At 31.4% G+C, this 69,553-nt stretch overlaps 1 protein-coding gene across 4 annotated transcripts; it reads left to right on the top strand.

Moving 5' to 3' along the window:
• Positions 1-25,332: 25,332 nt before the first annotated feature.
• LOC134687111 (non-POU domain-containing octamer-binding protein-like) lies at positions 25,333-58,994 on the top strand. 4 transcript variants are annotated; one of them, XR_010101726.1, is made up of 11 exons: positions 25,333-25,710; positions 26,958-27,235; positions 27,719-28,020; positions 28,463-28,755; positions 29,552-29,636; positions 30,145-30,271; positions 31,172-31,267; positions 33,470-33,580; positions 56,568-56,676; positions 57,961-58,060; positions 58,859-58,994. XR_010101726.1 is itself a non-coding variant. In XM_063547110.1 (9 exons), exons 1-9 carry the CDS (start codon positions 25,476-25,478, stop codon positions 40,442-40,444), a joined length of 1,749 nt encoding a protein of 582 aa, XP_063403180.1. In that variant the 5' UTR covers positions 25,333-25,475; the 3' UTR covers positions 40,445-41,209. The 4 variants fall into 4 exon arrangements, 2 of the variants coding, with proteins under 2 accessions (XP_063403180.1, XP_063403181.1); XR_010101727.1 differs by lacking the exon at positions 31,172-31,267; XM_063547110.1 differs by lacking the exons at positions 56,568-56,676; positions 57,961-58,060; positions 58,859-58,994 and adding an exon at positions 40,223-41,209.
• Positions 58,995-69,553: the final 10,559 nt, after the last annotated feature.

Below are 69,553 nucleotides of genomic sequence, written 5' to 3' on the forward strand. Positions count from 1 at the left end.
TCAAAAGCGCGCTAGTTAAGGAGTTTGTGTTACACCACAGGGTACCGCGATTTTTTTTTGGATAGAATTCAACTTCATTATCTTATTGATGAAATACAAGGTGTTAGACTAAAAAAAAGTGTCCAAAAGAGGATTAAAAACGTCCCTTCCAATGGTCCCCTCATTTAGCAATCACGACTAAGTAATTTGTAATTAAATTTTTAAATTTAAAGCGATTAAAAAAAATAAAGTATATGTTTAAACATGGAAGTATTATATTGACAGGAACTCCAACAAGCAGACTTCAAACGTTTATAGTGCGATGCCGCAAAATCTTTAAGTATCTGTTCATTAACTCGACATGTCTTATGGATGCATGGGGTCCTATAAAATTTTTGGAACCTCGCGAAAGATCGTAATTACGGAACATACCGAAATAAACGGATGTGTACTTAATTGTCAAGGAAATGACATTAACTGACAGTGTGAATGACAAATATGTCAATATTTACGGGTTTTGCTGCTTAAAAACAAATAAAAAAGAAATGAAACGAAATTCTGGCAACTGTTTTCAACACATAGAAAAAAAATATAGAAAAAACCTGAGGAGTAAAAATACTCAGAAGCAATACACATTTAAGTATAAGTACAAATGTAACAATCAATCTTAAAATAGTAGGATTTTTTATTCCTAAGAGGGTCGTTGGCTAAGCACGCGTAACTGTATATTTTAAGCTTGAAAATCATAAAATGTTTATGTAAAATAAACGGAAAAGTTATCAGTAATAATTATTGATATTTCGAAACTGTTTAGCTTTTTTAAAAACACACCAATACATTGAAATGTGATTTCCATGATAAAAAAAATAACTGCTCAGACCCAATTATAGTGATCGTTCTTTAAATGCATTCAGAAATATTTAAAGCCATCCGTAAAAATAAATCTGTCAAACTTCAGAATATTCTCGGACTAGATTGAATGTTAAGATTTGTTTACAACAAATTATCATAAAAGGTGTAAAAATTAATCTGATTGACTCGTAACCTGATATTGCTATATAGAGGATATCACATGTGTGTGTAGTTATTAACATCTTTTAGTCTTTAAAATATATTTGATAAGTAAGTTAATATCATTTTACGATATTTTACGATAGAGAAAATCATATCTTTGCGTTACACTCGATAAGAATTTACGATCTTTTACTTGAAATTTAAGTTATCTGGCGCCATCTGGCACACTTCACGCGCATCACATTATTTTCTGCTTACACGCTACTACAGACTCATTTAATTTTTATAACACGATATTTTCCGATTTTCTTGTTATATTGATAAAAATATTTCTTACAAAACTAAAAATAATCTTAACTTCTTTCCAAATATAGTTAATTTTCCTCTGTCATTCTGTGAAATGTGGACCGATTTTTTAGATTGTTTCACCTGTAGTTTTTATTTATTGAACAGAAACAGATGTCGTTGTCCATGTAGCGATTCGCAAAAAGCCACAGGAGTTTCCGTGTTTATTTACATTGGTAGGTAGACAAGCCCTTCGATAACAGATCACGTGATAAGATCAGTTTCTGTAAACTTTACAGGCGACAGCGGCATCGCAGATACCCCACAAAGGAGTTATCACGTACTTGACAAACTGAGTCGGAAGCTTTTATTTTCTTAAAGAAATCAGTGGGATCCGAATGTGCTAATTTTTCGTTGGAGTTCCTGTCAATATAATACTTCCATGGTTTAAACAACTAAAAGAGATACAAAACTTATCTTATTAAATGTAACTCGGAAGATTTTTTGTTTAAAATGAAATGTTTTTTACATTACAAACAATCCGATTTTTTGGGTTCAAATTAAGGCATATTTTCACCTTTCATAAAGAAATTCGTTTTACAATTACCCGTTTTAGCTAATTAAACTTGAGAATTAATCATTATGCAATGTTTAAATCATTTGCAGTATTTATATATTGTCTAAAATATGAATTATTTAATAAAATATATGTACGTGCAAATACTCGTGAAATACCGGAAATCATCAAAGTACCGTCTTTGATTCAGTATACAACATGTACAATGTATTCACACATAAGCATTATCAATTTGCAACTGAAAAAACATTTAATTGTCGATTTATGATGTTTTTGTGAGACAAATTATTTTATAAAGTGAATGTGTAACAAAATATTTATGAAAAAAATACAAATTAAGGTGATTTTGTTTGCGTTCAGAAAAGGTGCACTCTATCGAACTCAATAAAGGTGTGCTTGATAACATGCACAAATACAACCAATCGCATGATAGATAACAAAAAAGAAAAATAGATAAGCCAATCAGAGCGTTCTTCATTTCATGGTGTTTACATTGCAAGAACCACAACTAATATACCTCCTTAGGACAATAATGTCAATTATTGTTCGCGTTTATCTACGTGTAAACTACGATTATACGTCTTTAATATATAGAGAATCTCTGTATTCTGTCTACTTTTTTAATGTTAACTATTCAGTGGGTCATACAAGTTGCATTTATATTAAAATAAGTAAAACATGTGACACAAGTACAACCAATCGTAGAGCGTTCTCCATATCACGGTGTTCAGATCGCAAAAATCACAACTATTATATCCTTTAGAGAGGACAAATATTTTTCGCGTTTCGATTATACTACTTTAATATATAGAGACTCTCTGTATTCTTTCAGGGAATTTCTATATATATTTTATTGTTAAAAGGGAAAAAAAGTGATTTGGCAAAAATGAAAGTAAGGTAGAGATAAGAGGGAAGCAGGACCTTTTTCGGGGCGTCAAGATCGGGTGTTTTAAGCTCGGGATTTCGGGATTGATCCTTACGGGATCCGGGAATATATTTTTCGATTTCGGGATATGAATTTCTTTAAATTCTGCATCTCGGGATTTCATGGTTTTAAGCCCGGGATTTCGGGATCAGGACCCCTCCGATCGACAACCCCTCAAATTAGCCTTAGTATTAGTCATTTATACATGATTCAAATCCTACTATTGGCATATTAATAAGGCTCTTTAAAAAGCACTGATGGATTGTCATAGAAGCATATTTCTTAGACTAATAATGGTCTGTATATAAGCAGTTACATTTATTTCATGTTTGAAACGGTGCAAATTTTTAATTTGATTTGACTTTTACCTTTAAGAAGCATTGTAGCAAAGGAGAGGAATAATTGTGGTCGTAAACCAGAAACACGAATAAAATTGAATTTAACAGAAAGGAAACAAATATCGGACTTTGGAAAAAGGGAGATACCTTAAGCTTTTATGTAATTCTCAATACATAATATCTTTTACAAAAAATCATCATACAACAGTTCACAAGCTGTATATGCCCGCGATTTCGCGGGTGTTTTCTAGTATCATTAAAATGTCGAGACTTGGTAGGAATGGTTAACCCTGAAACATCCGCCCAAAAAGAACTCATAAAAACTCGAATGAAGCGAGACGAATCTGATGTTTTGAAATTGTTTCAGACACTGCAGAGCTGGCCAATTCCATTATAACATCTGAGCAGTAAAATGGCTAGTTCTCGGGTTCTGTTGCTTCTTCGGAATTAATGTGCGACCTTCTTAACGCGTATGAAAAGGGAAAATTTGCTTCAGAAATTTTCATTACGGAACGGCTTATTCAAAAGTCAACCGATATCTTCAAAACACTCAAAAGAAAATCATTGCTCACATTTTTAAAAAAGGAAATAAAAGGCAAAAAAATTAATGGCTGATAAGAACAACAAAACATTGAGAGCAGATGAAAAAAATGTCGACTGCTTGTCATAGCCCAGACAAGATAGTTGGTTATGCGATATGTTCTCCAGTTTGATTTAGGTCCTCTTCCAATGTCTCCTGCAAACTTTGATTGTACACATGTAATGAAAAATTAAAACCTGTCCTGAGTGGTCTTTTAGAAAAGGCTCATTCCTTAGGAAAGCATGTGGATATTTGATGACTTGGCAGTTTTTCGAACAATTACTAGGATACCATGCACTTTTTTCGATTTGGCAATTGTTATTTTAAAAACCATCCTTGTAGTTTCAAAAAATGGTCCCTCATTGATTTTGTCACTGAAAAGTATCGCACAATATTCATAACGAAATTAGAACGGCAGGTCCTTGGAAGGACAAATCATTACGATAAGTTCTAAACCATCAGTCACAATTGTGTTCTTGGAAATGGAAGAAAATTTTGTCAGTTGGGGGAAACAAAGTTGCTTTTGTTGAATTCTTTTGTTTTAAAAGAGTAAAGAATCCTATAGATTTACACTTGAATGTAATGATTTATTTGTATCACATGGAAGTATGTGCCACAAAATATATGTTGAAAATGAAATAGCGTAAATATGGTTTTAGCTTATAATCAAACCGGAAGAAGCCGATTAAAAATGTTTCTTAATAAAATGCAAAAAAACATGCAAATGACAATGGTTACGACTCCATTGTTAAAAAACCTTCTGACACTGTTGTGGAAGTATTGGCTTACTATTTTCACAGTTGCATATCAATTCTAACATGATTTTAAGTCTGACAGATGCATCCCCCAAATGCAGATTATTAAATGTGCAATCAATGTGTGCAAATTTGGTGAGAATGTTCAGTAAGTGTTTTGTCTGGTAAAGAAAAAAAGCAAAGCATTCGGCTTTTTAACACGTTATGTTGAGTTTTCAAAAGGTCTATTCCATCTTGATGAAACCTTGGAAGAGGTTGGCGAAGAGTTGTCAAAACACTCGATAGGTATTTGTGTTCTATATATGGCGAAATTAAAAATATCGATAAATAAAGATCAAAACGTTTTGAAATGCAAAAGATGCAATGTTAAAGCACATTAAAAAAGCCAACTTTCAGACGAAGACTTAATCTGCTCTTAAACACAACACTTGTCTGTTGCCAAACACTGGTTGGATTGTTTAGAGCGCTTTGATCAGTATCAATTTTCTAGACCAAGCACCAGCGTTAGATGCTTTTGTAATTCTGATGTGCTGTTCATGTAAAGCTGGTTGTGCCAAAAAAGATGTTCATGTGTTCAACAAAGTTTATCCTGAACAGATAGCTGTATGTTAATGCTCGAAAGCTTGTAGATATAAGCATTATCAAATCGTTGATATTGCTAACGATAACGACAAAGATGATGGAAAAGATGATAATGATAATTCGGTTGATGCAGGTGACCAAACTCAAAATGATTCTATGGCTAGACCTTCTGTGTGACCTTAAAAATGTGGTGATGCGGTTGTTAAATTAAAAAAAAAAGAAATCTAGAAACCCTGACAGTTTTGTGTGTTTTGATATGTGAGTTATTTCATGAATGCGATGTATAAATTTGTGACAGAATCTTGCATTTCTGGTTGCTTATGTTTGTGTTTGTCGTTGATTCTATGTTATTGTTTCTTACCTTTAATTTTTTTTTCAACAGCCTTTATATACTTTATGCTGTATGTTTCAATGTGAAAAAATATACCATTTTATCAAGAAAATTAGTACGAATGCTTCTTTTGTATTCAAAATCATGACTTTTGGAAATTGATCCTCCCCCTTTTTCTTGGTCCTCTACGATTTAAAAATTGATTAGAAATTAGCCTGCGTTTTAATAAGATATGATGTGTTCCATTTGATAAAAAGTATAGTACTGAATACTTGGTTATTTTTACATTTTTCTGTAATAATGTGCAAAACAAAATTTTTGATATACCCTGAAATAAGTCCCCTTTAAAACCCTTTTGGACACTTTTTCAAAAGTCTAACACCTCTTAAAATATTCTTCAGATATTACTCTTTAAATTTATACCAAAAAATTGCGGTACCCTGGGGTTTAACACAGAACTGAAATTTTGCCCTACCAGCTGATGGACTATTATGTTTTCCTTGATTGTTAATGACGTCTTTACATTTAATTCATTGGTTGTTGGATGTGTACTCATTGATATTTTAAATTTATATGCTTGATTATTTCTCTTACTTGTTATTTTTTTAAATCACAATCACGCACTTTTCTTCATATATCATTAACATCTATGTTATCAAATGCAGGACTTCTGCTTCAAAAAGCCCATAAAGACAAGCCTTTTGTTTTGTCATAGTTTATTCTAGAGCCGATGTTTTTTGTATAAGGACAAAATTGTGAATGCCTTTGCGATAGCTTTGGGAATTCGTTCTTATTACACAGTTTAGTTTCTATAAAAGAGGGACGAACGATACCAGAGGGTAAGTCAAACTCATAAATCGAAAATAAACTGACAACGCCATGACTAAAAAGGACCGACATGCAAACAATAGTACACTCGACACAACATAGAAAACTAAGGAATAAACAACACGAACCCCACCAAAATCTAAGGGTGATCTCAGGTGATCCGGAAGGGTAAGTAGATCCTGCTCCACATGTGGCACCCGTCGTGTTGCTTATGAGATAACAAATCCAGTAAATAGTCTGAGATAACAAATCCAGTAAATAGTCTGAGATAACAAATCCAGTAAATAGTCTTATAGGGTCTTTGCATCGGAACTAAACACATTTATTCAAAAAACAGTTGTTGGCATGACACGGGTTGTGTTTTCTCATATGTTATGATGGTATGATACTAAACCCCTAACGGGAAGGATTGTGCCTGACATGCATATGATGAAATCATAATCTTTCAATCAGTGTAATTGAAGTCTGGAGCTGGCATGTCAGTGAACTTCTAGTAGTATGTTGTTATTTATGTACAATTGTCATTTTGTTTATTTTCTTTGGTTACATCTTCTGAAATCAGACTCGGACTTCTCTTTAATTGAATTTTAAATGTGCGTATTGTTATGCGTTTACTTTTTTGCATTGGCTAGAGATATAGGTGGAGGGTTGAGATCTCATAAACATGTTTAACTCCGCCGCATTTTTGCGCCTGTCCCAAGTCAGGAGCCTCTGGTTTTTGTTAGTCTTGTATCATTTTAATCTTAGTTTCTTGTGTACAATTTGGAAATTAGTATGGCGTTCATTATCACTGAACTAGTATATATTTGTTTAGGGGCCAGCTGAAGGACTCCTTTGGGTGTGGGAATATCTCGTTACATTGAAGACCTGTTGGTGACCTTCTGCTGTTGTTTTTTTCTATGGTCGGGTTGTTGTCTCTTTGATACATTCCCCATTTCCATTTTCAATTTTAATTCGGTAGGTCACATTTATGAAAGGGAAGGGGATTGTAGTTACGACGTAAAGGTCGCTCACCTCTGGTAATATTCAACCTTCTATTTTAATGTAACCACTAATCGTACATACCATGGGTTCAACATGTATGATATACAACATAGGTGCTTCATTTGATATACTCTAGTTCAAAATTAATCCTTTCCATTTCAACCATATCAAAGATGTTTTTTAACTTTGAGTTTGATTTTATCCTTTATAGTCAAGTAAGCGGTTTCCTTTTTTCCATTTCTCCTCCTTTATATAGTGAGATTAGAGTCCTCTTATGTTGAGAATTACTCAATTAATTATCGTTAAAGATTTCCTTTTGCAGAAAGAAGAAATGGTCTTTATTTATGTCCCAGGATGTAAAAGAAAAAGTAAAATCACCAAAATACTGAACATAGGAAAATCTAATATGGAAAGTATATAGAGCGATAACTGCAGCCTCAGACGTGTCCAATATGTTACAGAATGGAACGTTAGAGGCTAAAAACATTAGTTAACACGTCAAAAAAGTGAAGTAGTTAATAAATTAACGTTTGTGAAGATCTATTTTCATCAAGTGTGAAAGTTGTTTTGTGAATAAGCATTATTTACATTATGCTCTATGGCATGGTTTTGGATGGAAAAATGTTTGATAATGCAATATTTTTCATTTCATTGGTATATTTCTTCATTTAAATGCAATATTTGTTATTTGAATGGAATATTTTTTGTTTTAAATGCAATACGTTTTATTCAAATGTTATAAGTTGTCATTCAAATGCAATATTTTTATTATGTTGTTATAACTTGTCATCTTAATGCAATATTTGTTATTCAATTGGTATAACTTCTCATTTTGATGCAATATTTTTTATTCAATTAATATAGTAATTTGTTTTTACTTATAAGCAATAATTGCATTATGGGAAATTATTTGACGTCATAAGGTCAAATTTGAAACAATGTTTGTGTTTACTTGGTATTTGTTTGGATTTCTCCCCTCTCTTTCTAAACATTATTGACCAAGAATTAGAAAACGCGTCAGAACATCGTCCCTCTAACTAAATATGGCGTTCTTGCGAGTCCTGATCTGGTTGTTAAAATCTCATGGTCGAAACTATTAATTTTATCACAAAATTCTGATGGTCAAATCGTAATTGAGGAGAAAATTGTAATTTTATTTGTTTCTATCAACTTTTAATTTTTGTCAGTATAGTAAACATTACAGTAAGCATTTATCGCCTTCTCTAACAGAGAGCTTCGATTCTTTTGTTCTATTTCAACCGGGTTTCCGACTGCTACTGTAGGTAATCTAGTCCTGGGATAAGAAAATCCTTAGTTACGAAATATTAAACCTGTTAAAGTTATATTCAGAATGACTATCACTAATTGATAATTCAACAGTTTCACTTAAAACACCACCACTAGTCAAAATGATCAGTTTGGTTTTTACATGATATGAAAATGAATAAACTTTAATTTGTTAGGTATGTTCAGTCTTTTGGTCAATGTCACATAACTGCAGTAACTTAAGTTCTGTTGAAAAAAAATCGTTTGCAGTCAATCAAGAACTGTTCAGTAGATTTTCAGACAATTTAGTAATTTTTTTTAAATACAGATACAAATCAATTACACCTACAACATATTAATAAAATGTTATCTAACAGCATGATAGTCCTATGTTTAATAGTCTTTTGGAAGTGACAACAACCAACCAGAATACAATTTATCTTATCCACAATCATTTTTACACAGTTTTACAAATATTTTGAAAATAATATTATTTTTATATAAACTAAGTTGGCACTGGACATGCTTTAGCAAAGTTGTCACGATACAAGAAACAAGGGGTTCACTGCCAATGGCCAATTTTGATATTTATATCCTACTTTTGAGGCTACAGCTTTAAGGATTTATTCCAAATTTGTAGTCAAAACCTAGAACAACCCCAAAATACTTGTTATTTATTGAGATTGGTGATGTTTAAAACGTGCACATATCAATATCCCATATTAACCTATTTGACAAAGACTGCTGGTCTGAAAGTTAGTTTATTCATATTCAACTTTAAATTGGATACTATAATACAACTAACAAGATGAATTCGCTCGACACAGAATCGCCAGGTGTCACACAAATTATAGTTATAATACAATGAATAAAGTAATATAATAAAAAGCAAGTTAAAAATGTGTAACACAGCAGACCTTGCATTGTTTGGCTAATTACTAAGGTTCTAAGGTACCAGGCTTATAATTTAATACGCCAGACGCGTATTTCGTCTACATAAAACTCATCAGTGACGCTCAAATCAAAATAAATACAAAGCCAAAAAATTCGAAAGGGTTCCGCGGAACCCAGTGTCTCGCCTAATTTTGCTGTAACTCCCAGGCTCAACAAAAATGAGGAAAACAATCAATAAAAATATTCCTCTTGATACTATCTTTTGATTGTAAGAAGCTTCTGTCCAAGTTTGGTAAAAAATTCAGGATAGTTTATGAATCGAATACATGTTTTAAAAACTTTAACTGCAGACTGTATGTAATGCTAACTTGAAGAAAAAATTCCATTTATAAGTAAAACACAGATACACAGGTACCAAATATTAACAAAATTTCCTTTCTAGACACTAGCTTTTGATCATAAACAAGCTTTTGTCTATGTTGGTACAAATTTTAAATAGTATAAGAAAGTTATTAAATTTTAAAAAAAATTAACCACAGAGTGAATGTGTTGTTTCCTGGCAGAAAACCTAAGTCCATTTAAAAGTGAAATACGGAAAAAATGGATTAATTTTTTTACAAAATTTTCTTCTGGATAATATCTTATTATCATAAACAAGCTTCTGTCCAAGTTTGGTACAAACCCAGGATAGTAAAAGAAAGTTATTAAAATTTAAAAAACTTTAACCACAGAGTGAATGTAATGTTTCCCCGCAGAAAAACTAAGTCCATTTATAAGTAAAAAACTGAAAAAATGGAATTTTATTTTTGCAAACTTTACTTCTGGATACTATCTTATGATGATAAACAAGCTTCTGTCCAAGTTTGGAAGAAATCCAGTATAGTTTAAGAAAGTTATTAAATTTTCAAAAACTTTAACCACTGAGTGAATATTTGTGGACGCCGCCGACGCCGCCGACGACGGAATGTAGGATCGCTTAGTCTCGCTTTTTCGACTAAAGTCGAAGGCTCGACAAAAAGTGCAAATGTGAAGAACATTTATGATCCAAAATCCCAAAAAGTTGTGCCAAATACGGCTAAGGTTATTTATGTCTGGGATAAGAAAATCGTTAGTATTTCGAATAATTAATACATCAGCAACAGTAAATTAAAAAACAATTACCATATAATTGATATTCATGTCAACACTGAAGTGCTGATTACTGGGATAGTGAAACCATCGGGGACGAAACGTCCACCAGCAGTGGTATCGACCTTGTGGTGTGAATAGTTCTCAAAGGTACCAGGCTTATAATTTTAAACGGCAGACGCGCGTTTTTTCTACATAAGAATCATCAATAAATGTATATTAGGTTTGTCGAAGCATATACTTTTACTTAATATTTTTCTTACAATTTTACGTTACAAAAATTCATTTCAGATGTTACGGCGCGTTATTGTATCGTGTTATTGCTTAAATTATGTTTCCTCATATTGTATGACTGATGAATTTTAAATATCTTATATGTTAATGATCTACAAATATACTCTGCTAAGTTAATGTTCATCCATTATATTTTAAATATTATTTGCCAAAACGCAAAATTGGTCAAAATCGTATTTTTATGGTATAAAGGAATCGACTGACGATTTCAGCCATGGTGAGAGATTTAGTTTTGCATATCATGTTAGCCATGTATGCATTTTCTATTTTTCTATTATCATTCAACGATAGCAGACACAATACAAATAAATGATAGAAAGATCGTCATTCAAAGGCGATAACTTAAATAAAGGAAACTTATCAAATATAAGAGAACTACGACACAACAGAGACACAACACCGAAACGTGACACACACAGAAACAAACTATAATGTAACAATGGCCATTTTCCTGACTTGGTACAGGGCATCTTATGAAAAAAATGATGGGTTGGACATGGTTTTATGGCATGCCAAACCTCCTCCCGCTTTAATGGCAGTGTTAATTATAACATTAAAATAACAACATTGCACGACAGGGTTACAATAAATAAACAGATAAACGGGAGAAAATATAGGACAGAGAGACAAACGAATGATAGCCATCAAAAGGTAACATGTTATAAAATATTTTTATACGTCAGACGCGCGCTACGTCCACACAAAACCATGCTCAGATGTAAAAAGTTTGAAAGCCATAACAAATGCACAGTTAAAGATCGCCGAAGACCAAAAGTTCCAAAAAGTTGTGATGCCAGGGTTATCCGCCTGGGACAAAAACATCATTATCACTGGTATTAAAGAGATAATGGTAACTGCAATTACGATTATCCCAATATGGCGACGGTAGATATAGGTAAAATCTTTACACTCATTTTTCTTACATGTAGCATGCTTTTGTCAATAGTTACTCAGCTACAAGGTTTATCTATACCATTACATCATATTTGAATCGTAACGGTGCACTGGAATTGTCTAAGAACTGTGAAAATAGCCGTTAAAAAATTCGGGATGATAATCGTCACTCTATGGTATTTTTCTTCTTTGATAATCGTAATTTTCTTAATCGGATAATAGTAACTGAAACATAATAAATGTGCCTTTCAGCATTTCAATGGTATTTTGTGTGTTAAAAATGTAATTTAATAGAAAAGTACGAATTATATGGCAAGCATGCAAATACAAAAATGTTCCTTGTTTAGTACCTTCAATATTTTTCTCTACAATATCTGCCATGCATATGTATGCAGCATATTTTTCATATACCGAGTATTTATGAATTTTTAATAAGTTTGTTTCTTATTTTGCGGAATATGGGTTATTCAATTATTCTCAATTTTGCAGTCATTCTTTGAATAAGTATTTCTTGTAAGAAAATTCAAAGCCACATCAATTTTATTTCTTGATTTTCGGGCTTTTGGCCAAACTATAAAAGAACACAAATCCATGTTTGTCAATGAACTCCACGTTACTTAATTTCATAATACACAAAGAATCCCATGTAGGGCCAATCTTTCTCTAATCTTATTTAAGAATTGAATGCTTCTTTTTGTAAATTTATTGGGGTGTAAAAGCGTTGACCGAAGTACATTTTGTATGAAGCGCGGAATACTTATAATTACATTTTTTAGCTAGGATTATAAAAACACGATTCTCATGAAGTTAAATTTTTTAATTCACCTGTGCACTTTATTGTGGGACCTCGTGTCATCATGAATGAAATGTTATTGTCTCATGCAACTGCTTACGGAATAACATGTGATGTGCAATTAGCCAATCAGAATAACGTATTATAATGAAACATACATCTAATGTAATTATATAGCATTAAATGTTTTAAGGATGTCATATTATCATAATTCAAAATTAAATTTGATTTTTTTATAGTTTATATCTGAGATACTGAAATTTCAGTGACAGTCATGAAGTAGCCAATATGAATAAGAAGATGTGGTAAGAAGATGTGGTATCTTTGCCAATGAGACAACTTTCCACAAGAGACCGACAGGACTCATCATTAACAAATATAGGTCACCGTACGGTCTTCAACAATGAACAAAAGCCCATACCGCATAGTCAGCTATAAAAGACTCCGAAATGACACTGTAAAACACTTTTCAAAGTTTTCCCTTGTTCATCATAGCTTTTAAGTTATGATATCATCCATGAAAAATGATCGAAGTGACATGAAAACTGTAGCCATTAATTTCTCGTCAAACGGTTTATGACGAATACTAAATGTCTTTCCTACTTCGTTATGGCATATAATGGTATGTTCTAGAATTAAATCACGGGGGGCAGAAATAGCACATATAACCACCTGCAATTAATGAATTTAAACAATATTAACTATATTTACTATTTACTTCAGAAATTAATTTTTGTTTACTGTCTTAATCAGAAATCTGATATAAGGTGACACATGCATGTCGCCTGACAATTATTATCATGTATCATAATTTCCATCGCTCATTCACATATTTTGTGGCTGTGGTCTAGTGTTTGGAAATTTCTGTAAATTAACAAAGTTCGTGTTTTCTCATTTCCAAATTTCTTGAAGCTTGTTCACCCTTCCAATTGTATGATATACTAGTATGTAGCTGTTTTAATAAGAACTATGAATTATATATGCATAAAAAGAAATGTCATAAGATGTTGGTACGTTTCGTAAATAATTCATCGCCATAATTTCATAATATACTATCAGATTTACGTTTTTAGTGTCAATATTAATAAAACAGTTTCCAGTTACGATTATCTTTTTTATTTTTAGATACATAATTACGATTATCTTTTTTTCCGAGTTACGATTATCATCCCGAATTTTTCAACGGCTATTTTCACAGCGCTTAGACAATTCCAGTGCACCGTTACGATTCAAATATGATGAAATGGTATTAGATAAACCTTGCAGCTGAGTAACTATTGACAAATACATGCTACATTTAAGAAAAACGAGTGTAAAGATTTTACCTATATCTACCGTCGCCATATTGGGATAATCGTAATTGCAGTTACTATTATCTCTTTAATACCAGTGATTATCATCAAGAATGATACATAGTTTTGCAAAAGTAAATTTCACCATAAAATGACTATATAATAGATATACATGATTAAACTGAAGTGGTGACTATCTATAAAATAAAAACGAATACATTACAAAATCACAGCCTTGTTAGCCATGGTCAATGCAACGCCCAAAGTGACGTCACATTTAACATGTAGCCGCTTGACAATTTCGGCCATCTGGAATTTTCATTGTAGAACTTGTCTTGCTGATATTTTTTGTCATTTGAAGTTTCTGTCTTTCTTCTATAGTTTTCAAAATAAAAGCTAGAAATGAAAAAAAAATCGTTTATGAAAATAACTCCTACAAAAAAGTGTGTTTTATAGTTTTGATATAAGCTAGTGGATATTAGACAAACCATTGATCTTTGTTCATGTAAAGTGATATATCAGTATCATCACAAATTGCATCTTCGTCAATAGAAACATTTCAAAACTATCATGACGTTCCAAGTATACAATACATTTTTTAATGTTTTATGAAATTTTGATGACGCAGAAACGGTCCGTGTAACACTTATCAATTCAAAGTTTTAAAAAGTTTTGAAATTTTAGATTTTTGGAATTTTGATCAAAGTTTTAAAATATCAAAATTTCAAATTGTGTTTAAGTTTTAAAATTTTGAAATTTTAACCAAATTATTAAAATATCAAAATTCTAAATATCGTTTATAAATTTGATATTTTAGAAACTTGATCAAACTTTTAAAATACTAAACCTAATGTGCAATTTTGATTATTTCACTTTTTGAAAGTTTAATTTTTTAAATGTTTGCTTAAAATATCAAAAATATAAAGGGGCGACAAGAGGGGTACCTGTAATCACTGATGTAAACACGGCTCTGATAATAACTATTCTTAGTTATAAATACATAGCATGAGATATATCAAATCATTCTTAATAACAAAATAAATACTGAAAAGAAGAAGTCGGGGTTTTTTTTATGAAACATATTAGACATCACATGGGATAACAGTATCCTGAAATTTTAAGGTTATGCATCTATCAAAAAAAAATATAATTAAACCTATTTAAACCGGAATCAACTACGATGATTTAAATCTCTTATATAAGGTTAGCGTTTGAGATAAATAATTCAAAGCTATTTTGTGTTCCCAGTGCCCAACATTTAGAAGTATCAGTGAAAAATTACCAACTCGCCGTAAACCATATAGTTTTATTCGCCTTTTTGACGTTCCTGATGAAGGTAGATCCAGAAAAAGCGCCTCGGTGGGCTGGCATACAACTTAAAACGTTTCCCTTTCTTGTTTATCGATTGCATGATGATAATATATTGCCTTTTATGATGTATTTCAGTTCCAAGAAATGATACGAAAGGAATACTTAAATATAGCGTCGCAATAAAAGTTGTTCTAGGCGTATTGCAGCTGGCCCCTAGACAAAAAAGTGTACTGGTTCAGCGATTATAGACGTAATACTAAACTCCGAAACATAACAATGAACTCAAATCAAAATCATACAAGACTTAGAAGGACAGAGGCTCCTGGATTGTGACAGGCGCACAAATGCGGCGGGGTTTAACATGTTTCGTGAGATCACAACCCTCCCCTATACCTCTAGCCAATAAAGAATGAAAAACACACAGTGATACCTACAGTAAAACGCACTTCAATAGGAAATACAAGTCCTATGTCAGAATAGGAAACAAACTAAGAAACTAATTAACATGCATGACCATGATAATAAAATTACAAAGAACTACTATACATAAGGCTAGCAGTTACTGTCATACGCCAGCTCCAGACCTCAATTAAACTAATTGAAAGGTTTTATATGTCCTCATTATGCACACTCTCTCCCTGTTGCATTTATTGCTAATTTGTTCCAGAACATTCATGAAATATTTGTCACTGGCAACAACAAAAAAACGATAATTTAAAATAGGTTGTTTACATACAAATTACGAAGAAACGTAAGATTCAACTTCCGAGGACAAAGTTGCCCTTTGAATGGAGAGTTGTCTCATTGGCACTCACACCACATCTTCCTATATCTACTTATAGATGGATTTAAATATGTTTTAACTTCACTTTGGTCAAACACCTCTTTAATTGTTTCGTTCTTATTTGCTTGAATTTCAAATTTCAGTTTCAGCGTTCCGAATATTAATATGTGATTTCTTTACTTCAAATTCTGCGTTTAACATTGTACTGGTTTTTCGAGAGTGACATTGGTGTACGGCCAAAAATGGAAAAAAATCCATCATGCAGCTGACAATGTGGTTTCTCTTTGCACGCCCCATTCTGACTGGGTGTACATGTGAACTTTTAGTTTGCTAAAAGTCGATTGTCGTACGATAACTTCAAATATAAATACCCAAATAACAAAATGCAAATACGTGACAGTAATATCCTTTAATACAAAAAAATCTATTCCTTTTGTTTACTATAATAAAACAGTGGTTGGTTTAGAACCTATAATGGAGCTACGTGTATGATAACCAGTCCAAACGTTGTCTTTAAGGTATCAACCATGTAACTTTAAAAGTTTGTTTTGTCGAAGCGCTAACAATTTTATTAAGTTTTTCATCGCCATTAATCAACTTGTCTGGTTCAAAATTCAACACTAAAAGGCATGGATAATTTTTCTTTTGTCCTCGTCTGGCACAGAATATTATATCATCAAATTAGGGATCAGAATACATTAATGTACCATTATCGAAGCCCCTAGGGGTAGTATCAAGTAAAAAACAGGGACTATCTAAATATTGGTTCCCCAGACGATTACCATTTATCGCTGATAAAAACTTTTGAACACAATTTTCAACTTTCAAAATGCCGACACCTACAACTGGATAGATGAGTGCTTAATGTAGTACAGCGGCAACTATTACATAAACATGAATGCAAGTTGGGTGCTTAATGTAGTACAGCGGTAATTATTATATAAATATGAATGCTCGTGAAAATAATGTTTATGGTGTACGTTTATATATGATATGAAAGGTTTTAACTTTTACAAAACCAGAGCTATACGTTGGATTTAAAAGTTTACTTTATTTGGCCTTTTCAATTTCATTTGACTTTATTTGCTTTTTTAACTTAATTTGGTTCGAGTGTCAATGATAAGTCTTTTGTAAACGAAACGCGCGTCTGGCGCAAAAACCGGCAAAATTTATATTCCGGTATCCATCTATGATGAGTTTTTGTAGATACCTTGTAACAGTATCTTGGCTCCAATTTGCTGATATTGGATCCTATTACCGTCTTAATTTCAGCGTTAAAAAGATTATATTAAAAACCTCCCATACTGTGGACTAGCACAACCTTAAACCATGCATTCAGTATCATGAAGCGCTTTTCTTGATCGACCTCCTTACGGAACGCTTAAAGCTGAATATTTAGGGCAAACAACTTACAAAGAACAGATAAAAACGTTTCAGATGATCTTTCATTCTGTACATGAAATGATATATTCTTTAGCCAACATGATTGCAGAAAGTAAGAACTCGTAAAGCAAAACAGAAAAAAAATGAAATCAAAAGAGATAATACATCGCGTATTGGGCCTTTTTATGGCTTAGAGTTTAGTAGAAAATGTATATATATATATGCTCAACATAACCATACTATTTGACCTACTGCGAGTTGTTCAGTTTTTACTGTTACTCCTGTTTCTCCTAAAATATGGGTGCTAGAAAAACCAGCAGGTAAAATGGTCAATATCAGAGCCGTACGTCTGGTTTTTAAATGAATTATCTTCTTTTAAGAAATATTAATTTTGTCATCAAATTTTTCACCGCTTTCAACTGTCCATTTTATTTCATACATAAACTTTTAAGTATCAGTATGTTTTTAATTCATATTGTTTCGTTTCGTTCCGCTTTTATTTCGTTTCGCTTTTTCGGGTATCCCTCTTATTGCCCCTTTTCTATTTTGATATTTTAAGCAAACATTTAAAAAATCAAACTTTCAAAAAGTGAAATAATCAAAATTGCGCGTTAGGTTTAGTATTGTAAAAGTTTGGTCAAATTTCTAAACTATCAAATTTATAAACGATATTTAGAATTTTGATATTTTAATAATTTGGTTAAAATTTCAAAATTTCAAAACTTTAACACAATTTGAAATTTTGATATTTTAAAACTTTGATCAAAATTCCAAAAATCTAAAATTTCAAAACTTTTTAAAACTTTGAATTGATAAGTGTTACACGGACCATGCAATCATTGTTCTTGTTGATTCATCTCAACTGTGGCTGGTTATTCTACTGGTATTTTCAATCCGTGACTAATTTTGTTTTTCCTGACTAAATATATTAGGAATTGCTTTGACAGGATTAGTACCTTTTGCCTTGTGATTTTCCCATTACATGGCCTTTATCAACGTGGAAAAGTTGTATGCTTACAAAAAAATGACTGATTACCAGCTCAAATGTGGATGTCTGCTCTTTTTGTATTTGCTTTGCATTGTAAATCATCACGTGTCCTCTCTTCCCGTTACAGAATTCTTTCCAGTCTATTTATTTATAAGATTTTTTCAGCTCCAGTGATTTTGATACCTATACGTATTTTTCCTTTTCAACATACAGTGCTCATATTGTAAATACGCATTTTTTTTATGGTAAAAAGTATCTAAGCCCTACATGCTAAACTGCAATCAAAAGAATCAACGTATTTCTTGAAATACACTTATTTGTTAACGTATACATACCTTATTTGAGTACTTGGTGAATATATCTTATATGAAAACCAACAGTCATAAATAAATAATTGGCAAAACCAGTTGTAAATGCATATAAAACTAAGTATTAATTCAAAAAAAAAATGTAGGATAGCAAATAATAATATATTGGAAATTTACGTTTCCAAAATGGCCACCATTCAAGATGGCCACTAAATACTTAAACAGTCCTCAGTTTTATATTCTTTGTGATAAAGAATACGAAAGTTTATCAAAACTAACAAAATTAGTTAAGTAACATATTTTTTTTAATTTTTGCTAATAATTTTTATTAACTTTTTGGACAAGATTTCAAAATGGCCGCCCAGAGCCGCCATTTTTATTTTCTGAATGATTGGGTCCATAGCTATAAATGTTAGTAATGACCTCAGCTAACACTCTGCAAAGTTTGATGCTTTTACCACAATCTGTGCAATTGTTTCACATTTCGACTGGACTATTATAGTATAGTACAGTTACGCTGGGCAATTTTTCCAGAGTCTTTACTCTGAAAAGAAATAGTAAGCAAATAATACAAAGAAGTTATATTAAATAAGCCTTGACCGGACTGTTGATAATTTGTATCATCTCAATAAAGGAGGAAATTCTGAAAAGTTAAGAGATGTTTGAAATAATTCGGGAATTTATCAAATGAGCGTATACGGCAGCATTTTAAAATTCAAATTAATGTGCAAGAAACATAATATCATTCTATCATTCGTGAGTATTTCAATTAGGCAGCAGCCATTTTATTTTCTGGGAGGGTCTATTGATTTTTTGTCACGCCTTTGGCGAAAAACAATCTTTTTTTTGGCAACAAGTCGAAATCATTTTTGTGCTTTCGATTTAGCATTAATTCAGTATAGTGACAGCTGAGGGTGAAACAAACAAATGTTTTTCTCAGGGTCAAAAACATTTTTTTCTCTCTCCAAAAACTGGAAACAAACTTTAAAAAATACATACCCCCCCCCTCCAGCCTCATAACATCATACGATTTTCTAATAAAAAATCAAAACTGAGAGAAAATAAAACCAATATTAATTAGAAAAATTCCCCACCCTATTTTAGTCATACTATACTCCAAAACAAACTCTTATATATATACTCAGCCTTGTTCTATAGTTGCAAAAACAAAACTAAGCACGCTCATAAATAGGGCCCATTTTCTACTTAAAATTTGCAATATATGAATGTTCAGTTCAAATAACCTTTTTTTTAAACATAAACTGCAATAAAAATAAAGTAAAACGGAAGATACCGAAGGATATTTTCAAACTCATAAGTCGAACACAATTTGACTGACAACGTCATAGCTAAGACATAACGAAACTTGCGACATAATCGTTCTACAGAAGACAACATCGAAAGACTGACTGGCAGCGTGATCCCTACACAAACTGGGAATGATCGATGCCATGTACCCCAAAAATATTTTAGTCCGGCACACCTTTATCCCAAAATCCTGGATCCGCCTCTGCCTTTTCAGTTTATGAAAACAGTGATCGAATGGTCCCCGTAGAACTAGAAGATATAGTGCGCGCATGGATTATTTTGGGAGTTTCAAAATTGCTCTCACACACCGTCGATATAAACCACACTTCAATAGGATTACATGCACCTGGGTAATATCTTAAGTTGTAATCCATCTGAAGAGCAACTATGCTCGACTATTCGAAATAATATCAATATATAATATTCTTCCGACATAAACTAAAGTGATACAGTGTATTGTACACCAGCACCAATGATTACTGAACGGAAATGTTAAAATTGATATAACTAACTCCAACAACTCACTGATCTATGCATTAAACGAACGAAAAACGAGATAATAGAATTAATATATGAAAGACCGGTATTAAATTAGCAAGAAGAACAAATGCTCTGTAATGAGCTCTCTGGTTCAAATTGGACCCACGCGCGTACAGAATATTGAATATCTACAATTAAGACTTATATTCTATACAGGCATAGAAACTTTACAAATGACAAAACTGATATCACTTAAATTTCATAGAAATACTTTTAATGCACATACAATTGCAACAGTTGCCACAAAGAACCACTTTCTCTGCCATATACACCTACTAGCACTGTTAAAGAAGTTATTCCAACAGAATAGGGGACACGCAAGTTTCAGATATCACAGTTATACACTATTTTAAAAACCAATAATGAACTTTAATAACCATTCAAGAACTATTACAACGTGAATTGATAATCAAAATGGCCAAGGTACAATGATGATTAATTTGTACAAGTTATTAGGTTTATCTCAATACAAATTGTACTAGTAATTATACTGCCTTGTACAATTGTTTTTGTACAATGCAAGTAATAACGTATATGATGGCTTCATACCAGTAACTATTTGTAATTACTTGTATGAAATATTTGTACAAGTAATAACCCGGCGTACAAAGTAATAACATGTACATGACATATATATCATATACAGACAGGCGAATACCATTTTATCAGATATGGTGTTAAGCATACATCAACATATAACTGCACAGCCAGGACCAGTGCATGCAGATGATCTTCCAAATGCATATGCTAACTAATCTACTCAAATTTAAGGATGTGGTCAGGACAAGCCGAGGGGGGGGAGGGCAAGGGGGGGGGAGGGCAAGGGGGGGGTCGATTTGAAGCTCAATAGAGCTTATATTTTCTTTTTATACGACCGAAAAATTTGAAAAAAAATCGTCGTATATTGCTATCACGTTGGCGTCGTCGTCGTCGGCGTCCGAATACTTTTAGTTTTCGCACTCTAACTTAAGTAAAAGTGAATAGAAATCTATGAAATTTTAACACAAGGTTTATGACCACAAAAGAAAGGTTGGTATTGATTTTGGGAGTTTTGGTCCCAACATTTTAGGAATTAGGGGCCAAAAAGGGCCCAAATTTGCATTTTCTTGGTTTTCGCACTATAACTGTAGTTTAAGTTAATAGAAATCTATGAAATTTTGACACAAGGTTTATGACGACTAAAGAAAGGTTGGGATTGATTTTGGGAGTTTTGGTTTCAACATTTTAGGAATTAGGGGCCAAAAAAAGGGCCCAAATAAGCATTATTCTTGGTTTTCGCACAATAACTTTAGTTTAAGTAAATAGAAATCAATGAAATTTAAACACAATGTTTATGACCACAAAAGGAAGGTTGGTATTGATTTTGAGAGTTTAGGTCCCAACAGTTTAGGAATTAGGGGCCAAGAGGGAACCCAAAAAAGCATTGTTCTTGGTTTTCGCACCATAACGTTAGTATAAGTAAATAGAAATCTATGAAATTTGAACACAAGGTTTATGACCATAAAAGGAAGGTTGGTATTGATTTTTTGGAGTTTTGATCCTAACAGTTTAGGAATAAGGGGCCCAAAGGGTCCAAAATTAAACTTTGTTTGATTTCATCAAAATTGAATAATTGGGGTTCTTTGATATGCTGAATCTAACTGTGTTTGTAGATTCTTAACTTTTGGTCCCGTTTTCAAATTGGTCTACATTAAGGTCCAAAGGGTCCAAAATTAAACTTACTTTGATTTTGACAAAAAATGAATCGGTTGGGTTCTTTGATATGCTGAATCTAAAAATGTACTTAGATTCTTGATTATTGGCCCATCTTTCAAGTTGGTCCAAATCGGGGTCCAAAATTAAACTTTGTTTGATTTCATCAAAAATTGAATAAATGGGGTTCTTTGATATGCCAGATCTAACTGTGTATGTAGATTCTTCATTTTTTGTCTTGTTTTCAAATTGGTCTACATTAAAGTCCAAAGCGTCCAAAATTAAACTTAGTTTGATTTTAACAAAAATTGAAATCTTTGGGTTCTTTGATATGCTGAATCCAAACATGTACTTAGATTTTTGATTATGGGCCCAGTTTTCAAGTTGGTCCAAATCAGGATCTAAAATTATTATATTAAATATTGTGCAATAGCAAGTCAATTGCACAGTATTGCACAATGGCAAGAAAGATCTAATTACATAATATTGTGAAATAGCAATTTTTTTTTAATTAGAGTTATCTTTCTTTGTCCAGAATAGTAAGCAAGAAATATCTAATTGCACAATATTGTGCAATTGCAAGAATTTTTTTAAATTGGAGTTATCTTTCTTTGTCCAGAATCAACTTAAATCTTTGTTATATACAATATACAATGTATATACAACTCGTCTAAACATCAACCCAACAATGTTAGATCTGAAAATTTGCTTTCGCAAATTTTTGGTTCTTCCCTCGCCGGGATTTAACTTTTTACTACCAACTGATAAATTAAAATAATCTTTACCATTCAGTGATAACAAGCAGTTTTTTTTACATCTTAATATTTTATGATGTATTTAAATGAGTAATTATTGTTGAAAACTCCATTAGAAATTTTAATTGAGATTAGTTTTGGAATAAGGGAAAGGGGGATGTGATTGAAAAAATTGGGTTAAATTTTCTCATTTGAAATTTCATAAATAAAAAGAAAATTTCTTCAAACATTTTTTGGAGAGGATTAATATTCAACAGCATAGTGAATTGCTGTAAGAGAAAACCAAAATTTTAAGTTCATTAGAACACATTCATTCTGTGTCAGAAACCTATGCTGTGTCAACTATTTAATCACAATCCAAATTTAGAGCTGACTCCAGCTTGAATGTTGTGTCCATACTTGCCCAACCATTCAGGGTTCAACCTCTGCGGTCGTATAAAGCTACGCCCTGCGGAGCATCTGGTTAATGATGTTTTAATATTAAGTTGCAACTTGCAATACATTTTTAACATTTGTACATACATCTTTCAACATTTTATTAAAAAGATGCTTTTCAAAGTAATTACAGTACACTTGACTTGTTTTAATGTAAAAAATAGATAAATATCAAAGACTTTTATGAGGGTATAGTAATGGCGGTAACTTCATGGCGAATAACGCTAACTTGAAATTCTTGCCCAATGATGTTAACGGTAATTTTTGGTACAAGACAATAAGATGTACACTTTCTTTAAACACGATAAAAAAATCTACTCCCAAATGACACTTACTATAAGTATTTGAGACTGTACATGGCATTATACTTCCCTATTAATGATTTTGGTTGAGTATTTTTTTTCCATTGAGGTTATAACTAGAGACATATAATACAATTGTATTATATATATGTCTCTGTTATAACTATATATTATATGTCTCTGTTATAACTATATATTATATGTCTCTGTTATAACTATATATTTATATGTCTCTGTTATAACTATATATTATATGTCTCTGTTATAACTATACAAATTTTGATTAATGATAAGGATTAGACAATCATTGACGTTGTAAAATGACTTGTTTTCCTAGAAACAAGATCTTTATATTATAACTATCGAAAATTATAATTTTATTTTCATCCTTCAAATCATCATCAATGTTTCAAGCTTATCCCTTACCGAAAAATAAGCCCTGCGTCAAACATTTGCCACAAGTTTGCAGCAAACATTGCCGCAAACGTTTGCTGCAAACTTGCCGCAACCATTTTACCATGCAAATGAAGTTTGCAGCAAGCTTTCGGCAAACATAATTATGCAAATTTAAATTTGCCACAAGCTTGCGGCAATTGTTTGCTGCAAGCTTGCGGCAATTGTTTGTTGCAAACTTGCGGCAAACTTGCAGGAACTACACATTTATACCAATGTCATGTGTGTAGACACATTCAATTTATCTCTTTCAAATTACACAGCAACATTTTTAAAAAGTCAATTCCTGTCTTTACACAAACAGTCATTGAAAGAATTCATGAGATTTGAGGTAATACATACATGCATTTGAGTTTTGAAAAGGGGCAGGAGTCATTCTCAAATGACATAATATACATTGTACCTGTATTAAAAACTGAAAAAGGTAAAATCTCAAGATGTATTGAGTATAAAGCTATGTATGATTGCATTACAGAATTTAACTTAATCTTAATAAACATGATCCAGATGGTAACAAATTCAAACATAATAGCTTAAAACGTAAGTTTTTCAATCACACATACATGTATATATAGTTGCTTACTTAATTATGTATGATGATAACATTAATTATTTTATTAAAACATGCAGTTCTATGAATCATTTGTACTTACACAATTACATAATGATTATCCCATATTATTGAACCAAAATGCTCACTTGATCTCTTATATGGGAAATGCATTTCCAAACACAACCAACATTGCCTAGCCACAATTTCAAATTGTTAGCATCCAACTAGGCATGCCCAGTCAAAATTGTGTAATTCCTGCAATGTTATGGCAAACATATAGAATGGTCAAAGTTTTCTGCAAACTTGCGGCAAACATTCTTTATTATTTTAAACTTTCTGGCAATCTTACGGCAAACATTGATGTTTCTGCAAACTTGCCGCAAGCTTGCAGCAATGTTTGCCGGAAGTTTGCAGCTAGCGGCAAACATCTGCAAACATTTTTTTCTGTGTTCCTGCAAACTTTTTGTTTGCCGCAAGCTTGCAGCATGTCTGATTATGATTGATAACAACAAGACTGTATGTTAGTTATTCGTCCTTGATAAAAACAATCTTATTTTAGATTTTTTTTTAATCGTAGCTACTAGTGATCAATAGTGCATGCCCTATACAGCCTATATAGACAACAGAAAATTTTCATAAAATGGTTATGGCATACAAATGAAAATTAAGTCAACAAACTGACAATTATTATAGATAATTTGATCTCATATCAGTATTGCTACTGACGAATTTCGTTTTGGTTCTTATAATCCGTCATTTTCGAAACTAATTTATATTCAAGTCACGTGGTCAATTAACATAATACCCCAAGCGAACGCCATTTTGAAATCAGGGAGCTCGAGCACGCTAACTTCTTTGGATAAAAAGACAAAGACAAAAGAAATAATCCTTGAATCGACTACTTCTTTATACAAAGACTTTAAAATGCAGAATACTACACCTAACAAAACTAACAATCAGCCTAATAATAAAGAAGGGAGTGCTTCTAAAGATCAGATAAAAGATAACATAAAAAAAGAAGCACCTTCGCCACATCATGGTGGCCAAAATCACAATCAAAGAGGTCATGGAGGAAGAGGACGCGGCGGCAGAGGTGGTCGAGGAGGCAGGGGTGGCGGAGGACAAATGGGTGGTCAAAACAGAGGACAAGGCGGAAAGGGTAAGTGAAACAAAAAAAGGGGGGGGGGGGGTGTCAATATAGTCAAATCACACCTGGTTAAATTGGCACCTAAGTGGTCATTTCAGCACCCATGTAAAATACAATACAACTTATCACTTTTTGTCCACCATCACTGGATATCACACATGTTCCCGTAAAGTTATGATATTATAAAACAAAAAAGCTGACACCTCAATAAAAAAGTGATTGTTGTAGAGTCAAAAGTTCAAGCGGCCAGGTCAGCCGAGATTAGCGATAAGGTGCATGTACATTGTATGTGGAATATGCCTATTTTTTTCAGAAAATGAAAGTGTTATCTACAAATATTTAATCATTCAAATATAAATACGTATGATAATTTTTAAGAATAAACAGAAAAAGCAAGGTTGTCAATAAATGATTGATATTTCAAAGTAAAATGTATATATATAGTGTGCTCATTGTTAAGTTAAACCAGAATAAGTAAAGATGTCTGTTTACAAACAGTCACAAATCACTTTTAAATCAGCGATTACCATTTATGCAATAATATTTTTGCCGAAATGGATCAAGATGCCCTTATTAGGTAAATCAAATTTTCAGACACCTTTTTTCTTTCTTTCAGCACATCATACTGTGAAAGTACTTATATATATTTTGATGGTATTAATTTTCGTGGTTTGAGCAAAATTTACATGTTTTCTACATTTTAAATGAAAATTGTCGAAAGTCTTGGATGAAATTTCATATCGAATATGACAAAAATGTGTTCAAATGACGAATCTACGACAAACTAACTTCAGTTTGTGATCGTTTGAGAAATATTGAAATTCAAATGCAAGCTGTCTGGGGGGAAACCATTATGAATAAATCACGAAACTATACTTCTGGATGTTGAAATGCAGACTGACTGATTTTCCTGGAGAAATAATTATGAGGTTTATTAATAATTAGCGGATTAGTGACTTATCGGATGGCGATAAGCAAATTAGTTGTAATCACAACTTGTTATACCTGTTGCATATATATGTCAATTACCTGGGGTCATAAACTTGTCAAAAACGTAGACAGGTAAATTTATAGTATTATATAAATGCAAAAATATTTTTACACTTTCAAATTTTAGTGACGAAATTGGTTTGAAATTCTTTCGTCAATGCGAAAATCGTAATGTAAATTAAGAAAGTGATGAGCTCTAGTAAAATCACTGAGTTTGTAAATGAATTTTGATATAAAATTATTCATGTTTACTTCTTTATATTTTTCAGGTGGTGGTCAGCATCAGGGTCAACAGCAATTTGGGGGTCATGGAGGTGGTGGTGGTGGTGGTGGCCATGGTGGTCATAGCAGTAACTATGACCAAGTCTTCCTTCCAGTCAATGAAGGCCCCAAAGAACAGAAAAAGTTTACTGGTAGATGCAGACTATTTGTTGGTAACATAACTCCAGATACAACAGAAGAAGAGTTCAAAGAACTGTTCAAACCCTACGGTGAAATCAATGAATGTTTTGTAAATGGAGCTAAAGGATTTGGCTTTATAAGATTGGTAAGAACAATCAATGAAATTTTATGACAAATTAGTTTCTATTACTGTAGCAATATCCACTAAAGAGCTGTTTGAAATTTCTGTGTTTGTTTCAAATTTAGTTACGAATCAATTTCTACCCGACTGAAATAAATTATAAACTTTTATTTGCATAATAATTTATTATTGCACTCTAATGTAATTGCTAGCTGACTTCATTAATAATTTGTGAAATGCTTTATTATTATTAGTTCCATACTGCCAAAGATAGGTTTGCAGTCTGTTCCTTGAAGAAGTTTCCTAAAGCTTCAAAGTTCAATCTTCTGAATAGATATTTCTCATTTAGTCACATCAAAAGAATTTACAGATTAAGTTTGAATTCTGAAAATTTAAAAGATTGAAGTACATGCAACTTGTATTATACAAAACAATTTGCAATAATTTATTTTTCATTTGGTTATTTCAAAATAAAGTAAGTTTAAAACAAATTATTTTATATTTTAGGATTTCAGACACAATGCTGAGGCAGCTAAATCAGCCTTGGATGGGCAAGAAAGAAAAGGTCGTCATCTCAGAGTACGCTTCGCTAATCATGGAGCTGCAATTAAAGTGAAAAATCTCTCCATATCAGTTACTAATGAACTTTTAGAACAATCGTTTGCCCAGTTTGGTGAAATAGAAAGGGCTATAGTAATTGCTGATGAGAGAGGTAGATCTATAGGAGAAGGTCTGGTAGAGTTTGCTCGTAAACCTGGAGCACAGGCTGCATTGAAGAGATGTACAGATGGTGTTCTCTTATTGACAGCGTAAGATTGAATTTCATAAAATATCATATTAGATTAAGAATGATTTATTAATTAGAAAAGAGGTATTTGAGTTCTGTAAAAAGTATTGGTAATCTTTACAGCATAGACTTCTATTTTCTTTACCTGTTTAAATGTTATGCATTACTACAGTGCACACAAGAGGGTCTTGTTATACATTACTTAGCTGTGGTAATTGATTAGTAAGTTGTTGCATGACAGGGTGTTATCACCAGTTATCATCATGTTTTCAAACATTTATTGGGAGGCAGTAATTGCTATAAGACTTAAATCTTTTTATACCACTGATAAGTACCACCTGAATTAAAGAATATGGAATATATATTAAAAAGTACAACCAACAAATGGGAAAAGTACTAGTTAAGCACAAAAGATCATATAAAAAGGACAAAATATGAGTTGACAATGTTTTGTTTGTTTTTAGGTACCCAAGACCTATCATGGTAGAACCTGTAGACGTAAGGGATGAAGAAGATGGTGTTTCAGAGAGGTACCTGCCAAGACACGATTCTATGAGAATGGATCGGGAGAAAGAACCAAGATTTGCTCCAATTGGATCATTTGAGTACAGATTCGCCATGAAATACAGAGAGGTCGATGAGATGGAGAAACAACAGATGGAACGGGTAAAGAAAGAAATGGATGAGATGAGAGTCAAACTGGAATCTGAAATGGAGGGAGCTATGTATGAGTACCAAGCTGAACAAATCAGAGCAGGTTTGTCAAACTTTAAAAATAAAATGTACTAATATATAGTTCTGACTTCTGATCAGTATTGTAAGGACATTGCTTGAGATACCAATCTCAAGAACAATTTAAGACACAAAAACATGTTTTGGATATTTACATTTGATTGACTTTAAATTTTCTCTTTTAAGAATAAAAACTTTATCCATAGGTGACTAATGATTGTAGGAGACAATTTAAAAAAAAATATATTTTAAGGTGGTACCCAACACTTTCACTTAAATTAATTTGGCTCGTTCAATTTTCATAAAAATTGGACAAAGTATTTACTTTAACCCTTTGAAAAAAATATCAAAATTTCAAATAATTTGAACCAACCGTTTTATTAGAAAAAATACATGGGTTATATAGCAGTTTGACAAACACTAATTTTGATCATGGAGAAGCTTCTTAATTCCTTAACAACACAACGTCATTAAAACACTTAGCTGATTTTACAGAGTTATGATGTTCCTGTAGTGTTAGGTACCACCTTAATACAAAAGAATGACATATTTTGTAAAGGATCATTATATGATTTAACTTCAAATACATAGTTCAATTCATGGCTAAAATGTACATTCATTACTCTTTTCAAAAATGTAGCTTTGTTGACAAGAAAAATCAGTACTTATCAGTCTGATTCTTACACTTGCACATGTGCATTAATGATTTAGTTCATAGTGAGGTTTTATGAAAGAAAAAAGTGAATGGGGACAAACATGATTAAGGAAGTAAACAAGGAATTGTATGTATTTATGAAATTGAAATATATTGTGTATTTTAGACTTAATGAGACAACAGGAAGAATTGAGGAGAATAGAAGAAATGAGAAATGAACAGATGAGGAGACGACAAGAATTTGATTCAAGGTTTGTTTTGGTGTTAAAAAGTGTCTATATTGCGAACATTATTATCTTGATAATATTTGAGTTGAAAACACTGATTATTTTAAATGTTTTGTTTACAACTGTCATCTAACTCTCAAAACAATGATTTTAATACCAACAGGTTGACATTATTTTCTAAAGTTTGATGTCATCACTAAGGGCTTTATTATACATTGTTTCCTAGTAAAGACTGGTAGATCTATGACAAATTATAAATCAATTTTAATGGTGCATTAAAAAAATCTTCATTAGTTATAGAGAGAAACACAAACAACAATCAAATGAATTTCCTTGCTAGGGAAATATTGTAATGTTGATTACTAGTCAAAATTCTTACATTTCTGCAATATGTTCAACACTCCCAAAAACGTTTAAAAGCTGTTCATGTTTTATAAAGAATTAAAAACCTATGAGCTTCAAACTTTGTCAACAATTTTAAAATAAGGTGGACTTATAAATAAATAATAAATTCTTTACTGGTACTCTATAGTGTTTCTCTAAGAAGAGATGAAGAAAACAGAATGATACGCGAGGAAGAAGAGCGACGACGTGAGATGTTGATGAGAGGTGATATGGGTATGAGAGGCCCAGGAGGACCCAGGAATCAAATGGAACAGGTATAGTTTTGATAACGCAAGATAAACAGTTTTTACATGCTTTGCACATACACTGTATTTTTAGTATAAAATCTGTATAAACTGTCTGTTTTGGTTGATGAATTAAAACCTGTAAACATTTATCTTGCTAAATGATACGGTAGTCACCAAGGTTGCTTTGTACATTTCATTTCAACTCCATTATAAGAGGAATTAATTATAATTTGTCATTTGAAAGTGTTTGCATGCATGTTCAGTCCATAATTTTGATGTGTCACTTCTGATATTTGAAATGATCAGCTTCTTTGTTTGAAGTTTAAGTATCATTTGTCATCTTCTCAAATGATATAAATTTTGTATGCATTCATTACTTACGGTTTTATTCCCCTGGTTTACACTGCAGCTCATTCAGACTTTGTTTTTCCACATGTCCATGACCAATGGGGTAAACCACTTTTGTCCACCAGTCACAATATTTAATACTCCTTCAATATCCTATTTTATTTAAGCATCGCTGACAGGTCTTTAATAGATGACACACACGTCTGGCTAAAAATTATAAGCCTGGTGTCTTTGGTTCGCTTTTGTCTAAAGCAAGTATTTTTATTACACAAATAAAGAGCATGTCCCTTCCAAAGATAGGGTAGACATAGGGAACTCAATAAATGTTTAATCTTTGTGATGGGTGTCATTACAGACAGGTGGAAAAACAGTGCTGAACTGAAATGTTTGTTTTGTTTTTAAAGAACTTGGATAACTTGGATCAAATAGCCAAAGTCAAAATATTATTTTTTAATTTATTTTGATTAATATTCAGAATGATAGTAACTAACTTAAATGATTTATTTTCTTGTGCTAATTTTGCATTTCCACACTTTTTAAATTGGGATGGAAAAGATTTTGGTTAATGTCTTCTTACAGAGAGATGGAAGAGGCAGAGGTGCTGGTGGTCCCCCACCAATCCCTCCCCCTCCAGTACCACCCATGGGAATGGGAGGAATGAACCAAGAAGAAAATGTAAGGCTTTTATGTTGTCATTGCTTGTGCTTAAAACTATGCAAAGGAAGTGATTCATGAACTATTTTTCAGTTCCATAACTACAGTGTGCTTAAAACAATATATTCAGACTGCATACACAATTTTGGATTTCTACAAATTTTTACAGCACAGATAAAAAAAAAAAATCCTACGAGTACACGCACACACACACATGGAAATGGAACTTAAAAATAATTTGTTTATAATTGATGGTGGTAAAATTTGCATATTTTTTTACTCATTTTAACAGAAGGATTTAGGTATATATATCATACACAGAATGCTGTTGTGGCATGATTGCCAATGAGACAACTTTCCACAAGAGACCAATGACACAGAAATTAACAACTACAGGTCACTGTATAGCCATAACATCAATGAGCAAAGTCCATATCACAATGTCAGCCATAAAAGGCATTGAGATGTCATGTAAAACAAATCTAAGAGCTTATCTTATGTACAAAATAATGATCGAAATACAGCACAGCAACAAACAACCACTGCATTACATGCTGCTGACTTTAGAATTATGTGGCGAGGTTAAACTAGTTTGTTGGCGCCAACCCTCCCCTAACCTGGGTGCAACCGCCTAAAACAAGAACAAACTCTACAAACATTAAATGATAAACAAATATGACAAGCAACAATTAACAAATATTAGAAACAGCAATAAACAACAACCTTGAATCACTTGCTCCTGACTGTGTACTCTTCTTTTAACTTTAGATTCCTAGAAATTATATATTGTAAATTGATCATGTTTTAACTGATCAACAAGATTATCAAATGAATCACTTTTTTGCATAGTGTAATGTGCTTGTGTTTTGTATGTGAAAATCATTTGTGTTGAAAACTACTTATCAAAAGGTTAAAAGAAGTCCTTGACTGATAAAGAATCAAAGTAAGATAACAGTGACCTTGAACTGAGGGTTTCACAAAAGATACTGTTCTTAAACAGACAGAACTAAACAATTGTACTATTGTGGATTCATTAATATTTGTTGGATACCAATTTTCGTGAATTTCATGGGAACGAGAGAACCACGAATTTAGATATTCAACGAATAACACATTTTCTAAAGGTATGAATGCAGACTTTGTCACAACCACGATATTAAATGTCCATGAGTATGCAAGTTTCTCTCAAACCACGAAAGTTGGTATCCACGAAAATAAATGAATCCACAGTAATACCTTTTGGTTCGATTCTCAATTCTTTATTAACTTTGATAGCATACAACTTTTTCAAATTATTTTCTAAGTATGTTCTTTTTCTTATATGCATGCAAATTTTCATGTTTTCAAGAAATCTTAACAACACAAACAAACATTATGTGGTCATGATAGTGTAAGCTGTTGTTGAAAGATTTTTGAACATTTACTATTTTATTTAGATCTATTCACACTGACAAAACTTTGATAATAAAAGGTAGTAAATTTTTTTTGATTTTTTTTTAAACAATTAAGACAAACAATATATTTCATATTTAGCAATTTTCATCTATGGAGAACATATTGTATTTTATGTAAGTTATACAAATATGTAATTGAATATTTAAATTCCAAGATAACCTACCCCGTATAACTCTACAAAAATTGGTAACCCACAAATAATAGTTAATCCGAGTAAGTGTCCATTTGTAATTCAGTTTCTAATACACTATGTACACAATAAAATTGAATAGGAAATCACTATGCTGGCTGGAGCGTATCATAATATGTGTGTATAAAAGTTGGTCAATGTGAAATTCAAAAGAAAAAAGAAACATGCACCGGGAAAAAGGTCATTTTTGTTCATGTGCCTCAGTGCACAATGATGGCTTATTTATAAAATTGGTAATATGTACAAAGTTAACCAAGGTGAACTATGAGTTGGGCACACTTTTGCTAAGAAGTATTATGTGATAGCCACTTCATCGTTTCTTTTCAAGATACAAGTTAGAATTAGAGAAGTGAATATGTGAAATGATGATGTTAAGTATTTCTACTGACTGTGAAACTTGAATGTTGTGATGTCAGTTCTGCTCATTTATAATAATTTCATGGGATTATTTCATAATCAATAGTTCATCAGATACATGTATGGAAAGAAACAAGTTTTAAATTAAACAAATATCAGATTTTAGCCTTGAATACTTGTAATGTGTAATATTATTTTGACATCCATCTTGTGTCACTTAGATTCCTGGTGGTGAAGCTGGTGGCATGGGTGCTCGTTACGGGGCAGGACAAGGTGACATGGAAGAGGCAGGACATGTGGTTGTAGATGAAGGATCAGAGAGAGCACAAATGGTAATGTATTCTGCACATTTGCATAACCGAAGAAAACGTTTACATACAAAACAAATTTGTCTTGAATATATCTTAGTTAGAAAAACTAGGGTGATAAGTTCAATACTGTCGATTTACTCTCATTTTTTAATCATTATAAATTTAAAGATTATCAAAAATTTTGAAATTCATCAAAAAATTAAGCAACTTTGCTGATCACTGCAAATTAAAGATTAAAGTGTATAAGATATATTCCTACTCTAAAAACACAATGAAGAAATTATGAATGTAACATTACTGCATTCCTTGTTTCTTTGTACAATTTTCTGACAAAAAGATGAAATTTTTTACATTACGAAATTTCACCTTTTTTGCACAATTCACACTTTCAACAAACACCAACATCAAATTAGGAATTCTTTTCAAAATTGACAAACAGATTGGATTATAAATCCATTCTACAGAGATTCCTACATATTGTCAAGAATAGAATTCCTAGTTTAATAAAAAAAAATAAGAAGAAAGAAGAAAGAAGAAAAGACCAAGGTAGGTTCTGTCAACACATATAAACTATCTGCTTCTAATATACAACTCTGGTGAATACAAATTGACTTGTGTGAATATTGGATTTATTGACTCTTGTTTTCACTTCTTTGTGTTGCTGACAATCGTAACATGTTTGTCCCTTGCATCAAGTGCTCTTAAAATAAGGTGTGGATGATTGATAAATAAAACAAATAATAAAACATTAAAAGTGTATGGTTCAGTTTTACCAGTTCTTTTAAAAATCTAACTAAATACACCTTAGTTTGTGTGTATGTGTTCTTGCGTATAGTAACATGACATAGTGTGGCCAACTTGCAGAAAATCAAGAATCACTGCTTTGATTTTAAAAGGAGGAAAATTACATTGATTTATTGTTTAGAAAATGAATACTAGAGAAGAATAATCTTAGTTTTACCTTTATTTTTATTTGAGAGAATTCTTCAGAAGTGATCTGAAGTCTTGAAGCTAGTAAATCTCCGCTAAATTTTGCAATACGCTCATAGTTCATCAAAGTTGTACACAGTTGATAACAAAATAATTGTTGAAGTCTGTATCTTCAAAACCAAATTTAAAATTGTCAAGAAAATTCTATGTATTGAATCTTTTACTGTTTAGCAGAAGGATGCCTGTTCGTACTAGGTGCTTCACATATAAAATACGTATAAACAATGGACGTGTGTTTTGATAAAATGTTTTCTGACTGTATATTTCGTAATAATGTGATGCATTTTGTGGAGAAAGTAAATTCGCGAAAAATAATCAGGAGAAATGATAACAGACGAATTGAAATGATACTAAAAAGCAACATGTTGTGATGTTCGTCTTATTGGAAAAACTTTATGCTGGAAAATAAAGTATTCTAAGTTTAATTAAGATGTGGCTGTTTCAGAAATATGTGTGAATGCAAGAATTTACTACGAAAATATAGTTCTTTATTCATTTTTTTTTTATGCAAATTAGGTTCTTGTTTGAAAAATCGTACTACTGTTTGTTCATATATGGTACATTTGTTTGACAATTACTTTTACATTGTAAATGAGAACAGTCGAAGGAATTGACCTGGTCAGTGTATTGTGAAAAAATACAAAATAATTTCCTGCATATTGTTTGAATTGAAATCGCTCAAAATTACAAATTGTCAAGATGGGTTTGAATATTTGTCTTCAAGGGTGACATTCTGAAATAAAATTCCTTATTTTTAAAGACTTAGGAAAAGATTATCTAGAAAACTTTGTAAATGATATCAAATACCTTGGATATTGAACTGTAAAAAGGAGAAATGAGCTGGTAAAACTGAAATCATACTAAAATACACTAAAATAATATGAAGATTAGAACAATAATACTTACTAAATTTCTAAAATAATTTTTGTTTGACAAATTATTGTTTGACGTCTTATAAATTAAACTGGTAATCTGGTCAATTGGAGTGCAAATCTGTATACTCTAAAACTGTTATAAGTTTTATGTAGGGTTTGCCACCAATGCATCTGAAATGTACAGAGATTGGCAATAAAAAGTTAGCTTATAGAATGTGAGACTTTCCACAGATATTCACCAAAAATGAGCTAAAAAGTATGGTAAAGCTTAAATTTTGCAAATTACATGTATTAAAATTGGGTCAATCAAATCTGAGCTGAACAGGATAGAGGTGTAGAGATATAAACAGCATTTCTGCTACAGGCAAATAGAAACAATACAAAATTAAAAGAAGAATGTGTTGTGCATTTGGCTATTATAGTTTTTCATGAAGACTGATGAGAATCTGAGCAGGGTGATATTTGCAAAGGGAAAACCGATAATGTTCAGTCGTTAAAATAACTTCTTCATTGATGTAATCTTTGTTTAACTTCAATACGGTGGTGATTAAGATGGGTGTTTTGTTGAAGCTTTATTGCCTATGTTGAAAAATTAGCTTAAATCTTTATGTTTTGTTTTTATTGGATTGTTTTTTGGCAATTTATTCTCTAGAATTGGCTAAACCAAAAAAAATAGCATTAAATTTGCTATTGTATCGGTTAGATAAATCCATCCTACACACACAAATAAATATTTTCCACATAAAAATTGACACAAGCCGTATGTATGAATAACTTGCAAATATAAAAAAAAATCATGTATATGCTGTAATGTTGGACAATGTATTTGTGCAATGCAATTATTGAAATAATATAGTATTCATGCAATTAAATTCAGATAAAATGTGATATATATATATATGTCAAATGATCAGAACTTAGCCCTGTTACAACAAATTCATACTTCATTTCATTCATTGACATTAGATATATATTAAAGCATATGATGAATTGGTTGCATGTTTAACAAGAAGATAAAACTAATCAAATACAAGTTATGATGGTGATCTTCCATGATATATATTTGTTTGGGAAGGATTGTCAATATTCTGTTAATTTGTAATAAAACGGTGTGCATAAAACCTTGTAATTATACAATCTAAAAATTACATCTGATGTATTGGTCATTGGTTTTTACGCATTCACAAATATTTTGGCTTCTTGTTTCATTTATTCCAAAATTTATAGTTCTAAAAAAGGGGTCGGTCATCTGAATATTGGATACATTGAAGTCGAAATCACTACAGTTAAATGGTTACCCATAATGTTGTCCGCAATTTATTTTATAAATTTAATTGCAGATGTATTAAGAATACTCTTCAAACCATATTCTGCACTTATGTAATTTGTATGAATAAAGTGAGGTTACATGAAAGGGTATAGGTCATTTAGACAATAAATCTTGGACAACATTTAATTCAAATAAACATCCAGTAATAATTCTTAAAAGGAAGTATAGCATTAACAAGAAAGTTAAAAAATCCAAGTCTTCACTGGCACATTTAATAAAAAGACTTAAATTGGCAATTGCAACCAAGCTTTGTTTCAGAAGAAATTGAAAATCAGCTTAAAATTGAGCATAAGTTTATGGTATTGTTCATTATTTACAATCAATTTTAGTTCAAGTATTTTTAAGAAACAAGAACCAGCACTATTTTATGGATGTAATTGTCATGGGATTTCAGGCACTGGTTGTAAAGTTCAATCAGAAGGCAAATGTTGACAAAGCCTGTGCAAGCCTTTTTGGCGAATTAGCCCAATTGTTATACAATACTTGTAAACAAAAATACCTGCAGATTAAATCGAAATCAATCCTAACAGGAGGAAAATAAATACAGGTACAGAAAATAATTGATATACATGATATATGTATACATGTATGTATATTTCTGGTTATCGGGTGTGTTTTTTTCGCTGATATGAAATTAAAAATGTATGTATAAACATTTGAATTAAATTAATTAAAAGTTAAAAGATGTAATATAAACCTAAAACACAATAAATAAAAACTTGTGGAAGTAAAAGAGCACTTATAACAGAGGCTGATGGTATTGGAGTGAAAATTTAATTGAACCAATATATGTTTATTTAATTTATGAAATGTATTTCCAGCCTCTGTGATGCAAGGGACATTTTAAATTGAATACTGTATTAGTGTTGTGGTTATGTTAATGATTATTCTTGTGTAACTTTTCTGATACAAGCTATTTTTCAGATCATTTCTAATTATAGAGAAGCAGATTTAAAGAAATTGACGAATGGGTATTCTGTTGTGCTTTAGTGTGTTCAGTTTGAATGTTTAAAAGATGTTGGATCGTTGAACACCATATACTTGTAGAAAACAAATTCTTTGAAATGTTCACATATATTTGAAAATATCTATATACCATAATACTTGCTGAAGAAATAGCCATTGATTTTATGAAATAGACATGTTGTGGGGAATCTTTCTATGTACACATATGATCTGTTGAATAGAAAAGGATGTTTGAAACATTTTTGGTAGTTTTACCTTAAAAAATGGTATACACATACTTCAATAATTATTTGGATCTGGTATGGTCCATGTCTGCTAATTGTCAAATAAATGAACAATTCCTTCAACAATCTTCCATTGAGTATGGGTTTAAAAAAAAAAAAAAAGGTTATGACTTCTCTGAAATTCTTAATTGCTTATTTCTGTGCTTTAGCATGGGAATCTTGGTTATATATTGACAATCGTTCAAACATTGCATCTTTGATGAATTGTTAAAAGTTTCTGCACATACTGGTATACCTATAATCTATTTTTAGCAGTTAAACATGAAGCAAAATTCATATTAAAAAATGAAACTGTAACCAATTTTAAAATGATATAAAAAGATGAAGAATTTTCGGAAACATGTTTTCTCAATGGTTTATTTTCTCTTACTTCTATTGTAGAAGAAGTAATAAATGTATCATATAATTTCCAGATGTCTTCTCTTGACAGTTCAGGTAAAATTGAAAAGGACAAAGGTTCTATTTGATATTGAATATTGGTCAAATTAGGTCTTAACCATATGGTCTTAATGTTCTCTAAAGGCCTGGTTTTCTTGTCAATTTTATTTGGTTCATGTCTTTTAAGTGGTGTTTACAAAGTTTCTTTTTTAATCTAACTTATATATTTGATACATAGATGATATAAGGACTAATGATTGGCATTATTTTTTAAGATTGCACAACTCTGTTGAAATGGAAAGTCAAATGGACCTGTTGACTTCAAATAAAGACTTAAATCTATATGAAGTTGAATGATAAAAAAATTTACAGTTGAGACCAATTTTTATCAATGAAATTTCAAATTTTATTCTTTAAAGAATAGAATTTTTCTTTAGTTTTTTTATGAATTTTGAAAAAGTCATCTGAACATCTGAGTAAGATAGCTGCTAAAAAAAATAGTTTTTGTAGAAGTCTTTTTTTCATTGATTAAAGTTGCCGTGAGTATATAGTGCATATATAAGAAATAAACCGAGACTAACAAAAACATTAAAATCTTACTTGCTGTTTTTATGGTATTGCTTATAATGCAGTCTATGATTGATTCAAGAATCATTGACATCAAAATTGATTTTAGAAACTATTAACAAGGAGAAAATATCCGAAATCTTCTTAATAAACAGGTAAAAACTGTCGAAGCTTGAAGAAATTGAATAATTGGTTTGGTATAAGTATTGAAATTGTGATGGAAAAATCTTGAATTTTCACATGTAAAACAATTGCATCCGAAATGGGAAGAAAAAGCTTGAATTGTTTCAATATATTTGTATTGAAGAAATCAACATCCATCATTATGACAATGTGTTTATAATGATCAGTGCATACTTCCATCAACTCATTAAAAAATGGATGCAATTATTCTTTTTTTGTAAGTTGGTCCATTTGGCGTAATACTGTAAAAAAAAAATTTTACTGTTCAGTTACTTTCAAAACTTACAAGACTTAGGAAGATTGGTTTGAAATATATTGAAAAAAAGTCATGAAGGTATATATTTTCATTGCATATTTTGACAGAAAACATGTAGGGTTTTAAATATGATTGATGTACAATTGAAACGGTTCAAACCTTAATAATATAGAAAGCTGACTTAACAGTATGAAGACTTGCAATAAACTGAAGCTATTTGAACTGAAAACAAATTATTTAAGGAAGAGAAATTCGGACTACTCTCTTGTATTGTTTTATCATGATAAAGCTTGTAATGTATTAATTGAATAAAGGATGTTTGAAAAAAGCAGCTTAGTGGCAGTTTCCATGAAGTACAAATGTAGCTCACTGTTCTATGTATTTAATGAAATAATACAAAACAGTTGATTTGTTTTATAAAAAAATTGTTTTATAAAAAATTAATATTGATATGGCATAGAATATCTAAGGTTTGACAATTCTTCAGCAAGTATATGGTGTATTATAGTATGATGTGAGCAGGTAGGGAAAACAATGAACACTGAGCACAACAGGTACCCAGTTTGTGTTTACTTTTGATTGGTAAGCAACTGTAGAAACATAGCTAACAAATATTTTCCTTTCTCTTTTTTCCCCTATGGCTTTGCTGGATGTACCAAATGATGTCTTGCGATGAATTATACAACTCTAACCCAATGGACTATATTTGAAATGTGACCTAAATATGAACTCTAAAAATGGAATATAAACAATTGTACTTTGAACCCTTAAATTTGAAATATTTCGTAATCGTAACTGAAATATTTATGTATGAAATGGTGTTCTCGTAATCAGCAGTCAAGATTTCAAGGAGGCAGAGGAGGTTTTGGTGGAAATGGAGGTGGTTTTGACCGAGGCATGGGAATGGGTGGTGGAATGCAGGGTCAAGGGGGAATGGGAGGTGGTTACGGGGGTAGACCTGGTATGGGAAGGGGTGGGATGGGTGGTATGGACAGAAGGAGAGAAGGCGCCACACAAGAAGACTTTGGAGAGATGAAAAGAATGCGTAGATACTAAGTTTTTCAAGTGCTCTTTAAAAAACAATAACATTAGGAAATTCATATCTGACCATTTTGAAGATAATGCTACACAAAACCGTTGACGTATTTTTGTATTTTTTAATTAATCACGAGAGACTTGCCTTGCAGTAGGCAATTCTCATAAAACATTAAATGAACATTTTCATCCAAATGAGATGATGACATCATAACCAATTCATTGGAGGCATTCAAGATGAAATTTCTTTTATCATTTGTACATATACATCATTTTATCTGATAACTTTCTGGCTAACAATATTTGACGCTGGAATCTTTTGTAATATGTGAGTGTTGTCTTCTACATCGTAACTTTGGAACATGGTAAATCATTTCAAGCATTTGGCATTAAATATGCTGTTTGTAATTTGTGTGTTTGTGAATATTTAAATCAAGTATCAATATCAAATAGTTGCGAGTTTAACAAAGTTTCAAGAAGAAAGAAATATTAAAACTACAGATATTGATATAAGCGCAATAGTACCTATTTGAAATATATTTGCTTGTTGAAAGTTCCTTGCATAGTATTTAGTGAGGAGGACTCTTCATTTATTCATTATGATAATCAAATCCTTGAAAAACAAACAGTCCTTGAGAGAGAGAGAGAGATTGTGTGAGAAAGAGAGTGATTGAAACGAGTTTTTTTTTATGTGTATTGTATTTTATTTTTGTTGACCATACCTGTAAATTTTATTCATGTCATGTAAAAAAATGTCATTAAACCAACAAAAAAATAATTAAAAACGATTCTTGTCATTTCTCTATAGTGAATTAAAACCGACTTTTGACAGACACTTCTGAATCTGTGTTAAAATATTTGCTTGATTATATGTTTGGTGGTAAACTTTCAGTAATTTCAAGTTTATTAGATAGACATGTATATATTCCATATATATTCAAGTATGAAATAAGATGAGAGATGTCAAACATCAATTTAACATAGAATGCTTTATATGCATGATATGGGTAACTGCATGTTCAGATTTGGAATATCAAATTGGATAGACATTCATCTCTAATAGGAGAATTAAAGCTTGTGATACTGATATAAAGAAGTTGTGGAAATCTTATTCATTATAATAAAAAAATTCATTTATGTCATTATCACAATCACAATCATATTTCTGAATATTTTAAAACAGTTTATAAAGTGGAGAACTTGATGATTTAGGATGGTTGTTATTGCGGGATGAATCTTTTATACATTGAAGGGAACAATGTCCACAGTTGAAAATTGAGGCGTATGCTTTGTTCTAGATTAATATCGGAATATGCCTCGACTAAATGTGAAATCTATCATACATAAAGACCAGAATTTTATTACCGGTAATGTCTTATCTTTCTGTAGTTTTGTCATAATGGAATGTCTAAAGCAGGTTAGGAAGTTTTGTTATTCGTATGAAAATTATCCCCGGAAGTTAAGTGTAGGGATATTTTTTTGGATGTTTAGTTAATGTTGTAGATCACGTTGTTTTAAATTTAAAACAGGATTATTTTTTTTTTATTCTTTGAGTTGTTGGAATACAGAAATTGACAATGAATTCTTAAACAGACTGTTAACTTACAGTTATTAACAAGTTTATTCTTCTTTATGTACGGTTTTGCCTTTTCTAAAGTAATGGTTGTTTGAATTAGATTTTCACTTCAAATTTGTGACGTAAATAAATTTTCATTGTCGCAAGTGGAGTTTACTGATTTTGGTACATTTTGTTGTTATTCCATATAACTTCTCTGGTGAAAAGATTTATGCACTAGAAATACACAAGTACTGAGTAGACTTTAGTTGCATGATAACATTCAAAAAATGTGTTGATTCTTACATTTATATATACATTTTAAATGGGTAGTTTAATTTAATAGTGCATTAAACTTGAGTTTTCTTTTTCACTGGAACATTGAGTTAATTGAGATATTGAAAATATAGATATTAATAAAAGGATATATGGGGTGTAGGTCAAAGAGACAGCAACCAAATGAAAGTAAAACTGCTAAAAAATCTTGTAATTTTTTTGTTTTACTTGAATAAAATTGAGAAAGGAAATAGGGAATGTGTCAAAGCAACAACAACCCGACCATAGAGCAGACATGATTGTATGGCTTTTTTCAAAGAAATTACAAAATTTGTCATTCTTATGTAACCAGTTCTGTGATCAATTGCCATCATTTACATTTATAAATTTTTCCATGTATAAAAAACAAAGATAGAATGTATTTTATTGTCATGAAAACAATGTGTGCAGACTTAGGGATGACTGCAAAAGTTCAATGAAGGATAAAAAACTTAATTCACATAGTTTTTCCTTCATCAATCTTTTGATGTCATCCCTTAATATTGCAGTTCTTTGCACCAGTCTGAGTCTATTTCCAGAGATGCTGCAATAGAAAAAATAGACATATATTGGGTTTCTGTTTTGAGACTGCAATCTGAGTCCAGTATAGCTAATAGTGTTTAACGTTTAGCACAAAATATTACATGCACATTCAGGAGGAAGTATTTAATAACTAGGTTGTTCTTTTGGTTTGGTTTAGTTCCAAGCTTTGACTCTTGAGTTGAATTTCTCAAAACCTACAAGATTTTTTAACTTATTAGTCCTGTTGGCTAATTTAACAAAATAGAAAAAAAACTTCAATGAAATTTACCCAACCTTTAACTTTTTAGTCCCCAAGGAACAAAGTCTATGAACATGGTTATATTGTTTTGTTATGGATACAGAGGCAGATACTTTATATCTATTTGCAACCAAACTTAATATATATATATACAGGAGAGGCAGATCATAATTCATTTTGTTGTCACAATCTCTTGGGTCAAAATCATATTTACTAAAATATTAACGGAAAGGAGTTTCAAGATGCTTAATCAGATAGTGTATGCAGAGTTACAACCTTACTTTGATATATGGTCACATACATAAGGAGAGGAAGTAACGTTTTGAATTGGAGGTCACTCATATGATCCATGTCAAAGTGACTAACAATAAAAATGGATATGTGCAAGAAAGGAGCTTCCAATTGCTATTAAAGTCTTTATGTTTTTTGTTCAGTAGCAATTTTGTTTGAAAAATGGTAACTTTTTATGAGAGGACTATCACTACAGATTGAAATAAACAATTAATTTCTCCATAGGCGACAATGGTAGCCTTTTTCGAGATACAGACTTTAGAAAATTGATTTTTTTTACGAAACCTTGCTAGAATCAAAGAAAAGTTATTAGACAGTATTTTTTGGTCCAAAAAATATAGGTTCGCGTTGCTTTTCTTAGCGTATTTTGTACTTATCTCCCATGCCTATCAATTTTGCCCTTAAAAATACGTGTCTTGTTCTAGCGTTGAAAAGTCATCTCAGTGCCTTTAGGGCTACAGATTAATTTTTATTTTGCCTTTTGTATAATGCAGAGTGCACGAAGTCTCTAATAAAAAAAAATAATGGGCGCACATATCGACCAATCAGGATTCGCCATACTCTTAATTCTGAATACCATGTTATGCTCATAAAATGGCTGCGCCCATAAAATATAATGGTGTATTGTAACCTACAATTTTGTTGTAATCACTTCTAAAGTCAAATTCATTGTCACCAAAAACAGACTGAAATCAGCACAGGACTGGAGTTTCTGGTGAATGAATCTATAACCTTACATTGGAATGAGCAAAAAGTGCATATATAGTGATATATAATGAGAGGAAGATCCCAATAGATTTTAAGATCCATACTTCAAGGTAATAAGGTTTTCACATGGAATATTGGAACCCAAATTTAATTTATGGTAAAAATTAAGGTGAAGGAAACTGATTACTTGATTTTAGCTCTAGATAATCAAAATATCAAGATAATGGTTTCTATAATTGAGTAATATTTTTATTCTCGTCACTGAGATCAGCTTTACTTATTTTTTGCAGACAATACTGTGGATTCATCAATGTTTGTTGGTACCAATTTTTGGGAATTGATGAAAACTTGTCTTATTATGGTTTTATAGAAATTCTGTAATTTGTTTCATTTCAATTTCAAACTCAACCTTACCCACAATTCCAAGTGGAAATCTATGGACAATTATGAAAATGGATGAATCCACAGAATCACTTAATGAAATCATATTCATTACTAGAAAATATTCACCAAGCTTTAATAACTCTTTGGTAATAATCACAATTCTTTGCTTATTTTTGTGACAAAACTGCTGTTGAACAATATGCTAACCATCTCCTTTTAATTGATCAGTACAAGAAGAAGTATAAGTATTAAATATTTCATTTTATATATGAACTACTGAAGGAAATTAGATTTTTACTTAAGGAGGCTCGTGGGTACAAAAAAAATCAGCAAATATTTAACATTTATTTTTCATAAGCAATTTTATTCATTACTTTATTAGTTGTAATATTATGATATGGTTCAAAAATCAACCCAAAAAATCAAGGCGTTTTAGGCTAAATGATTTTAAAAAGCTCCAAATTATCTCCCTTTGGTGAAAAAATAATTTTTTTGGCATTAAAATTGAAATATCTTTTTAAACTCATCAGTGACCTATATTTTTTATTATTGTATTCAAATAAGCTGCACTTAAACTAAACAATTGTAAAATTTAAGCAATTTCCCATATTAGGTTCTTTTTTTTATTTCGATTTTAACTTTTTTTTCTCCTATTCAACAGAAAAAAAATAACTAAACAAAAATGCATGCTTTTTTCCATGGCAAGTTGTGAGCTTAAATGAACGGCGACCCCATATTTTAATTTTATTTTTCTATTAGGTATAGGATAAAGTTTATTTAGAGAAAAAAATAGCGATATCCTATATTAGAAAAAAAAATTGATTTATACCCAGGAGCCCCCTTAAATTGTAAACATATTCTTTTATCTTTTTTTGGCACAAGAGACCTGGATATTAATGAAGGATACATATCATCTGTGTCTGCTGTTATTAATGATGAAAATTATTTCATGAGCTGATATAAAATTCTGTGTCGAAATAATCAGTAGTTGTAATACAAAAAAATTTTGGAAAAACAAACAAAATGTTTTTGCACTGCAACGACAAGGTACAGATAAACCTGTATAGACTGGATGGCTAAGGGACTATGAAAAAGGACTGGTTTGGACAGTGAGCTGGTTTATTCAGGTTTCCATTTGGAAGTAATTGACTTTTTACATCTGATTTATTGCATGTTAAAGTTCTGTTTAATTGTAAATTATAAACTGATAAATAAAAAATACAAAATCAATAATGTAATAACTTCGAAAGGTTGTTCTTTTGACTCTTCATATTCATTAGCTGTAGATATTTAAGAAACTGGTTGTTTCCTAGAATAAAAAAAACTCCATTCTAACAGTATTTTAACCGTGTTTTACATATTCTCATATGTCAAATAAATATCGGAAGCATCAGTATCGACTCATTAATTTCACGCTCATTTTATTCATCATTGTTTTCATTACATCATTATACTAGTGTTGTTTTGATAGAGACACAAGAGTTTCTCTTCCATGATAGTTGATTTCCAACATTGGTATGGCTGATTTAAAAAAAAAGCTAGAATATTATTGAACGAAATTTTATCGAGATTGGAACAGTGTTGTTCAGCTTACAATGATTGATTGTTATCATCTGGGTGTTCTTCACTAGCAGGGTCATTGGTTTAGAGGTTCACAACAGGGAACACAGGATTTTGAAAAACACGATGTAAATTTCATACTCAGTGATTTGAAAAAAAAATATCAAGTTCCAACGTAAGTTCAATATGAGTTATATTTGGCATTTCTTTTAGTTTAATTAACATGTTTATAATGTTTAAAATATTAATACAGCTCACTACTGTAGGATAGTAAGTTTACAATTTAACAACTGGCTAGATATCCTGAGAAGCCATATTGTAAAAACAAATATGTTTTGATTGCATATCAATCATAAGAAATTAATTAGACAAACAGGTTTATAGGTAATAGTTGATGTAATTATTAGTATTGGGACTGCATCATAAGACCGGAATTCAGAATACACAGGGTCGGGCTTACAAAGGGAATTTTAACAAAGACTTTGAAGGGGTAAAAATGAGACTATTAGTCTCAGCCGGAATGGACAGGAAACCGGTTAATTCAGGGTCCGGTTTACTCAGGTTTGACTGTATTTAGTGTTGTATACATTATGAACAGATAATCTTACAGATAATATTTTGAAAATAAAGGCATGCATTAGAATGACCTTCTTGATATTTATGCTTTTAATTTTGTAGATAGCCCACATGATATTTTTAAAATTTCAGTGGTAAAAGACCTAGGTGCTGGAAATTTATATAGAGGAAAGCCTTGTATTACACCAGTTTTTATAGGACCTCAATTTTTTTCGTCTTATATTGCTATCACATTGCCTGCGCCGTCGTCGTCCGAATACTTTTAGTTTTCGCACTCTAACTTTAGTAAAAGTGAATAGAAATCTATGAAATTTTAACACAAGGTTTATGACCACAAAAGGAAGGTTGGGATTGATTTTGGGAGTTTTGGTCCCAAAATTTTAGGAATTAGGGGCCAAAAAGGGCCCAAATAAGCATTTTCTTGGTTTTCGCACTATAACTTTAGTTTAAGTCAATAGAAATCTATGAAATGTTGACACAAGGTTAATGACCACAAAAGAAAGGTTGGGATTGATTTTTGGAGTTTTGGTTCAAACAGTTTAGGAATAAGGGCCCAAATAAGCATTATTCTTGGTTTTCGCACAATAACTTTACTCTTTTGTTAAAGTAAATAGAAATCAATGAAATTTAAACACAATGTTTATGACCACAAAAGGAAGGTTGGTATTGATTTTGGGAGTTTAGGTCCCAACAGTTTAGGAATTAGGGGCCAAAAAGGGACCCAAATAAGCATTTTTCTTGGTTTTCGCACCATTACTTTAGTATTTATAAATAGAAATCTATGAAATTTAAACATAAAGTTTTTGACCATAAAAGGAAGGTTGGTATTGATTTTGGGAGTTTTGGTCCCAACAGTTTAGGAATAAAGGGCCCAAAGGGTCCAAAATTAAACTTTGTTTGATTTCATCAAAAATTGAATAATTTGGGTTCTTTGATATGCCGAATCTAACTGTGTATGTAGATTCTTAATTTTTGGGCCCGTTTTCAAATTGGTCTACATTAAGGTCCAAAGGGTCCAAAATTAAACTTAGTTTGATTTTATCAAAAATTGAATTCTTGGGGTTCTTTGATATGCTGAATCTAAAAATGTACTTAGATTTTTTATTATTGGCCCAGTTTTCAAGTTGGTCCAAATTACGATCCAAAATTATTATTTTAAGTATTGTGCAATAGCAAGAAATTTTCAATTGCACAGTTATAAATTCAGCAATAGCAAGAAATCTTCAATTGCACAGTATTGTGCAATAGCAAATATTTTCAATTGCACAGTATTGCACAATAGCAAGAAATATCTAATTGCACAATATTGTGCAATAGCAAGAAATTTCAATTGGAGTTATCTTTCTTTGTCCAGAATAGTAGTTGAATCAACTTAAATCATTGTTTTATACAATAAACAATGTATATTCACTTTTACTACCAACTGATAGATTAAAACAATCTTAACCATTCAGTCATTGTCAGTGATAACAAGCACTTTTTTTACATTTTAATATTTTATGATGTATTTAAATGAGTAGTTATTGTTGCAAACTTCATTAGAAATTTGAATCGAGATCAGTTTTGAAATAAGGGAAAGGGGGATGTGAAAAAAAAATTGAGGGGGGGGGGGGGGGGGGGTCATTTTTTTTCATTTCAGATTTCATAAATAAAAAGAAAATTTCTTCAAACATTTTTTTGAGAGGATTAATATTCAACAGCATAGTGAATTGCTCAAAGGCAAATTTTTTTTAAAGTTCATTAGACCACATTCATTCTGCCTCAGAAACCTATGCTGTGTCAACTATTTAATCACAATCCAAATTTAGAGCTGAATCCAGCTTGAATGTTGTGTCCATATTTGCCCCAACCGTTCAGGGTTCAACCTCTGCGGTCGTATAAAGCTGCGCCCTGCGGAGCATCTGGTTGATGTTTTGTTGAAGATAAGGCATTGTTAAATTCACTACATCTGAATATTAATGAAGTCCATCATTTTTATACCCTTGTTTTTTTGGGGGTGCGGGATTTTCTATATATAAAATGGAAGGGAATAATTCAATATTTAGTCTCAATGCTGTGCCGTGTTTTGTTTTCCTTATAGGGATTAACAACTGCGAAGTCATGATAGATCTTCTAGCCACAATTCCACCAGAACTTTCCAGCTGAAGTGTGTGATTTTTGTCTAAGCCTGATCTTTAGCTATCTTGACTGCTATTTATTTCAGTATGTGGCTATAAGGACAAAATTTTATGAAATTAACCATTTTCTTTATATTTCATACATTGATAAGATACCGATCACAGAATTTTTTACTCATCTGAAATTAATTTAACTTTTTTCTTTATTGCTATACATAGAAATGTTTTTTGCAAAAGGGAGGTATATCTAGATTTCAGTGGCGCATCCAGAAATTTTTATAAGTGGGGTCCACTGACTACCTAAGAGGAGGCCTGGACCCCCCCTCCCCATCCTAAATCCACCTCTGGATTTTAGAGAGTAAAAAAACCAATTAGGAGTTGCCTCCATTGTTCAATCTGAAAGAAAACAGAAACTTAATGGATAATCTCAATTGGAAAACATTTTTTAAGCCTTCCAAATGGGTGGACTGAGGTAAAAATGATTCTTTGGATTAACATCGAACTACTGTAAATTTTGAGAAAGGTCAACTGTCGTAAGTATTGGTGTAGTTACATATATTTAGTGTATTAATGTGAATCTTGTTCATCCTTTGACTACCAAAATTTTGTTGAAAAAAGTTCTAATGTAAAAGCTTCTATTAAGTATAGAATCATATTATCAAGCTGAAGTCATAAGCATAATATAAATGGCAGATGGTATAATGGTTTGGTGAATAAGATAATGAAAAGCAATAAGGCAGCAATTTAATAGTCTTTGATTTGAAAGTTTTGATGTAGTCATAAAGTTAGACCCTGTTCACACTAGCATTTTTTTTTATCGATCTAATCTGAATCGATCTAAATAAAACCAGTTAGCGTTCACATTATCTTGAATCATAACGATCTCTATCGGTCTAATCTGAACCACTGCGTTCACACTACAACTAAAAACGCAATCGATCTAACCTTTTTGCCCGTAAAACTGTAAACACTGTATAAATAGAAATGATTTATCAAATGCATGTGTTGATACACTGATACACACAATGGTGAAAAAAATTGGATAAAGTTATTGTTTCTCTTGAATCACAAGTTTAAATTTTGATACTGGTGTTATTGCAGTTTTCCGTTTAATATTGAAAAAAATAACACGACGCCGGAAATAAGCGGTTCCTACAAAGAAAAAAATCAACAGAAGAAAAGAAGACACATATTTCGCAAATCTATGCTATGGCGAAGACAACATGTTTTCAGTTTGTTTTAAAGGTCTTTTAACAGAGAAATATGGGTTAAACAATGAACCTCTGAGATAGTTTTGCCGCTACACATGCGCATACATTATTTTCGATTCAATCGTACTAGTTTAAACCGATCTATGCGTTCACATCTAAGGTAAGATCGGTTTACTTTAGATCGATTCAAACTAAACTACCTCTTTTGGTGTTTTAGTTTAGACCGATTGAAGATCGATTCAATGCGTTCACATAAGCCCTTAAACGGATCTAAAGAGAACCGGTCTAATTTAAATCGATAAAAATGTCCTAGTGTGAACGGGGTCTTAGATTTATTTGACCGCCATCACTTTTCAAGGCTAATGGCGGTAAACATCATATTAAGAAAATGTCTATGTAAAATCATCTAAGACTTACAGAATTCAGGTACCTGTTAATGCATGTCCAATTTTATTATGCAGTAAAATTAATCTAGGCACCTGTGAATGCATGTCAAATTTTATTATGCAGTAAAATGAGGTTTCATTTTTAGAAATTGGATTTTTTACCTTTTAATGATTTAAGTTAAATAAAAAAAAAAAAAAAATTCTCTTTGTAAAATACAAAATGCTTGAGGAATTTATATCTGTGTTTAGTTATGGAAAAATTGGAGAGGTACTTTAGCAGATCTAAAGAGGGAAAGAAAAAGATGATCGGGTTCCTTGTTTATGTAATTTGATTTATTGATCTGAAATGATATAGAATATAGAAGAGGGTAGTAATGGGGATGCCTTCATGACGAATAATGGTAAAAATTCAAATCACAGTAATTTTATGTGCATAATAAAAATTACACTTTTTTTTTATACAATAAAAAAAATCAACTTATATTGACACAGGTACTAAAAATAACAATAATTATTTAAGACCTGACGAATCAAGATATTATTTTGAAGAATCACATTAAGATTTTAACTTATTTAAAGCTTTTGGCAGTCAGACTGAGTCTGCACCAAAAACTTTTTCAACTTCTAGTCCAAAGACCAATATTCTGACATTTTCCTTATTGGTCCAAACAAAGTTTTGCAAAAACTTACCTGTCCGAATGAAATTTTACTAGTCTGGGCATTGGACTAGTGGCTAACGGTGCTGACTGTATCGGTAGCGGAAATTAATCATTTGGCGCCCGACGGTAAAAAGCATTTCTATCTTCATATGTGTGGTATTAAAATCAGAATAACAAAATATTTTTTAATGAAAATTCTAGATCTGCAATGCCTATATTAAATATTGTTAATTAATGTAACATGCATCTAAACCTATCCTTGATTTACCTTTGATTCCCCATGCTGTTGACAGTGGTAATATTTAACAAAAATACTGAAGAAAATATATATATAAGTATGTGTGTGTGCGATCACCTGCTAGCAAATTTTAGTTCTTATGAAATGCATATGTACAATTAATAATTTCTTTTTAAGACTTGTTTATTGCAGAGAACAGTGACACCTTTGTAACAGTTTAGCAGTATGAGCTGATGCTCAATAAGTAAGAGCGACAACAATAACTATATACATGTGCAGCATTCTGCACACCTTTGTGTTCTGTTTACATGTAATTTTGGTATAACCTTAATATATATTCTACTGTTGTTTATCAGACTATTCTGAGATGAAATAAGACAAATTTAAAAGCCTGATTTATGCATAGTCTGGAAGTTGACTTGTCATTCATAATTCAGATTGTAAAAAAGATGGATTTGAAAAAAAAAATTCTATGGAAATTTGAAGTTTAAAGTCATTTGAAACAAGTGACTGGTGAAAAATAATGTTATTCCAAGTCTTGAACTAATGCACACAAACATCTTAAACTTAATCTGCTGTGCAAGATTTTATCATTTTTTCGCATAAAGTGTATAAAGCGTATCATTTTTTTTCAATGGGCAAGTGTTGTGAAAATATGGCAGGTATTTAAAGTTCGTGTTTTGAAGCCAAAGTTTAACAATTGTCACCTGTTTGTAAGCAATCAACAAAAAAGCATGGATATTGAGCACGTGTTTAACATGTACAATCAGATAATAGTTATTTTAAGGACATCCATCATTTTGTCCATGCATATTGTGATCACCAGATTTTTACGAGAAAGGTCACTCTGAGGTCACTTTGCATATGGAAAATTTGTTGGGGAATTGCTTCCTGGAATAGAAATAAAGTAAACTTCTTTTATATATGAACAAATTAAAGAATTTTCTTCAGAATAAAGTAGATACACATAAGTTTTATAATAAAAACTATCCATTGAGATATAAAAAAACGCATTATTTTTTTAAATTTGAGCTTTTTTTTATGACTTTAAATCGTTTGATAATGAATCTTGCATATTGTTTAAAAGGTAACGGAATTTTTTGAGGATTTAAGATTTGTCTTCATTTATCGTGGCATTTTTAGCATGAGGTTTATACTTGGACAAAATAAATGCTGATTGAATAATTTGGAGAAATGTACACTGCTTGCAAAAGCAACATTGTAAACACCGACATTTCTTTTTGGAGACATACATTAATGGCCAACAGTTGAAAAAACTTCATATGAGTATTATTCCTTAGGAAGTGTTGGAGCGAAATACCTTAACACTCAAATGGCAGTTTACTTTGACAACTCTTCAAGCAAACTTGTTTGATAATTATTGCATTAAATCTTTTTTTTTCTCCCAATGAACAGGTATTTAACTGATTTGATCATGTTAATTATAATATTACCGGCAGTCATGGTTTATAGTTCCAAATATATATTTTAATATTCAACATTCAGAACAAGGTCTGTTCAATATATTAAAAAGCTTCCATAGTGTTGCTGTTTGCATGGTTAAGGGCACTCGGTATCCTTGAGACCAAATTTACCATTTAACTTACTGAGCATACATTTTTTTGCATCGACAAAATACAAAATGACTGCTAACGAACATTGATGTGTAGTGTAGAAATCTGAAATGCAGGAAAAAAGTCTTCTCCTTTCTGTATCTTCCTCCTGAGGTAAGGAGCACTTTGTAGCATGTGTAGTATAAAAGTAACTTCAAATCTATTGGATGTAATTTAGTCATAATTATAAAGCACTGAAATGGGAAACAGACCCCCCACTTTAACATTGATGTGTAGTTTTGGAAAAATGAAGTCATGGGGATGTCATGATTAGAAAATTTCTGAGTTAATTGGCCGAACAGGAAAGTGATGCAATCTCATTATGGTCTCCAATATATTTCCCTATGCTAGAAGATATGTTATCTTGAATAAAGGTTTAAGAATAGGATTTTTAACCAGATTCCTAGAGGAAAAATCAGTTAGTGGTTTAGGAATGTATGGTGGGCGGGTGTTACAGATGACAAAATGGAGGTCAAGTTCAATATAGACGATTTTCACTGTCACCCATATGCTGTCACAGTTCTGGGGGTTGTCGTTCTTCATACCAGATAAAATTGGCTTTTGCCAATGCAAAGTATGATGAATTGAAAGTGATGTATTGGCTGTTCAACTAATTTTTCATAAAAAATAATTTCTGATGTCAAAAGTATTTAGATTAACAACAAATTAATGTAATTAAAAGATTTGAAACCTTAAAAGATTATTCACATTACGCACAAGTAAATTTGCTCCTTCTGCTAGCTCTTCATTAAAAATGAAAATTAATGTCCCTCATAAGTGAGACAACTGAAAGAGGGATCTCTAATTACAGGGTCAATAATGGAAATAGGCAAAGAGCCTATTGTGTCTGTGTTTTAATTCACAACGTTCCATCAAAGCTTTTCAAATTTGGATATCTTGTAACTGATGGTCAAGCTCAAAATTCTATATATATTCCCTTTTACCATGGTCCTTTTGATACTGAAAAATGCCAGGACACAGATAAATGTTAACAAAATATGGATTGATGTTGCTCTTACAGCCTCTCATTTCAAAAATATTGGATGCACTGCATTTCAGAGACTCAGATGGCATTTCATTGTCCACAAGTCATCAATCAACTGAATCAGTTACACTCGTCCGGTTTGCAGTAACATACACTTGGAAATGGGGCATTCATCAAAAATATGGCTCATAGCGTAATAGAAGACTTGATGGTTGTAATTTTGTTTAAGGGGATTTGCCTGAGAGATTGTTTACTGTTTTGAGGTATATTCCTACTGAAGTTGGGATTAATACAGTCTGTATTCATGATAATTACTTTAAAATTTTCTTTTAGTACAGGTACTCATTAATGAAATTTTTAAATATTGCTTTTGACTTTAAAAAGTTCAGTTTTAGTAAATGTTGAAGAAAGGCTGCTGTCTGTTCTTACTCAATATTTTTAGGTAAGTTTATATTTGTTGTAAATAAATAAAACTTGCATGTATGATATGTGATGTCGGTATAAACTATTTAAAATTCATTACATTTCTGAAGTTGAAAGGGTGGCAGGGAGATGATTGTGTCCTTGCTTTGTATCTATTGCTTTCTCCTTAAGACTTCAGCAAATATCTTTAACATTAATACATGTATAATAAAAATTTCTTAAACTGATGGAAGATTTTATAAAATGACAAGAAACACTTCTTTGTTTAATTGTAAATTGTGATGTAAGATGTGAATATTTATATTTGTGGAAAATTTGTATTGTAGAAATCAATAGGCTATTTGCATTATTACTAATTTGACCGTTCATGTAGGGTTTCCTTTGGTCTGGTGATGGTAGTCCTTAAATGGCTTATAAATAATTTCTTAAATAAAATGCCAAGTGAATAAGTATCAAATGGGATTGCATAACTGTGCTATGCTTGGAGTTTGAGATCCAATTACTGAAAGTTCGAATTGATTTGACCTCATACAAGGATGGTTTATTGAAACTGATATTGAGGTGTCCACCTTTTCTGCATCTATTCTACAGAAATTGACTGAATTATAAAGTTCATTGGGCCATATTGACAGATATTTTTAACATACCACAAATGTGAATTGCTGACTTAAGTTATTATTATAAGAGTTACTACTTGCAGATTATATTTATTACATATTTAAACATATGCAAATTACAAATAGTCGAAAAGAAACAGTTATCAATGCATGGACTTCATATTAGGTATCAGCATTTTGTGTGTATTTAAACTAGACACCATCTAGTTAACCATAAATATGGCATATGAAGGATGCTTATGGTAATTTGACCTGATGTAAACATAAAGAAATTGAAGAGGTATAATATAGATTTTTCTGTCTGACTATGTCATAGATTAAAAAAGATGCATAAAGTAAAACTATCTTTTTACCTGTACAAGAATGATTTTCTGTGGGTAGAATTGGTCATGCAAGTGTTTCTTTTTATTGACTCCTTTGTTTCACTTTCGATATGAGAAACATGAGAAACCCATTTCAATCAAAGGGTTGAATTGAAGGTCACACATATATGAATGATAGTGGGCTCAAATGAGGTTGAAATATTGGGCTTATTTGACAAAACTGAATCTAAATCAAAGCTAATGCCTCTTTATAGACAATATTTATTATGAAAGGAATTATACACAGTTTGACATAAGAAAACTTGTTCGTAGAAATATCTGAATAAATTACATCGTAAAACTACATTGAACAGATAAGGGGGTGTTGCAGGGAAAGTATGCACTAGAAATGAAAGCCATGTACATGTCATATCAAGCGACACATTTTGTGTGATCAAAGTGACAGTTATTTAAAATTCATAGATAAAAATAAATTTTCAACAGAAGATGAAAACAAAATCCAGAAGAGACATAAAAATAGAATAATTCTTGATCATGACTTATGATGGCAGCACATTTATAAGTTGTTTATTTTTCCATTATAAAGTTCAGTGTGTGCCTTAAGTTTTTAAAGACATCATTTACTTTGTCAAACAATCATGGAGTTTTAATCTTTTATTATTATGAGCATGGTATCCTCTGTCAAATTTTTCCATATTCTTCTGATAAATAGACTTAATTTGTTTGAATTGGCCTTATTTTGATTTTTTAAAAATGCTTAGGACTTGAATGTTTTTCTTGTATTCAGGGTGTTGACATTTTTTCTTATTGGGTCAATAGCCATTAAAGTAATGCATATTCCATAGAACCTGCAGTGTTGGGTACATTGTATGCTCCTCAATTTCTATGAATATACGACAACCCTTTCTAAATCAACATCCTAAGACTTTTGAATTTATACTCTGACACATTTACTTAAACATATTATCAGTTTGTTTAAAATTCTTATTTGCAAAGAAGTAAAAAGACATTATCTCTTGATTAATACCAGTTTAATTAAAATATTTATTTGCAAAGAAGTAAAAAGTGAGTGACACATGGTTTCATTGAAATTACACATTAGCAGGATACATACTTGCGGGGCTGTAGTCGATTTTATATAAACAATTTTGAATTAAATCTGAGATGGTGAAGAGTGATATATTTTCCCTCTTTAAGATGGAAATCTCTAATTGTAGATTTATCGATTTGGATCGGCTAGTCTAATATTTTAAACATGAATACATAGAAATTCAAGTTTGGAGAAGCTTTTGAAAAGAGGTTGATTAGTAAATACAAAACATGACTTTTTTGATGATTTTGTTTAGAACATTTGACACTTATATTTAGGGCATTTATTGATATTTTAGACATTTATTTATAGATCAGAAGCACTGGATGATATAAGTTGATGTCACCTTGACTATGTTATGCTCCAATTGATGGAATTTCTCAAAGTATCTGACCCTGAAGTTGATCTGGACAGATTGAAGGTAATTTCATATTGATAATAAAAAATTGGTTTATGGTTAATTTGGAAATAATACTACTGTAAATTCAGAAATTAATCCGAGGTTTTTATTATTGCGAAAATTGCGACAGAGTTGCAAACGCAATAATTTAAACTCGCATTTTGAAATGTTTTATATGAATTAAAAAAAATCGCAAAAATAAAAATCGTATTTAGGTCTTAAATGACAAAATCGCAATAATAAATACACGCAATAATTTCTGAATTTACAGTATTTGAAATAAGAAGATGTGGTATGATTGCAAATGTATGAGAAAGTTATCCATCAGAGACCAAATGACTTGGATGTATTAAAGCAAGTATACCACAGTATGGCATTCAACAATGAGCAAAACCCATTCCTGATGGTAAGCTATCAAAAGACATGACATCACCAGATATATGTTAATATATACAAGAAAACCAGCAGAAAATCGTGGTATATAATAAAACAAAACTAAACACAAATATGATGCACCCTTAACAGTAACAACTGAATCACAGGCCTAACTCATGACATATTTTCTGAATCGCAGTTGCCTCACTTAAAATGAAAGTTCTAGGGGGAGTTAAGTTTTTTCCAATCACTAGGATATTTTTCTTAAAAGGAAATCAATGTCAGATAGCTGATACCAGGTGTCTTTTCGAAAAAAATTAAACAGATTTTCAAACTTAAAATCGGTTTATGATTTGGGGATGTAAAGCAGGCAGATGGATGGGTGGGCAGCTGCCATTCTCCACAATAACATGAAAACTGACAGTAACCGTGGTAACTGTATCTATATAATTAGGGTGCAAAAATTAATCCACCATTCTGCCTCAGATGGAGGTTCCTTCTGGACCGTAATTGGTCAGGCTAGGAAACATCACCAGGCACTGTTTATTAGGCAGCAACCAATTGATTTTCGGGGGGGGGCTATGGTTTTTTTTTTCTGTGCAAACTTTTTTTCATATTTTTTTAGCGACAAACGGAAAACAATTTTTTTCTTTCAATTTTAGCATTACATATAGTGGCAGCTGAGGGTGAAACAAACAATTTTTTTTTCTCAGGGTCCAAAACAAATTTTTTTTTTTCACCAAAACCTGGAAACGAACTTTTTTTTTTCAAAAAAAAACCATAGCCCCCCCCAGAAAATCAAATGGTTGCTGCCTTATTTCTATTGGCATATACTATATTTTTTAACTAAAGAATATTACTAATCAACTTATGTACAGCAAAGTTTTTAAAGAAATATATTTGATAATTATTATTATGTATTTATTTCAGGTGTAGAATATGTTTGGCTTAAGAAGCGGGTGGATAAAAAAAAATTGAAAGATGCTGTTTGACTGCAATTTTCAAGAAAAGTAAACCATTGTCTGAAGAGGTAAGTTATCCACTCTTTGGTCAGGTTGTCTCTTTGACACATTTCCCATTTTTATTCTCAATTTTATTTTGATTCATTCAATGTTTCCATTAAAATAAATAAATAATCGACAAAGAAGACTCTATGTCTGTGCCATTTTATTAGCTCAATTTCACTGCGCTGGAAAGCATTTACCATTTAACCAGTTTTGTAGTAGGTTATTAAAATTTGTAAATATTGTTAATTTAACAAAAAGAAATTCAAATTTTGTGTTGTTTAAGCAAAGTATACAAGCAAGGCTTTACCAGAACATAACTAACTTGACCAAGAAAACATTTGCATATAGATATCTGTGAATAGGTTGGTTTAGTTCATATTATGTTAGAAAGAGCAGCTGTTCTAAAATTGCTTATGAAATAAGCCAATTAAACAAGTGTCCACTTGTAACCAAATGACATGTATTTTAGAAACTGTAGGTCATTATACAGTCTTCGACAATGAGATTCTTAAAAAAAACGTACTGAATAGTAAGCTGTAAAAGGCCCCTACATGATAAAATGAAAAACCCAATTCAAGCTAAATAAATCAACGGCCTGATTAATGATAAAACAATTGCGACAAACAACTACCACGAAAAACTAGAGGACAAAGATCATGTAATATTTCTTTAACTACACAATTTGGATAACCAAAATCCAAGATTTTAGTCCTGCCAAAAGTAACCGACGAAGGCTTTATAAAGTTTTTAATATAAAAACAAATTTTGATTTTTACACTTTTTTTAAATACCATTCATTGCATCATCATTTTTTCTTGCAGAAAACATACACTGGATGGAGATGAGAGTTTTATAAATCATGGAGAATGGAAGATGCTTGGCATGTTACAATGACAGTTGTGACTAGATGAAATAGAAACAGAAATTAAATGATCGGAAATAAATTATAAACTAATATTCTAGTAGTTTTTTTAAAGCAATCAAAATAGAGAACATCAATTTTAGCTCACCTGGTCTGAAAGGCAATGTGAGCTTTCTCATCACCTGGCGTCCGTCATCTTCAGTCCTTGTCGTTAACTTTTGTAAAAATCTTCTGCTCTGAAACTACTTTTAAAATTTAACCAAACTAGCCCACAATCAACATTGGGCATCTAGTTTAAAAGATTTGTCTGATGATCCCAGCTGCTAACCAAGATGGTCGACATTGCTTAAAATAGACCACAGGGGATAAAATGCAAGTTTTATTTATTATTTTTAAAACCGTCCAAGAGAAAATCTAAATGAGGCAAAATGTTCAGAATTATGAGCTATACTAGTTGTCTTTATTAGTGATAAAGACTTCTTATTGAGTTATTTCCCTTTAATGACAAATTTTACCATTTCTGTTAAGTTTTGACCATTATCTTTTAAAAAAAAAACTGTTATAGATAATATTCTAATAATAGAATTTTTAAATTGAAAAATAATTCGCATGACAAGTTATACAAATTAGTCCGATGATTGAAATCATCAGTTGACTTCATATTAGAGTTATTGCCTTTTGATGATAATTTTACCTTATTTTTTGTGTTTTTGCCTTACATCATAAAAATTGATAAATTGAAACTCAAATCACCAAGATTATCAACAAGATGAGTTCTAACAAGGAAAATTTTGACAATACAGTTTATAGACTGTCACTCTTTGTAGGAGTTATTTCCCTTACATTAGGATATTTTATGCCCTCTTGTGTTTTGAGCAAAAACTAAGGAAGAAAAAGGACACTAAATAGACTTATTTATAGGCAAAACCATAACAACAAAAGATATTTTTTTCATGAGTTTTGTTCTTGTCTACAATGTTGGAGAGTGTCCTTTGTTGAATATACACATACTAGACCGAGGTGAGCCACACATTCCCTTTATAGCCTCTAGTTATCCTTGTGATCTTTGTTGACAACAATGGTTCATCTATGTTTAATATACAACAGGTCAGTGAAGAAGGATCCTTCTTTATCTTCATTTGGTTAACTTCTATTAAATATAGAATTTCAGAAAAAACACAAATTTCCAATTGCAGTTTTCAAAGATAATACTTGCATTATGTAATTATTTTTTTTAAAAATTCTTAGACTGATCATGGACATTGCTAAGAGAGTACAAAAATGTACTCCAAAATGGTATAACTCCGTAATGAGCATTTTGTTCTTTTCACCATGTAGACATGATGTAGTGACCTTAAAGACCAGTTCACCTTTGATTTCGGTTTTGGATGATATAATTACTATCATGGAGCTTAAGGTCAAAATTCCAAAATAATATTTAGACTTAAACTTATCACACCTGACCCAAGTGAGCTCTTCTTGTTACTGGACATTCAGCTTTAGTGAACATTTGACATAGGCAAAATGTGGAGATCTACCAACTTTTTGTTAAAGTCAAAACTGTCAGTCCTGTAGGTGTCATTGCACTAAAATGAACAATTCTACCAATATTTTTTCCATGTTTTGCTTTTTATGCCTCTCAATTTGAAAAATTATAAAACTATGTACAAATACAAATAAACAAATATTTTATTAGCACAAACTCATCAACAATAAATGGTTAAGTCTCATGGTATATTAATTACATAGTTGGTCCTACATAATAAGTATTGCAAATAATGACTATATTAATATGTAATATTATAAACAATGATTATGAATTGGACATCTTGACAATTTTATAGAGTTTGTTCTGCTTTACCCAGGTTCAGACTATGAAATGAAAGAGGAAGTCAATTTAAGGATTGTGTATGAATTATTATTTGATAAAAAGATATTTTCATGTTTTTGAAATTCTGTAGGATCAACTATTATATTTGAAACTTTTTGGTAAAATATGGCCCTTTTAGTTGAGTATTTTTCACAATGTAAAAGAAAATGTTTTTCATTTTCAATTTGACCAGAATAACATACAGAGCAGTATCTCTCATTTCTGGGAATACTTAGATTTCTCCCTCTTTCAATCACCAGTATATGAGCGCTTATACACTTAATTTAAAGCTTAAATTTTTGTTTACAAATATTTTTATGTCTATATATTTTTGGAATTTACTTACGTCAACGAACGATTAGAACGTGATATAATTGTTTAATAATTGTTTTACTTTATTTGAGGTGACTTATAGGTCCATTGGGCCGGGTGTATTACTATTTATCATATATTATATGTCGTATGTTTTCAAATTATCCAGCAGAAGTATAACACATGTTTCAAAAAGCATAACATAATTTTAGGGTACATTGCATGTATCAAATAGCACAATATAAATATTAGGGTAAGTACAACATAAATATTAAGGTTCATGTATCAAATGGAACAACATAAAAGGGTACTTGTATTACAAAGCACAACAATATAAGGGTACATGTTTTGAAAGCACAACAATATAGGGTACATGTTTTGAAAGCACAACATAAATATCGAGCTACCTGTATCAAATAGCACAACATACAAGTGTACATATATCAAAAAGCACAATATGAATATTGAGGAATGTGTATATATTATAATAATTTTATTTGCAAAATACACCCATATGGGTCAAGCAAACACAAATACAACATTTAATACAGACGGTGAAGAATTACAAATATAAACATAGTATATACAAATATAAGGGTACATGTATCAAAAGGCACAATATAAATATTAGGGTACATGTCTCAAAAACAACATATATATTATGGTACATGACATGTGCTACATGACGTCTCAAAAAGAACAATATCCCCTTTTTAGTTCACCTGGCCAAAAGGGCCATGTGAGCTTTTCATCACTTTGCGTCCGTCGTCGTCACTTTTTACAAAAATCTTCTCCTCTGAAACTACTGGGCCAAATTAAACCAAACTTGGCCACAATCATCATTGGGGTGACCCGGCCAACTAACCAAGATGACCGCCATGGCGGAAAATAGAACATAGGGGTAAAATGCAGTTTTTGGGTTATATTTTAAAAACCAAAGCATTTAGAGCAAATCTGACATGGATCAAATTGTTCATCAGGTCAAGATCTATCTAAGAAGTAGTTTATCCAGCAGAAGGAAGAAGTGTTGTGAGCCAGTGTAACGGATATAAATGGGAAACATAAAACAACTTATGAATATGACAGACAAGGCAATCCTTTATTTACATACGTTTAGAACATAACCAGAACAAAAAATGGTAATACCTGTGTAGTGGACAAGTTATCTGAAGATCATAGAGGCAGAATGGTAATACTGAGTGAGGAGGGAGATGTTCTGAATATCTTCAATGGCAGTCCAGAAGTAAACACAGACAAAGTCCAATTCGAACCAATTCGTGTAATCACTAGTCCATCTCACCATATTGTTGTATCAAACCTGGACACTGCTATTTTATTTTTCTAAACAGTTCGGGAAATTTAATTAGATGGTGTGACATGAAAGAGATTGGAATATTTAATATCATCTCATTTTGTATTTCTGAATCTGGTCGTATTTTCATAGGATCTGGAACACCTGAAGGTAGTAGTGATACTGCCAAAATATATGAAGTTAATGCTTTGAAAGTTAGAAACATCTCAGTTCATGTGAGGGAAGTCAGATCCTTTGATACTAGTTCAGAGATAAGAGACAATGTTAGACTTTGTCATAAAGGCCTTTTAAATAAACATGCTTATCATATTGGTTACACATTAATTTTAGTTTAAGATATGGGGTATTTGCAAATACTTCAAAAATCAATGGTGAAAAAATAATTGGATTGAAAGGATATATATAAGTACATTGAAAAATCTTAAAAGGATATATATTTATATATTCATGTAAACTTTTTAAAGAACAAAATGACAATAAGGTGTCACCTTACAATGAATCAAAGGACATAAAATTGAATATTTACATTCAATTTAAATTCCATTGATTGTTATAATTTGTTCACTGAACACTGATATGTGATAATGTGATCATGATGTTTTACTGTCCCATATTCTGGTTATGAAAGGTTTTAGAATCTATTGCAATTACTTGGTCCGTTTCTGGTCCGTGTAACACTTGTCAATTCAAAGTTTTAAAAAGTTTTGAAATTTTAGATTTTTGGAATTTTGATCAAAGTTTTAAAATATCAAAATTCCAAATTGTGTTAAAGTTTTGAAATTTTGAAATTTTAACCAAATTATCAAAATATCAAAATTCTAAATATCGTTTATAAATTTGATATTTTAGAAACTTGATCAAACTTTTAAAATACTAAACCTAATGTGCAATTTTGATTATTTCACTTTTTGAAAGTTTAATTTTTTAAATGTTTGCTTAAAATATTAAAAGTATAAAGGGGCGACAAGAGGGGTACCTGTAATCACTGATGTAAACACGGCTCTGATAAGAACCATTCTTAGTTATAAATAAATAGCATGAAATATATCAAATCATTCTTAATAACAAAATAAATAATGAAAAGAAGAAGTCGGGTTTTTTTTATGAAACATGTTAGACATCACATGGGATAACAGTAACCTGAAATTTTAAGGTTGTGCATCTATCAAAAAAAAAAAAAAAAATTAAACCTATTTAAACCGGAATCAACTACGTTAATTTAAATCTCTTATATAAGGTTAGCGTTTGAGATAAATAATTCAAAGCTATTTTGTGTTCCCAGTGCCCAACATTTAGAAGTATCAGTGAAAAATGACCAACTCGCAGTAAACCATAAATTATTATTCGCCTTTTTGACGTTCCTGATGAAGGTAGATCTGGAAAAAGCGCTTCGGTAGGCTGGCATACAACTTAAAACGTTTTCCTTTCTTGTTTATCGATTGCATGATGATAATATATTGCCTTTTATGATGTATTTCAGTTCCAAGAAATGATACGGAAGGAATACTTAATTATAGCGTCGCAATAAAAGTTGTGCTAGGCGTATTTCAGCTGGCCCCTAGACAAAAAAGTGTACTGGTTCAGCCATTATAGACGTAATACTAAACTCCGAAACATAACAATGAACTAAAATCAAAATCATACAAGACTTAGAAGGACAGAGGATCCTGGATTGGGACAGGCGCACAAATGCGGCGGGGTTTAACATGTTTCGTGAGATAACAACCCTCCCCTATACCTCTAGCCAATAAAGAATGAAAAACACACAGTAATACGAACAGTAAAACGCACTTCAATAGGAAATACAAGTCCTATGTCAGAATAGGAAACAAACTAAGAAACTAATTAACATGCATGACCATGATAATAAAATTACAAAGAACTACTATACATAAGGCTAGCAGTTACTGTCATACGCCAGCTCCAGACCTCAATTAAACTAATTGAAAGGTTTTATATGTCCTCATTATGCACACTCTCTCCCTGTTGCATTTATTGCTAATTTGTTCCAGAACATTCATGAAATATTTGTCACTGGCAACAACAAAAAATCGATAATTTAAAATAGGTTGTTTACATACAAATTACCAAGAAACGTAAGATTCAACTTCCTAGGAAAAAGGAGACCTTATAGATGGATTTAAATATGTTTTAACTTTACTTTGGTCAAACACCTCTTTAATTGTTTCGTTCTTATTTTGCTTGAATTTCAAATTTCAGTTTCAGCGTTCCGTATGTGAATTCTTTACTTCAAATCATCAGCGTTTAACATTGTACTGGTTTTTCGAGAGCGACATTGGTGTACGGCCAAAAATGGGAAAAATCCATCATGCAGCTGACAGTGAGGCTTCTCTTTGCACGCCCCATTCTGACTGGGTGTACATGTGAACTTTTAGTTTGCTAAAAGTCGATTGTCGTACGATAACTTCAAAATACCCAAATAACAAAATGCAAATACGGGACAGTAATATCCTTTAATACAAAAACATCTATTCCTTTTGTTTACTATAATAAAACAGTGGTTGATTTAGAACCTATAATGGAGCTACGTGTATGATAACCAGTCCAAACGTTGTCTTTAAGGTAGCAACCATTTTACTTTAAAAGTGGGGTGAGGTTGTTTTGTCGAAGCGCTAATAATTTTATTAAGTTTTTCATCGCCATCAATCAGCTTGTCTGGTTCAAAATTCAACTCTAAAAGGCATGAATAATTTTTCTTTTGTCCTCTTCTGGCACAGAATATTATATCATCAACTTAGGGATCAGAATATTTTAATGAACCATTATCGAAGCCCCTAGTGGTAGTATCAAGTAAAAAACAGGTACTATATAAATATTGGTTCACCAGAAGATTACCATTTATCGCTGATAAAAACTTCTGAACACAATTTTCAACTTTCAAAATGCCGACACCTACAACTGGATAGATGGGTGCTTAATGTAGTACAGCGGCAACTATTACATAAACATGAATGCAAGTTGGGTGCTTAATGTAGTACAGCGGTAATTATTACATAAATATGAATGCTCGTGAAAATAATGTTTATGGTATACGTTTATATATGATATGAAAGGTTTCAACTTTTACAAAACCAGAGCTATACGTTGGATGTAAAAAATTACTTTATTTGGCCTTTTCAATTTTATTTGACTTTATTTGCCTTTTTAACTTAATTTGGTTCGAGTGTCAATGATAAGTCTTTTGTAAACGAAACGCGCGTCTGGCGTAAAAACCGGCAAAATTTATATTCCGGTATCCATCTATGATGAGTTTTTGTAGATACCTTGTAACAGTATCTTGGCTCCAATTTGCTGATATTGGATCCTATTACCGTCTTAATTTCAGCGTAAAAAAGATTATATTAAAAACCTCCCACACTGCGGTCTCCCAGCACAACCTTAAACCATGCATTCAGTATCATGAAGCGCTTTCCTTGATCGACCTCCTTACGGAACGCTTAAAGCTGAATATTTAGGGCAAACAACTTACAAAGAACAGATAAAAACGTTTAAGATGATCTTTCATTCTGTACATGAAATGATATATTCTTTAGCCAACTTGATTGCAGAAAGTAAGAAGTCGTAATGCAAAACAGAAAAAAAAATGAAATCAAAAGAGATAATACATCGTGTATTGGGCCTTTTTATGGCTTAGAGTTTAGTAGAAAATGTATATACCGGCTCAACATAACCATACTATTTGACCTACTGCAAGTTGTTCAGTTTTTACTGTTACTCCTGTTTCTCCTAAAATATGGGTGCTAGAAAAACCAGCAGGTAAAATGGTCAATATCAGAGCCGTACGTCTGGTTTTGAAATGAATTATCTTCTTTTAAGAATGATTAATTTTGTCATCCAATTTTTCACCGCTTTCAACTGTCCGTTTTATTTCATACATAAACTTTTAAGTATCAGTATGTTTTTAATTCATATTGTTTCGTTTCGTTCCGCTTTTATTTCGTTTCGCTTTTTACAGGTATCCCTCTTATTGCCCCTTTTTTATTTTGATATTTTAAGCAAACATTTAAAAAATCAAACTTTCAAAAAGTGAAATAATCAAAATTGCGCGTTAGGTTTAGTATTTTAAAAGTTTGGTCAAATTTCTAAACTATCAAATTTATAAACGATATATAGAAACTTGATATTTTAATAATTTGGTTAAAATTTCAAAATTTCAAACCTTTAACACAATTTGAAATTTTGATATTTTAAAACTTTGATCAAAATTCCAAAAATCTAAAATTTCAAAACTTTTTAAAACTTTGAATTGATAAGTGTTACACGGACCATTCTTATACTGATATCTTTATTTTGTAAACATGTGCATGCCTTATCCGACCATTTTATAAATATCCAATACAAATTAGTAAAAAAAAGTGTGAATGCAAACAGTGAATTAATAAGATAAGGGAATAATGTTATATTGGAAATTCATGTTTTTAAAATGGCCATCATTCAAAATGGCTACCAAACAAATCAATACATATGAAGTCCTTAGATGACAGCCCTTGTCATCTGTGATTAATATACCATATGACTATATAATAACTTCCTGCAGCAAGCGCTTAAGTTATAAGTCAAAGTAACATGGTTACTAAGGAAATGCAATTGTGTAAAGGCAGTATTAAGTTGTTCTACTCTATGTAAATGTGGAGGACAATGTGATAGAATATGATAGGCAGAGTGTGGTTTTACAAAACATGTACATTTCATTTTTGTTAGATATTGTTAACGTCCATAGAGAACATTTGAGCGGTTGATGTTCCTATAACATTAATTACTTGTATAATATGAAATTCATTATGTCTGCAATCTAGGTTTTCGAAAGTTGTTTCAAATGAACAATATCAACAAAAAGAATTATCCTGTAATCAGCCAACTATTATAAATGACAGATATACAAATATTTCTTGCTTTATTTATACTTGTAATATAAAATTCTCCTGTTATTCTATGTTGAACAAGCGGTGGCACGAAGATTGCTTAAATTTAGAGTAATAAAATTGAGAATGGAAATGGGGAATGTATCAAAGAGACAACAACCCGACCATAGAAAAAACAACAGCGGAAGGTCACCAACAGGTCTTCAATATTACGAGAAATTCCCGCTCCCGGAGGTGTCCTTCAGCTGACCCCTTAACAAATATATATACTAGTTCAGTGATAATGAACGCCATACTAATTTCCAAATTGTACACAAGAAACTAAAATTAAAATAATACAAGACTAACAAAGACCAGAGGCTCCTCACTTGGGACAGCTGCGCATATATAGTTCATTTTATGATCTCCTACGTGGTCGCGTTTTAACTATGTCGATTACTTTTGAACATTAGAGACAATGATCAGATTTCAATAACTATAGTTTCAAGTGTTGGGTGTGAACTTTTGGATAATAACACAAAATGTACATTGTCGGAAAATATAAAGTTATTTGTACCCGTGACGAAACAGAAGAATAACTCGGGAGGGGGTATAGGCTCGCTTTTTGTCCTGTTTATATAGCTCAAACAAATACATTTGTATATCTTCGACATTGTTTTTTTTTAAATTTTCATCAAATAATGACTACCTATTTTGGCTTAAAAAGATTTTTCAAGATGGCCGCCATTCAATATGGGTAATATTTCTAAAAACTTTGTTCAACAAGATAATTGGAATCAGCAATGTTATTCTATTACCATTACAGGTTTCATGTCAATATCTTCTCTAATATAATTTTATGATTTTTTTTATTAATCTATAGAGATCAAACGGCCGCCATTTTAAAATGCCGCCTCTTCCGCAAATTTCAACTTTCCGAGTGGGTCCGGCCATAGCTTAAAATGTTGTCCATGACATATACTACCACTATGCCAAATTTCATGCTTTTACCACAATCTGAGCAATTTTGTTAAAAAAATGCACAAATCGACTGGACTAGTATATTAGATGTTAGTTATACGTCCCGGCTTGGTAACACTAAATGCCGGTGTCCTATAGCCATTCTTCCTCCATGCCAAAATTTCCGTGGGGAAATACTGGATCGATCCAATATTTCCCCCCGGAAAAATTGGCATGATCCTACTTTTCTCCCTCAGCGTTATAAGGGGAAAACTAGGATCAGGCCAATTTTTCCCCCGTGAAAAGCATGATAAGCTAAATTTTCCGCCTTGTAATATAACGTCGGCGACGTCACGATAAGATTTTTTAAATGATAGTAAAAAGTAAAAACACAAAAATACTGAACTCCGAGGAAAATTCAAAAAGGAAAATCCAAAATCAAAAGGCAAAATCAAAAGTCCAAACACATCAAACGAATGGATAACAACTGTCATATTCCTGACTTGGTACAGGCATTTTCTAATGTAGAAAATGGTGGATTGAACCTGGTTTTATAGCTAGCTTAACCTCTCACTTGTATAACTTTTTTCTCAGTTTATAGTTACCAAAGCTTCATCGTGTGAATATACATTTGATATGTATTTATATGTGTTTTTCTATGTTGTGATGTTATACTATTGTTTCAGAAAAAGGGAGAAGGTTTGGTACTATTAAAACGTTTAACCCCGCTGCAAATGTTTGCACCTGTCCTTAGTCAGAAATCTTATGTACAGTAGTTGTCGTTTGTTTATGTAATTTATACGTGTTTCTCGTTTCTTGTTTTTTTTTTAATATAACTTAGACAGTTGGTTTTCCCGTTTGAATGGTTTTACACTAGTAATTTTGGGGCCCTTTATAGCTTGTTGTTCGGGTGAGCCAAGGCTCCGTGCTGAAGGCCTATTATGGTTTACTTTAATACATTTTTATTTCAGGATGGAGAGTTGTCTCATTGTCACTCATATCACGTCTTCCTATATCTATATACATGTTATATATTTATTGACACGAAGCACATTCTGTTCAAATCCATTCTCTTCCGTGGACCCTTGACGGTATCATTGACCAAATAAATACAATTACTTTAACCATTTCTGGCCAGTCAGTAGTTTTTTCCTTGCATGCGGACATATAGACAGTCATTTAAAAATGTAAAAAGACTAGGGGACACATAGAAAACGGTTGAATAGAAAGAAAGACTAGTTGACAAAAGACAGACTGATAAACATGTAGACAGATTTGAGTAAATGTAAATGAATAACAAATTTGTATATTTATAAATTAATTTAATTCTAACACTGT

Source organism: Mytilus trossulus, chromosome 10 (genome assembly GCF_036588685.1).
Source record: "Mytilus trossulus isolate FHL-02 chromosome 10, PNRI_Mtr1.1.1.hap1, whole genome shotgun sequence".
Taxonomy (NCBI): Eukaryota; Metazoa; Mollusca; class Bivalvia; order Mytilida; family Mytilidae; genus Mytilus; species Mytilus trossulus.

Excerpts from the sequence above, each read along its gene's own strand:
- LOC134687111 (XM_063547110.1), top strand. The coding sequence starts at position 25,476 with ATGCAGAATACTACACCTAACAAAACTAACAATCAGCCTAATAATAAA. Across the intron at positions 27,236-27,718 it reads GATTTGGCTTTATAAGATTG|GATTTCAGACACAATGCTGA; the intron begins GTAAGAACAATC and ends TTTATATTTTAG. Across the intron at positions 33,581-40,222 it reads GATCAGAGAGAGCACAAATG|CAGTCAAGATTTCAAGGAGG; the intron begins GTAATGTATTCT and ends TCTCGTAATCAG.